The 68,186-nt window shown below is 38.5% G+C and overlaps 1 protein-coding gene across 2 annotated transcripts; it reads left to right on the top strand.

Moving 5' to 3' along the window:
* The first annotated feature begins 17,558 nt into the window (after nt 1-17,558).
* Nucleotides 17,559-53,291, top strand: kank3 (KN motif and ankyrin repeat domains 3). Of its 2 annotated transcripts, none has more exons than XM_042515375.2 (12): nt 17,559-17,674; nt 36,376-36,450; nt 38,231-38,313; nt 39,910-41,700; nt 42,852-42,954; nt 44,286-44,522; nt 44,989-45,079; nt 45,591-45,810; nt 46,438-46,580; nt 49,840-50,040; nt 51,597-51,698; nt 52,477-53,291. In XM_042515375.2, the coding sequence occupies exons 3-12, from the start codon at nt 38,277-38,279 to the stop codon at nt 52,537-52,539; spliced, it is 2,988 nt and encodes a 995-aa protein (XP_042371309.2). In that variant the 5' UTR covers nt 17,559-17,674; nt 36,376-36,450; nt 38,231-38,276; the 3' UTR covers nt 52,540-53,291. The 2 variants fall into 2 exon arrangements, with proteins under 2 accessions (XP_042371309.2, XP_042371302.2); XM_042515368.2 differs by having other exon boundaries at nt 17,560-17,674; nt 38,227-38,313.
* Nucleotides 53,292-68,186: the final 14,895 nt, after the last annotated feature.

Here is a 68,186-nt window from a genome sequence, read left to right as displayed (position 1 = left end):
AAAAGTCACAATATCCTAAAGCCAAAGATGACATCATAACATGTTATCTTTTAACTGACCAACAAGTCTAAAACCCCAAGATATTTAATATGCTATATTGTAAGACCAATAATTTTCACATTTTAGGGATTTTTAGCTTGAAAATGACTATTTAATGAATTATCAAAATTGTAAATGATAGGGATGCCCGGTGGCTCGGTTGGTAGAGCATGCGCCCCATGTACAGAGGCTGTGTCTTTGCTGCAGCGGTCGTGGGTTCAAATCCGACCTTTGCCCTTTGCTGCATGTCATCCCTTCTCTCTCCCCCTTTTACGCTATGTCTGTCCTGTCTTATAAAGGTAATAAAACTCCCAAAAACTATCTAAAAAAATATGTAACTGATAAATTTTCTTTTAATCATTTAAGAAATTAATCAACTTCTTATTGTAATTCTATGTAACATAAGAATCCTGCATCTCACAGACTTCATTTATTCATGTTCTAAGTATACATCTAACTTCAGCATGCGGTTTTCATCCTTAAAAAATCCCAATTTTACATCCTCAACAGATAGACAGTGTTTTTGTATATTGGTATATAAGATGCAATGATCAGATTTTGTATCTTTCAAAGATAAAACAGTGATATTTTAATATTGTTTATCTCAGTGAGTGGGCGAGTCGCTATGTGTCTTCAGCATGAATGAGGAATGCTGGAAAAAATTCAAAGATGGAGGAGTCAGTGTGAGAAGTAGGGGAAAGTTCACCCCTCAGGCTGTTTTACGCACTCGGTCTTGACAACACAATCCAACAATCACACACGCACCACGCACACACCCAGACACAAGGGGCGTGGTGTACTGATGAGGCACAGATGACATGAATCACATGCAGTGCATTTTGGCAAACCATAGCTTTTTCGATATTGCCTCTGAAAAGCATTTTAAAGAAACTTACACACTGTGTTGGAGATATAAAGAGGGAACTTCTCTGTAAGCTATTTTTGCACTGAAGGGATATGTTGATAAATCGATTTGAAATATTTGGTAACGCTAACAAATAATCAATGATAATAATCAATCACATTACCAACTCCTAAACTGTGAGGATTTGCTTCTTTTCTTTGAGTAATGTGATAATAAACTAAATATCTTTGACTGTTGGTCAAACAAAACAAACAGTTTAAAGACATCACCTTGAGCTTGAAGGTAAACTGCCATTTTTGGGATACTATTAATTACTTTCTGATTAATCAAGAAAGTATTGATCAGTAAAAATAAAATAATAAATATTAATTTGTAAAAGCCTCAATCTTGTGTATAAAAATAAAAATGTCAACCTGAAGAACTCATTTGCATCTAAATACTGTAATGAGACTACGAATCTACAGCTTTAACTGCTCCGTGAGGCTGTGTCATGGCTGTTTTAAGGGACCTGGACACAAGGCTCATACAGCTAATAATTCAGGTAATTTTATATGCAGCAATTTAACTATTATGGCTTAATGCATCACTGAGCAACTTACAGGGAATAAATGGGATCCCATGTCCAACACTGTCTCCAGGTTACTAAATACTAAAATTCATCATAAGGAGCGCATGCGTGTGTAGTCTTGATGTTATGACAATTTATTCAAATTTAATCACAATTATGAACCTCATGCCAGCACTAGATGAAAAGTCAGGATTACTGAAGTCAGTAGGATTCATTCTCTGTGAATGATTGTCTGCACAATATTTCATGACAAAAGTTATTAAAATATTTGATATATATCTGTTGACCAATGTGGTGGACTGAACATTGCAGTCAGTGAACTGGAAAAACAACAAAATGTCAAAAAGTTTTGTTTGGTTTTAGATATACTACTGCAAGACTTGTCAGTTACTGGCTTAAAAAAAATAGCAAGAAAATAAGACGATACAGGCCGAGGCTAGAGTCTATGGAGATTAACACACCACCGTACACTGACAGTGATTGAGAGGGATAACTTTTCATGAGTCTACATTGTATCTTAGGAAAACCCTACTTAGTATACCTTAGATATTTGATTGCTGTCGCTGAGTAACGCACTGTTGTCTTGTCAAACTAAATAATAATGGAAACTAGTCATTCTCAACCCGACTCAGCACAATCCAAGAAATAGCCTGCCAAGAGCAGGTGGTTTGGAGGCTTTTTAAAACTGCTTAGACAACTGTTTAATTTAGAGGTCATGACTCAAAATGAAACCAGACAGTCAAAAGAGGAAATGTATTTGCACGGCTGCACAGTTTCAAAGTACAGTAAGATAAAACAAAATCAAACATTGACACTTGTCTCGCACATGGACCATGATACTTGATTTCATTTGTTTGTATTCCTAATATAGCCCTTTACATCATTTACACTGCTGTCTGTACTGCGTGGTGTGATCTGTGAACCGGTGCACGTATCATCTGTGCTGCAGACTGTCGTCCTGCACGTATCCTCCAAGCTCTCAGCCCATGTGAGGCAGAGCTTCGTGTCTGCATCTCTGTCCAGAATTAGCTGAATGAGGGAGTTTTTTTCTGTCCTTACTCAGCTGTATCGAGACACAATGTTTGACTTGTAGATGGTTGTGTTTGGACGAGGCGGCCTGCATGTCCATGGCCTCAGTTACAATAACAGCTGTTTCCTGTAAGTTGGAATAAAAGTTGAGGAGGTTCAGACACTGGAAGATCTGAGTGTTTGGATTTAAATTACCCTGCTTTAAAATTGTGGTGCTAATCATCATTAAACATTGAAACTAAATCTTCAGAATCAGGACGTTGAACTAAAAATAATGCCATTTTGAATTTTTTTTTAACAGTCTGTTTAATTTTATATTTTTATTGACATTGCTATCATATAAACCAGGGTTCCCACGGTCATGGAAAACCTGGAAAAGCCTTGATATTATTAACTGATTTAAGTTCTTCCAATTTGCATTTATTCTCTGTTCTGTGGCCACCTGATTTATGTCCAGTATTCTCTATACTTTTACCTCTGTTTTGGTCTCCACCATCTCCTGAATATTGGCTCTTTAACTACTAATTACTTCATTATGTTCAACTGCTAGTCAATATACAAGTAAAAAGAGCACAAATAGGAGGACTAATTAATAATTAAACTTTTGTATTAGAAGCTGTGTTTGAAGCAGTTCCACCTCGTTTTTAAGAATTCAAAAGAGCCAAACATTTATCATCTCAGTGATCAGCACATCTGGGCGATGCTGTCATCTTTGAGTTAGCATATTCAATGTGTTTACATTCACATCCCCTACAACAGTGGAGCAAGTGTAGCTCTCTCTCTGTTGCCATTGTAGCTGATCAGAAACGGCTGAAAACTGCAATTTGAGAGTAGCGAGAGAGAACCAAAGCAGTAAAATTGCCACCGCAGGGAGCTGTTACAGGTTTTAAAAAACCCAAAACATTGAACACTACCTGCTCAGCTCCAAACAGGAGACAGACACATTTAACAACTAGCTGGTGAACATAGTGGAGTATTTAGCAGTGCAGAGCCAGATATTTCCCTCAGGAGTTGATAGAGACCAAAAACAGAGCTAAAAGAGCATCAATATTGGACTTATATTAATCAGGTGATCAGAAACACAACTCCAAATGTTGCTCTCTGTCTGCTGGATGTGTTAAAGGTCAGCTGTTTGCTATCAAATTCACCACGAGATCAAAATTATGTGGTCATAATGGCCAAAAAAAAATTAGTTAATGCAGCTTTAAAGTGATGCTCCACTACGAAAACGCCTATGGAATAAAAAAATACTCTGTAGACTTACAAAGGTGGCTATAAAAAGTTTGTAGTTTAGTTTGCATCCAGTGTTGCCAACATTGTGACTGTCTGTATTTCGTGAAATTTTAGACGCTCAGGGGGACTTTATTTCTAAAAAACAATAGAGGCAAGTTTAGCAAATTATTCAGACCAACGGAGAAAAGGAATTAAATATATTATGTTGTAATGGATTCCCATGTACATGTATACTGCTTACAGTAATCCAGTCCATGGCACTTGTGCTATCAGAGCCGGGTTTTCAGTGGCTACATTGTGCTCTCGCTCACTGGATTGGATGTGTGAGAAAGTGGTGCACTATAGTATAAGCGAAGGTCCACAGCTTTTAAGCAATTTAAATGTTTTTTTGAGGATTTTGCTATTGAATATTCCATCGAAGTTCATTTGGATGGCATCATTACTGTGCAAATGAACATGATGCGTAATCTGGCAACTTTTAGTGACTTCTGGAGCTGGAGTTGGCGACACTGGCACCATGATTTAAACCATTTAAAAAAACACTAACCTCTGCACCTTTTCAGTAACAGAAAACCTGGTGATAATATAAAGGGCTTCAACTTTCTAAAAGGTCTGTTGCACTTTGTTTATAACTTCCTTCAACATATATAATTTAGAACTAATGCAGATTATCTCTATGAATTGTATTTGTGACCGAGTCAGAGATCAAATGTCGATCTTTTGTGCAGTTATCTCCCTGCATGTGTTTTGAAAGTTTCTGTAATGATAATAATACCATAACAAGTTTTCACATGCATTTCTGTATCTGGTAGATGACACTGACCGGCAGATATCTGATAAAATGATAATGTTGTCTCTAAACATCAGACTAACTGTGGTTATCTGCAGATTTGAAATGTCAACTCATCACACTGTCACATTTGTAGGAAGCTGAGGCAATTTTCATTTCCAAAAACATTCCTGAAGCCGGCAGGCAGATTACAACAACACAGCATGTCCCATCAGATCTGCACATGTACAGTACATGAGCTTCCACACTGATGGGCGTGCTGTTTGTGCTGGTGGGGGTAGACTGTGTTTTTAGGCAGCACTGGGTTAGTGTGTGAAAGGTGAGAGTATTGTCACGTGTCTGGTATGTTGCATCAGCCTCTCAGAGGCAGAAAATATCCGACTGTGTTAGGGATCAGACATGCTCAGCTGGAGGGTGAGACTGAGTCGCTGGAGGGACCAAAAAAAACATCCAGGAGAGCTGCAGCTGGATCAGAAATTATTTTTAACTTCTGTCATAATCATCAACCTTGAGTGTGTGTGTGTGTGTGTGTGTGTGTGTGTAGTCTTTATCAGTTACCTGTAAAACAAACAGCCAGTTCACAGCAATGAGAAGAAAATATAAACATCAACAAAAAAAAAAAATAAAACTAGTAAGACACACATTTGGGATTGGTGTGATTACCAGATGTTGTAGTAGTCGCTTTAATTTCCCAGCTAGCCAGCGGACTCGGCTCAATTGTGACTGAGTGTCGGCTTACTGGACTATGTTTCGTCTCTATGGTGCCAAATGTAAGCCAGCTTTAGCCCGTTTACTTTTGTCAAATCTAGCCCAGATTGAGTTGTTGTAGACATGGGCCGTTTCCTGCTGACATATGGCAGGTGGATGAAACAGTGGCCGGCACCAAATGTGTTCTGGCCTATTTATAGTTGCCAAATTTGGCCCTGATTGGGCCTCATAGGCAAGGGCCCTATCCTGTCTGAGACACGGCTGCTGGAATTGGACCAGTTTATATGGCCTGATTCAGCCTGAATTATTTCTCCCAGCATTTCTTCTGAGTTTTGGCTGTTGCTGGACCAGCTCAATTTTTTCTTCCTCGGATCACAGGCTTACCACGTGTTTTTTGATCAGACTTTGGTGAAACTCGTTTAAATTTTCCCAGTTATACTAAATGTAATGTTAGTTACATTCTGGATTTAAAATCTCTGGTCACAAAAAGTTTTTTCTTACCATAAATTGCATTGATTTTGGAGCACTTAAACATGACAGCCCATTTGGTAGGAGAAATGTTGGCATTGTATGTTTCTGTCACATTATATTAATATGTTATTATGTAACGGATATGTTGAACTATTTAGCTTCTTTATATTTCAACAACATTGGAGTAACATGGGGTTATGTTTGGGCTAAAAAAACACTTACTGTTATGGGTAGGAAAAGATCATGTTTGGGCTTAAGAAAAACGGTTTTGATGGCATATTCACAGCTGGAAACGGAGTAATGTCCTGGTAAAAAATAATATTTTTTGTGGCATTATTGCCGGTGGAAAACCAGCGAGTTATTGCTAAAAAACTACTAGTTTTGCTGTTGGTTGGTCTCAAAGAGTGGTCTGCAGCTTGACAGGTGACTGATTTTTATTTTTTCCCCTTCCCTCTCAGGGCTTCCATATTAACACGTTAGATCTGGTTCATTTAACCGTACAAAAACTGTCCGTAAAATAACAAGTTGTGGTTTTACAGGCAGTAAATTGGCTTGGACTATTTCTTGGCTGGAACAGGTAACTTCCTGGAGTCCTGCCAAGAGAAAGTCTAGCTCATAAATCTATAAAACCACAAAAACAAAAACAAAATCAACCCCCCTGTAAGAATGACAGATTAGTTAGTGAGCTTTATAGGTTCTGGTTGGTGGATTTTGGGTTTTTTTTGGTGTGTGTGGGGGGGATTTATAGATACTTTAAAATAAAGGACACAAAGCACCACAGATCCTATTAAAAAAATGCCATTACTTTATTGTTGTATACTTCTATTTATTTATTCATGTCTCTATTACAAACATTAAATGTAAGTTTTGGGAAGCAATTTTCAGTTCTGGTTTATGTCTTGTGTTTTTTATTTTAGCATCTGGGAGGCATTTCAGTTCATCTGGCAGAAAAGAAAGTGTGTGAAAGGTGAAACGCCAGTGTACAGCGTATGTTGATGTCATGGGGGATTCATAAAAAGCAGCTGTTATTTACAGTTCAAAGGTTGATTCTTCATTCATTCACGTGCATCTCACTGACCTTCTACCCAGATTCCCCTCACACATGGGGAACCTGTTACTTTTTTTTTTTTTTTTTTTTTACAATCCGATTCTCCAGTTTGCACTTTAACCTAGAAAGCCGTGTCGTTTCCCCAAGGCATCCACTCCCTGATCAAAGAGTGCAACAGGGGCGAAGGTATGTAAGCCAGAGGTGGGCTGTGTAAATACATTTCCTGTTTTTGTGAGTTAATGAGGTTTTAATGACTACTGTGAAACACTGAATGTATAGATTTATGATTATTAATCAGCACCTGAAGCAGAAAATCAAAACTAGAGGTTCATAATCCTGCTTCCTGAGTTTAATTGTGCTAATTTGTCAGTTAAATTGTCAACTATTTACTAAAAGGTAGCACACTAATCATTTTTGTTTTTCACAAATTTACCATTCTGGTGGTAACAAAACTTCTCATTATTAATAGCGTTTAGTTTTTGAGCTGCAGTGGCAGTTGGTCCACCACTTTGATCCAGACTGAAATATCTCAACACTTACTGGATGGATTAAAATCTCATTTGGACATTCATGGTCCCCATAGGATGAAACCTAAAACATTTTTGGTAAAAACATGAATAAAATGCAGATGTGACCTCTACTAAATTTGTTGCTACAGTTGGCAGAGTACAGTAGTTAAAAATCACACTGAGATGGAGATATTAAATGTGGTTTATTGAACTTACATTTGGTTTTTTAAATAAACTTCCTATGGTATTAACATTACTGATTTGTTTAAATTAAATGTTTTTTAAAAAAAAACTAATTTTCCCCCCTGCAGTACTCCAAAATACCCCTGAAGATACCCACACCCCCATTTGAAAAACACTGTACTCAATGAGATGGAGCAAAATTTTGTACATACATTCATGATCACCAGATGAATCTGCAGTTCACATTTTTTTAAAAAATTAGATTAAATGATACCTAATGGTGATACCATCAAGGTAAAAATTGAGTTTGTTAAATATTTTTGATTTGTGGCCAAATCAATCAAACTACTTCCATTTCATTTTATTTATTGGTCACTGGCTGCTGAGGATTAAAAAAAAAACAAAAAACTTATCAACCTCCACTTTTGTCTAAATTATAGTTTTGTTTTCCTTTAATGGAGCATTATATAGTTACGTTACATTTACTAACAAATCGTTCTTTTTGAATTACTTTTAAAGGGGAGTGAGTTTACCCAAGCAGGGGTGAATCCTTGAGGTCCATTCAGAATGACTCACTTTTGGACTGTGACTCATCAATTGTGAGTTGCTACTTGCACAAGTCCCCCAGCTGGAACTGGGAAGAACAAACCTAAGAGTAGTAGCAGAGTGGTTCATGAGTTGGTTGGCTAATGGCAATAAGCAACATGAATCGGGTTACTTGAAAGAACTGGCTTTTTTGTTGGCATACAGTTGATGTGGCCGTAGACTGTTATGGCTGGGTTGTGTTCAAAACAAACTAATTTGGACAACATTTTGTTCGACCGCTTCTGCAGCCACATTAAAAGGAGCAGGGTAAACATCAGAGAGAGGAAGCCATCACAGTTCAGTTGGGGATAACGGCGCACAATTTCTTGGAAGACCTTCGTAAGTGTTGTACTCAGTTGTAAACATGAAAAGTGATAATAGTTTCTGAGAAAAGAGGCACAAGAGAGAATTTGAAACCATGCCCAATTTTTTCTCCTTTGCACAGCTGGCCAATCGCAGCTTGAGGTGTTTTTAGATGTCGGATGTTGGTTTAGAGAGGTTATAGAAGTTGTTGGATGCAGCTTTGCCAGCTCCGATGCTGAGAGGTATTTGTGGAGAGGAGGAGGATTTCAACATTGTTCGACCCTCTGACAGGCATCTGGGCTGAAACATCCTGACGTGTTCAGTCCTGTTTAGGCTAACTAGAGGAGTTGCTTATGTACAACTGTGACAGGCTCTGCTGATGCTGAACAGGCAGCTGCATTTTGTGTTTCTGTTCCACAAACAAACTGAAGGCTGTGGGAGACCAGAAGTCGTGTTTTATGTAACACCTCCCTGTGTGATATAATCCACTTGCATCCTGTCTCAACAGGAAGTAGATTATTGCATAGGACTTCCTCTAGTTTATAGGTCCACGTTGCAGTGAAGAGAATGCATTTGCCTAAACTCAGCCTGAATTTAATGGGACTCCCAACTCTTATCTTACCACATCAGTAAACCAAATGACTGTTGTGTTTGCATCAGTAAAGGGACATCTCTACTTAAAAAAAAAATGTCCTTCTTACAGTAGGATACATAAAACAACAAATGCACACTTAACAATCCATCTAAACTTGTCTTGTTGTATGAAATATAAATAGCTCGTTGACCTCTGCTCCATTTCGGAAAGTAAAACCCCAGTTGACCTTTTTTGTCGTGGCATTAACCAGGTATTAACCTCTGCTTCAGGCCAGATATTTGCTCACATTGGGCTTAAAGGTTCAGTGCACCCACTGTCACATTACTTAACGCTCTGTGTGTCCGAGACCTCGGCTGTGAGACGGGTCAAATCACTTCTCTTTCATAGTTCACCTTTTACCCAGAAACTGGGAGGAAAGCCTGATGCATGTGAAAATAAAGAGGAAAAACTTAAAATGTTTGGCCCAAATGACGCTATTTGTAACCAAGACAGATTTCTGATTAATGATTGTGGATTTTCACTCAGCAGTTAATTATATTTTCTTTATTGTTTGATAGTAGTTATGGCATTTTGAGATTGATCTTTGAATAATGACAAAATAATCAGAATACTTTTAGTTTCTTCTCCGCTTCTTTTAACATTTTTTACCATAGTAGTCCATGTAGTCATCAAAATATTAAAAGCATCAAGACACATATAAAATGTCCAATTCTTTTCAGTTTTAAGCATTTAAAATATGCCAGCTTTTTGTATTATCTTCTGTCTTTGGTTTAGTTGTTGGTGTTTGAAATGTGTTATTACATCCTCCGTGCAGTATTTGTGACATGATGGTGCAGTCTTTTTTTTTTTCATTTAAAGACAACTTGTCATTCAGAGAAGTCACAACTGTAGCTTTGGTTGGCTAGGATCTTTAAAGTTATAGTAGGCAGGAATTGTTGGTTACTGATTCACCTCTTTTCCACCAAAATTAGTGTGTACACGTAGGTTTTTTAAACACGGGTAAACCTTCTGAAAGGCTATAAAGGCCTTTCCCATTGCCTGTAGAACAGAGCTTTTGGTGTATCACATTTGACGCCACAGATGGGTGGCCGAACAGATAAACAGTAGAAAGCAGCATAGATGGAGGCTTGTGAAACCTTTATGGTGATTCTCTTTATAAATTACTTTCTCAGTCTCTTTTTCAAACTCGGTGCAGACTAATTTAGATTGAAGTTTTAGTAATTCTTAGGTGTAGACAGACAGTAATTAGTAGTGGCTCGTCATAACATCTCGCCAGTTAAGAGGCTAAAATTAGTGCGTCCACCTGAATGTTGTGTTTCTATCAATGCCGATAAATACCTGTGACTACTGCAGAGTCATTTGGCATGGGAGTGAGTGCTGATTGTTCCCTTCCCCTTACTTTAAAGAGATAGATGTTAGCAGGTTTTTTGTGCAGTGGAAAAGAAGATTTTGTAAACAGACTCAGCAGCGAAGTGAAAGCCAACCCTAGCTTTGTCCGCTTGGTGTTTTGAGATGCTATATTTGCCTTTTTTTGGTGCTGTATCCTGCAATTTTGTAGCCTCCTCTTTGATGCATGTAGCTTATAGCCTGGCACCTAGTTGGTAACTTTTTATGAAGCCGCAACCTCACCTGTGTGTGTGCCCGAGCGGCAGTTTGTGACTGGCTTGACATTAATGATATTTTTAAAACAACAACAACCTAGTTTTAATATAATGTGCATTGAAAATAAAATTTCACTTGACTGTTGGACTAGTTTATCAAGTGAGAGATTCTGCAGCTTTTTTCTGTGACGTATTATTGTAAATAAAAAAAGAAAACTTTTTGGTTCTGGACTGTTGGTTGGACAAATGAAAAGTGTGTAATAAACCATCATGTTCTTGGAACAACACTTCATAAAACACTGCAGTAGATGATTAATAGAATAATAAAAAATAATCTGCAGATTAATTGATATTGAAAATAACTGTTGCAGCTGTAATTTTATGACTATATTAACTTTTTTTTCTGCAGTCAAACATGGGCGCTTGTTCCCTCAGAGGCTTTAAAACTAATTCAAATGTGTTTATGACGTGTATGACCTGTTTGGACTCACTGGGACTGTCCTTGAGGCCCGCAGTAAAGAAAACATGTTTTGCTGCCAGCGCCTCTGGACTTTGATTCGCACTGAAGGGATGGACAGGTATCCTCCTCCTATCTCCATCCTGTCAGTACCTCTCGCTGCTCAGTAGGGAAATGACTTTTTGTTCTGATAAAGAGCTTCTGGTGTTTGGCCTTCAACTATATTTTTCCCCTGAGGCCACTCACTGTGTACAGAGGTCTCTACAAAATGACCATGGCAGAATGATGCAGGTGAAGGGTCAGAGACACACAGAGAAAAGGTGTAAGAAGTTACCTTTGAGCAGAAACAACTGTAAATAGTCACAAAGCAAGGCACCCTGGTCTGTAGAAAGATCAGTACAATGAATAATAATAACTTTAGGCCACAGTACTCATAATTTAAATCCCAAAGATCAGATCAGTAAATTATCGAGCACTGGTGGCATGGACTTTGTTACTATATGAGTTTTTATTTATTAGCAAAATAATATAACACATTTTGACAAAAAATATTTCAGACTGCATCTGTTAATATAAGACATGGCATAGCTCTTTTTGCTTAGTTTTGCTCTTAAAGTTTATTGAAAAATAACAGAGAAAAATATCTGTCATGCCAGTATTTGTGACAACAGGATGTAAATGTTCTTTAGTTATTACTTAGAATCTGTAAGAGGTGTTAATATTATTTGGAGCGGCCTTTTGTGTTGCTATCCTGTCATTTTTATCGTAGTATCCTGGATATTAGATGTGTTTATCATTTTCAGTTAAGTATTGTAAATGGCTTATGGCCTATACGTCATTTACAGAAACTGGACACCAGGAAGATTAGATATCATTGCTTCAGTAGCTAATGTGTCTAATCTGAATCAACAATTAGTGATAACTCTACTTTCTCTAATACAAGTTTTCAATGTCATTCCTACTAAAGCTGTACTTATCAATATTTTTGTATTAATGATGGATCAAATTACTTAACAGCTTTCAAATTATATGTGATGCCAAGCTAATGTGTTAGAAAATAGAGAGTATTTACTCAGCTCTGCAGTTTTACTTTATTGTACGGAGCTTCATAGCATCTTTAAGTCATTGTTTTGGTTTTTCTACCTGCAACGTTACTGTTTTGGTTCATTCATGTGGCCCTTGCTGTCAGGTGTTTTTAAGACCCCTTTCCACCAAACACTTTCAGTATGGCACCCTTTGAAATGGTACACAACTCATACTAACATGTTCATAAGCCATAGATGTGTTTAGTGTTTCCACCATATATTAATGCTGCTATAAGTGTCCTTTCCTGAGCATCCACATCGCATAATTTTCCATCAGCTGATTGTTTTCCTTTTGCTAAGTTGTACCTAAAAATCCTACATAAATACACTGTGACTATAATTTCAAATTAAATCATCTAAAATGCTGCTCATTTGTGTGTGGAGTTGGTATGGAGCCGCCAGAGTGATTATTTCCTGGCTTTGTCCGTGTTTCACTCCTGAATAAAAACTGTCTTGCTCATGGAAGTAATGAGTCACGCTGAGAATGATAGTGCCAGTTCTCCATCATGGCAACCACCCGGTCCTTCTTTGGTGAGATAAACTGATGTTCAGCTTCCTATCAAGCATTTTGAGGGGAAAAAAAACACGTTTATTCATAATGTGATGATAAAAAGAGAACACTTGCTAGTGTACGTTTTAAAGTTGTGTAGTCTTATGTCTAATCTGTGGGAATGGTGATGAACAATGGCTTTACAGCCTCAACGTGGCTGGATGACAGCTGTAAAATAAGGTTTGGGAGGATTAGGGTGTGTTTGTGTCTCTTGGGTCTGATTTAATTCACTGTGAGCGAGTATGACCCTCTGGACCGGAGGTCGGACTGACCTGCAGGAAAGAGAAGCCATAAAAAGTCTCAACTAACTGCAGCTTCCTCCATCTGTACGCTCCATCAGAAAACTCTCCTCAGGCAGACTGCCTCATGTTCGTCAGGGTCGCTGTGCTGTCAGTGGGCAAACACTTTAACAGCAGCTATTATACCAGGCAGTAAGCAAAGTGTAATACTTTAAAGTGGCCTGACAACTGTGTGTACATACTTAAGGTAAAAAACAACAACAACTATATATCCAAAAATGATGATGGTTTTGTTTCTTCTTTCTTCAAATCACTGATTTGTTATGTAATAGATATGTTCAAAGTTTCTGTTTCTTCTTATTTTCTGCATTTCAACAACACTGTGGTTAAAGTGTAGTAAGCTCAAGTTGCAAAAAACACTTGGTTATCATTAGAAAAAGCCAAAACATGTTTTAAAATTCCTGATTTTGGAGGCAAGTCTCTGAAAAACAGCTGCTTTTCATGGCAATATCCTGGTAGGAACATTCAGTGGGTAAAAAGCTGCTAGAAAAACTGTAACTGGTGGCTAAAACTGCTGTCTGCTGCTTGGCAGTCATCTCACCAAAGTCACACTATCCACCATCTCCTGCAACTCCTGATGACAAAGTTCATCAAACGTAGCCTATGATACATATTTTTAAAAAATACAATTGTATTCTGCAAAAATATACAATATTAATAATAATATATAATATTAATAATATATACAATAACAGCATTTTCTCCTGGCATCTGAGTTAAAAAAAAAAAAAAACAATACATGTTTGGGTTTTAAATTTGGTTATTTTATAAAAGTTTAGATTTATTTTTTTTTCTGTTTTCTTTTATCTTAAAATGTATTTCTCTCCTGCTGTAACATTTACAGTTTATTTGAAGCTGCAATGGCCGTTGTAATTTCTGGCCAGTATTTATTTTTAACTTAGTTTTCGGTCTCCACTGATTATATAACATCACTCTTCCTGTCCCATGTCTCTTGTGCATGGTGTTTTGACATTGTCATGTTGATCGATGTCCTTTCTGCCGGGTCATGGCGACCTGCCAATCAGGGATCCCTCTGGTGGGTGTCACAGTGTTTTACAAGAATCACAAATGCTGCTGTTTCTCATCACTGTGATTCACACAAATCTCAGTTTTTCTTGCTGCTAAATCCAAGGTAAAAACTAATATTAAAAAAGAAAACAGCATCAAAAGTGCTGTAAGGATTTTACTGTTGTGGCAGTCAAGGTTTACTTTCCCAAAACTTTTAGTCTTTTGTCAGTATAGTCTGTTTCAGTCATAGGCTAACATGTCTTATTGTAACCCCTCCATTAGTCTGATTTTTTTTAATTATTCATTTCAATGCAGACTTTATGGTACTGGGTAAAATGGTGGATAAAAGTTTAAATAAAAATTATAAATATATGTCAAAAATTCTGCATGTAACAGCATTGATAACAAGAAATTGGCAAAAAAAGTCTCTTAATATATACAGTAAATGGAGAGAAACAGTTCAACAAATATATCAAATGGAAAATTTGACTTATAAAATGAGGGGAAACTTGAAACCATTTGAAAAAAAAGATGGTCTAAGTGTATGTATTATATTAAGGTTTAAAGAGTAACGAACTGAAAGTATTGAAATGTGGGTTTTTCCATGTTAGGGCTGACAATCATTGAGGGGAACACTACATGAGCCTTAGCTTGAGTAAGGCTCTGTACTCCCTGATCTTTTTTTAAAATTTATTTTATTGTGTACAATTTACTAATTTGATTTGTTTGTTCTGTCTTAGCTTTCCATGCTAAATAGAGAAAAAACATGGATTTATGGAATACAGAAGGTAGGCTTTCAAAGATGAAAGATGACTTTTGTGAAGTCAATAATGAAAACTTCTGTAAACTGTGCGATTACTTATGTCAATTTACTGTCAGAGTGAGTGTTATTAAGATGAAGGCCATCACTGGGTGATGCACTTAATCTCACTGTTTATGTAAAAACAAAATGTTGTCATTACACAGGTTCAATAATATTATTTATGTATGAGAGGATATGATGACAATAAAAGTATACAAAAAAAAAAAAAAACCCTCAGGGTCCAAGGCATTTTGCGGACTAAGTTTTTACTGAGTTTTCAACTATCTCATGGCTTTCCTAAGTGTATGAAGTTAACAGGAGGTGTTAGGACCCAATTTTCTCTTTAGAGGTGGTCTTTGACATCGGGTGTGAGTGGTCGCATTGATCAAACTCCGTCCCCTGAGGAAGACAGTGGGGAGGAACGTGAGATCTGGTTGAAAAAACATTGACGCTCATCATGAACCCCATATTTACTCTTACTCCAAACAAAAATAAGACACACTTAGACCTAATGAATCTTTTAAATCTAAAGAAATGTTACTATTTAATACACTGAAAGATGTGAACTGAACAAAAGCCGCATTAAATGCTTTTATAAGTAAAAAGAAACAACTTCAGCCAAAAGCAATGGAAACTAAAACTGGGCTAAATAAAAAACACCCCTGTTTCTTTGATAGTTTGTGTTGTTTCCCAGAGCAACAGATACAAACCAGATGCTCGACAGTTCACAGCAGCAATCAAACAATTTATTGTTTAGTTATTGTTTATAGGTCATGTTTCTAATTCTAATGATGTTTTCAAGACCTTTACCTACTATATGTAACAAAACTCAGCAGTGGAACAAAACATACATATCGTTTAACTACTCTTTAAAAATAGTTTGTTATAAGTTAAGTCAAAGTTTTACATTCAGGAATTCACTTAGGCTCATTAAAAGTACAAAAGTAGCTATAAGAGCAAAAATGTACTTTAAGTATCAAAGTTAAAATAGGCTACTTGTGCATAATGGTCACTTTCAGAGTTATGATACAGGTTATATAGGCCTAACTTAATTGTTGGACTTTTCAATCTGCACTGTAAAAATTTAAAAAATTGTTTGTAGGCTATGTTTGTAAAATCCTGCTAAGTAGGCCTAAATAATTAACTAGAGACTCCAGCTGTTAGATGCATGAAGTGTATACGAGCCTACAATAGTTACCTCTGAAATGCAATGTAGTAAAATAATAAACTTGCATAAAATTGAAATATAGCAACCTAACTAAAGCAAAAGTACATTTAAACTTTCACCTACGTAGTTGGCCTACTTTCCAGCATTGATAGACAGCAATTTTCTTGTAGACTGTTGAGTTTTTTTCAGGCACAAACATCCTCTGACTGCCTCCAACCTGAAAGCCAACAGCGTCCTCAGCTGCTGGATGGGAGATAGTGCAGTTTATAAGGCCTTATTGCAGGAGGACAAGCTGTTTGTTTTCATAGTAACAAGTTGCCTGTATTTTTTTTTCTCTAACTGTAAATAATGGGATGTATCACCTTTAAAAGTATGTATTTATGAGTGCTGGTTGTCTTTATTGTAAACAAACTGGTAAAATCACAATGCTGTTTGATAGACTCTATGCTGAAAAGCAGAAGAGACTCATGAAAGACGATATATGGGATAAATTCTGTTATTATTCTGTCATTATTTCTGGAAACAAGATGTAATGTTTTATTTGGCGCCAGCTGACCAAATGGACCAATAAGCCCCGCCTCTCTGACATCATCACCCAGATCTCGTTTCTCATTGGAGGATTCAGCTGTCTGCCATTGATTCTTCGAAGCTGTATTTAGCGGCAAACTCAAGAAAGCTGCGTCAAATTTACGTCAAAATCAACAGGTGGACAGGAAATGACCAGATCAGACCTGATTCTGCCTTCAAAATTAAAGCACCGAATGGATAAATTGAAAGATAAATGTAGTCTGGCTAAAACAAGAAACAAAAATACTTAACTACAGTGTCACAAATTGTCTTGTTGTTCTTCTTGGCCTAAAACAGCCCATATTTCATTATTGTAGATGTATTTAAAGGACTTAGCCCTTTATCATATACTGTGCTGTTTTTCAGTGCTTGCTATATTTTGTGATATGCATGTATTTTTTAATTGTTCATACAGAAAACTGCTTAACACTCCATTATAAAAATAATATAATGTCTTCTTATTTTGATGGTAATGCAACATAAGTGGGCTACAGCACAAGCAAGTTTTACATTTATGCAAAAGATTATTTTCATATTGTAGTGAAACGAATACAATTTTAAACAACTGCAAGTAAGGGACAGCAGCAGCAGCAACAACAAGTGTCCCATACTATATGAAAGTAGCCAATATGCTGTATGTAAATGATATAGAGTACTGTGTCATTAATAATTATTGAATAATGAAAAGCATTTATGTAGTTCCTGGTATGGAGGAGATGTGAGCCTACTTAGGCTAAATAAGAAAAACAAAAAATGTAGGTTGTGACAGGTGTCAACATTTGGGAAAGAAAAACAAAATCATACACCAAGAAGTAAACGTTTGATTCTCTACCACGTTTAGATAGGATGTAATCATCATCTGACTGAAACAACTTAGATCTTACTCAACATGGACAACAAAAATCAAAATACCATTAATGGTACCCAAACATGCAGAGATCTAACAAAAATCGTGGAAAACTTGAACTTTAATCATTATAGATCCATTGTACAGGTATGTGTACTGATAGAAAGTAAACAAAAACAAGGCTAATTTCAACATTGGCCTTTAATTTTGAAATGTAAAACAGGAAACGCTCTAATGCCTGTTGCCTAACTTGACACCAGCCAGAGTGGTAGGAGTTTTTTTCAAATTCTCCTCCCAAACTTTTCCTACCTTCTTCGAAAGTCATGACAAGTCTCATTGAGGCTGGACGGAGAGAAGCCAGGAGGTAAGAAACAGCCCGAGGGATCGATTAACATGATACAGAAATATATCGATTAGCCTGACTGATCGACTCTGTAAACAAACGACAAAACGTCTTACGCTGCGTGTGTTTTATTTATTAGCTGTCTCAAAGTGCTGCGGTGAAGTATTGATCGCAGGCTAATGTAATAGTCTCTGCAGCGCCGTGAGAACGAGTTGAAAAGTTTTATTTAGTTGTTGTCTCAGTAAATGTGTGTTTTTAATGACCTTTAGTGTGTTTGCGGTCCTGCCGTGCTTTGTTTTACACGTCCATGCATGTCGCCCCAATCCTTTGGAATTTAAATAGAGAATGAAAGTTTTATCGTCACAGTCATAAATGTTTATTCAGGCTTATACCGCCCCAGAAGTGACTGTCAGACTTTGTCTCTACTGTCATTTTCAGTACAGGATCATTTTCAATTTGTAATGAAGTCTAAAACATAGTTCTAATATTAAATGTCCTTTTTTACTCTGTAAGTCTCTCAAATATATTAAGTACCTTGTTAAAGTTTGCACTACATTTAAAAAAACCCCCAATAATAATCCAACCTAAGGTCCTTTTTGAAATTGTCTTAAAGCTGCTGTTCAGGGGTGTCATAGTCTAAAAATACAAATATAATGTGATAATTTTATAATGTCATAATTTTGCTGTTTTTAAATCAGTGCACCTCTTTAAAAAGCATTTAAACCCCTTTGTTTTCTTTGGCTTTCTCTTGATTATATACACTATTTTATTTTTGTGGCTTGTACACGTCATTCAGCTTGTTCTTTGTCTCTTTTGCCTTCCTCTCTCCCCTTTTCTTTCTCCTGTAAAGCACTTCTGTTTTGGAAAGTGCTTTACAGATAAAGTTTGTTTGCTTGCTTGTAGATGTAGAGCAGATACAGAGGAAATATCTCAGATACTGTTGTTGTGAGGCTGTTTCACAGGATGGAAATCCCCCCTCCACCCCTGCTATTGTCAGAGGTGTTGAGCCCCCCTCCCCACCCTCAGCTGAGTTCTTGTCAGTCATTACTGCGTGCATCATCTTCGTCTCCTCAGAGTTTTTGCTCTGTGGTGTTGGATGTTCAGATGTTGAGTGCTACTCAGCGTGAAATCAAAACAAACTGTAAACAGTCCCGAAGTATCAAAAAGCTGAAGAAAGAGGAAAAACATCTGAGTACAACATGGTCACTCCCCTTCCCTGGGGTTGTGGAACAGGATTCTGGGAAATGCAAGAAATCAAAACTTTAATTAAAGACTCCTAGAATACATTTGACATGACAGATTGACGAGCTTTGACAGTGTTAGATGATGTTCGGGCGGCTTGTTGGTTGAGTTGCTGGAACTGAGGCTGATGTTTGAAAATATCAGGCTAATAAACAGTAATAATGTCGTCTGCTGTAACACAAGATGCATGAAAACAAAGGAAGTAGTGTGCCCTTCATGATCTGCTCCTTTTTATTCTCTATCTGTGATCTTTCCATAACCATAAGGCTGTAATAATATATTTTATTTATGATAACGTTTGAAATGACAATTAAGGCGACGTGAGAATTATCACCTGGATCTGCAGCTCTGCTCGGCCTCACAGAGATTTATGCTGCATCTCAGTTCATTGTTTAGCTGTCTGGCTGCAACTTAAGTGTCTTGCTTCACTCCTCTCATGGCGTTATTTTTGGCTAAAGCAGGCAGCTGAAAAAGCTCCAAAAACCCCACTGTAAACAACCTGTTCAGCAGCCGCTGCACATAGTGGAGATTTAGTGGCTAAAAAGCAGCTATTTCTCTCAGGAGTTGGTAGGGACCAAAAACAGAGCTTAAAGAGAGTGAATGTTTCTCTGTCACTGCTGGATGTTCAACATGCCAACTTAAAAAAAAAAAAAAAAAGATGATATGCTAACATGTTCAAAACATGTTCCTGCAGCCCCCAAAATGGCCAAAACAAATCAGATATTGCAGCATTAACCATAGTTCATGCTCACCATCTCTCTCTGAACTTTAACTATACTGCTGTAGCCGTGCACAGATACTGTAGAAAAATTTATTTAAAGAAATATTGGTGTTGGCTCTTGACAAATAATGTAATTGAAACAGTTTTCTGCATTGTCCGATATCATTGTTTTTTTCTGGTGATCGTTTTTTTTTGATAGAGTCAAAGTGTTTGTTATAAGAAAGCTTCAGTTTTGAAAAAGCGTGATGATGATGATGATGATGATGATAATGATAATGAGTAATGAAGTTCATCTTTCTTTTTTATTTGAGATGATTTGATAGCAACCTCAGATAAAGGAGGGAATCTATTGTCCGCTTTGGGAATAATCGTGAACAATGTGGAACGAACTGACTGGATAAAAGGCGAAAGAGAAACAGTGAACGTTTGTTTATTTGAGTCAGGAATGTCAGGATGTGGTGGCCTTTTTCGTTCTTGTGAAATGCAACAGAAATGAAAGCTAGATCCGCCGTTTTAAATGGCTGCTACTGTCCTCTTAATATGTCACTTTAGATGAAGTATCTTGATGTCGTTCTTGAAATATAGATTTGGCAAAGCAATTTCCCAGATTGATTGCCACAGATAATCTGATCTCCTGTACAAGGATGAGCTGAGTAAACAGAAACTTGTTCTTTAATTTAGTGTTAATCTCTTGACAACTTTGTGACGCTCTCTCGGGGGAGACTGTTTCTGCAACAGGACTCTGGGGTTTGACTTACTGCCGCCGCCTCAAAAATAGATTCACTGTAAGTTTAGTTGGAGGTGTCAGGAGGTCACTGTTACACTCTGATACCCTCAATATTTCATACCTTGGTCTTGTTATTTTTCTTTCATACATGTGTTCATGATGCACACTTTCTTGCGGTATTCACACTTTAGAAAAGACAGGAAAGTTTATCAAAAAAAGACTGAGTAAAATTTGGGTGTGTGCTCGCACTTGTGAGTCTGATAAGATGCATACTGTTGTATTTTTAGCTCTATTACGAGTGGTTTTAATTTTAGCGCTTCCAGACTGTGAGGTGCTCTGCACTGCAGTGATATGATGAGGACATACTGGCATTAAGATGACAGCACACCACAGTCAAAAACAAGACTGTCATTTTTCCAACAGGTAATCTGGTGGGTTTGCAATCCAAAAGAAACTCTGTATAAACATTTAATCCCCCATGTGCATAAGCAATTATTGCGGTCTTATTTTGTTTTTGTTTACATTTTTTGTTTTGGGTTTTGTCTGGACCATTATCTCCTTTACCGTGAACACCACCTCTTGGTACCAAGCTGTCGTTGCATTTTCAGCCTTTGAGAATCCTCCAAATTCGATTTTAAAATCACGGTACGTGCTGACAACCTTTTCCCGTTTCCTCTTTGCTCTTTGCAAACAAACCAGATTGTTAAACATGACTTCACTGACGTCACTGGATTCCTTTTGAATGTCAAAGTTTCAAGCAGTTTCTTGCTGCATCCATGTGAAGTGCAAATGTGTTGAATTTCTGAGTGCAGAAATGCCAAAACTCTGCACGGAGGATTGTAGCACTCTGGATTTCAAGTGTTTGGAGATGCAACAACTACTTTATCCTTTTGTCACAGCAGTAAAATAAACAGCAGAAATATAGTGCTCTTGTTACAAATGAATGCCCCTGGAATTTGCACTTGTATGTATTTCATTGCAGCATCTTGCCAGATGTCACCTGCAGTGGTGGAAAGTGCAGATTGCAACCAGCTGAAACTTCTCCCGGTTAGAATTCCTTCAGCGATCGTTGTTCAGGAAGTTTTTACCGAAGCTAAATTACCAGCAGAGGTCTCTCCCTCTCCAGAACATACACATCTGATTTAAACCGGTTTAAACACAGATTAAAACAGTTTCATGTTACAATCAGTAATTCTGTCAGACAGGCTGACGTTCAGGGGGCTTTTGCTGAGGAGGTCTCCTCCTCTCCAAAACAAATGGACCAGGTGGTTTAGATCGGCAAAAACACTGAATAAACCAGTCTCATGTTAAAGAAAATGCTGTATTTCTGATGCTGCTTGTCACGCAGGGGCTGCTAACTACGGGGCCAACACAAAAACACTCATGGCCCTACAGAGCCAGTGTTTGTTTTGTCTGTTCTGGGCTAGAAACATGGCGGTGCATCATGGCTATTTGCGATATAAATATGTAGATATAAACAGCTCATTCTAAGGCAACGAAAACACAACAACTAAAGGAAACTTATATTCGGTTTCTGACAGGATATGCCCCTGCATCTCACACACTGGACCTTTTAAAGCATAATAAATCTCTACATCGTGAAAGCAACCGTGGTTTGTTTAAGTTTTTAAACTTCAAACTTTTTTTTCCTTCTAAGGCAGCAATTAGTTTTAAGTGTCAAGTCTGCGTGGAACCTGATAGCAGCAGGTCTTCATCATAATTAGCAGGCATCCAGGCTTTGAAAATGGAAATTACCACTTTCAGCTTCATGCCAGATCCTCTGATTGGCATTTCTTTCCAAATTATCCTTGAAAGAAGGAGAAGCTCTTCAGAAGCTCAGTGCGTTTGAAAGAAACAGCCACCTGTTTCCTACATTTTTATTTTTCCAAGGTAGAAAAAACTTGTCTTTATTTGAAATGTATTGTTTTATTCTGTAGCAGTACAGAGTTACTTTATAACAATGACTCCAGAGTTGTCTTCAAGCTGGACATGAAGTACATTTACAATACAAGACAACTGCACACAGCAGAATGAAGTGAATAGGAATTTGACAAATGTTTAATGGTGGAAAAAAGGCAGTTGTGTTTACTGGTTTACACTTTTTCACTCAGGAGTCTCTCACAGATTTGTTTGCCATATAAATCTCGGGACATGACTTATGAAACTCATGAAAAACAATTAAGTTTTTTTTTTTAAAGAGATTTCTGCAAACTGAGTTTGGATTTAATTGTAATCTCGGGACGTGTTTCAAATCATTTCAGGATGACCGATTCATGGTTTTGTGGAAATCTAACTTAATTTAATAATGTTGAATTTAGTTGTCTGGTTATTTTTTTTCACAAAGTCCGTCCTCCTGGCTCTGTGTATCTCTTCGTTTGGCACTTATATCATTCAGTCCTTTCGGGACAGATTCCTAAGTAAAACAAGGCAGTCACCCAGGATCTCAGCAAAACTCAGTTATTTAGGAAAAGACATTTCAAACATGATCATGAGGAAATGGTGCTTGATAGTGTGAGATAATCTGTGATCATGCTAAAAAATGAATGAGAATTTCAGAATAATAGTCACAATGATAAGTGTGAGAACAAGATGCGAGTCTCCAGATGATTAAATACTTAAGCTGTGATCTGCAGATAACAGACCACCCTTGTTCTGTAGTTTCATTTACTGATTGAAAATTAGCCAAAGGCCGTCTCTCTGAATAGATCTACAGTCAGCCCTCGCCTGAGGCTCTGGACTTCTTATCTCAAGCTCTGAGGTGGCGCAACATCATGAACAGTTTCTGGTTAAGAATGAAAAGTTTATGAAACGACAGTGCTGGAGACATTCTTTAGTTGGTATCAAAACCGACAGAAAACATGACTTGGTGATTATGTGTTTGTCACATAGTTGGAAATAAGCACCAGCCACCAGCCAAATGCTGATAAATGATGCAAGGGGCTGCTAGATCTGCATCACTCACCAGCCAAAAAAACCCACAATGCTAATTTATTGAGTTGCTGTTAGATTTTGGATTTCATCAGCCACAGTGGCAGGTTGACAAAAAAGTTCATTTAAAACGGTGGGATTTCTTGCCTTAATTCCCATTGTGCTGAGTTTGAAAAACATTTTTCATAAAATATGCTTGTGTGCATTGCACCGGTTTCAGCCATGCTGCAAAATCCTGCTTGCATCCAGGCTTGACAAACAAACGTGTGTTGTTGGTTCCACTATCCTGATCTGCAGGACGTAAATGTGAGAGATATTCAGTAAATTTGTATTCATATCAAGTAAAATAGATTTGACCAATTTTTTAGAGATTTTAAAATGCACCATCAGGAAAAAACACATTCACAAAGTCCTAAAATTGAATTTTTAGGACTAGTCTTTGTTTTTAAGGCTTTTTAAGAATCCACAGGACAGCAATAAATAGAGAAAGTAAAATAAATAATATGTGGTATATGAAAAACTAAGATGAAAATAAAAAAAATAGAGAACTATATGGAGACAAAAATACAGGTTTCTAGGATTGTCAGTGAGCGTCTGCCACTGTGCTCCAGTCAGACGCTCCTCCCTCTGCTATCTCCAGTGCCTGAGAAACACTGAATGAAAAACACAGGGCTAAAAATACTCACGTTAACTCAAGCACTTGGGAAAGAGGCACTAATCAAACTGTGTGCACAAACATCAGGGTGGAGAGACACCAAACTAACCGGTCACTGCTGCATTTTGGTTCATCTGGTGAATTTGTTTTCTCTGCCAGACGCTGATTAAGATTAACAGGTTGTGCTTTTTGACCCTAAAAGACTTTTTGGCTCGTAAAATAGTGAGAGTGGCAGTGGTTTGACTCTTGTGGCCTGAGCACTAAAAAGGTCAGATTCTTGCTCTGCCAGAACTGACCACTTCACTCTGTGGAAGAACCAAACCACGACTGCTTTTGGAAACACTTCCTGTGTGTCACTGCGACGCCACAAACCTTTCCAATCCAATTTTCATTTTTGGATCAAACAATGAAAGTTTTGTGTGCTACTGAAGAGAGAGAAGTCTGAGCTTGTGGTTGTTCTCAAACTTTTTCTGACGCCGTCTCGAGATTTTGAATCTGATGTCTCTGAGGGTAAAGTGAGAGCGAGGCCTCGAACTTCAGTTTCAAACTAGATTCGCAGCACAGAGATAACCTCTGTTCACTGGCTCATAATGGAACAAATGTTGCGTTTAGCATTGTTGAAAAGCACCTCTGCCCTATGAAGTCATATATAAAACACTGACATGTTCCCAGTGCAAAATGAAAACAATCTGGTATATCCTAATTTCAGAAATCTGGAGAAGGCAAAAAAAAAACAAAGCAGAATTTGAAAATACATCCTCGTCCTGCAGCTTGCCTCTCTCCCCTCTCTGTCCTAAGCCCCTAACAACCAGTTACATATGCACACGCTTCATACAACAGCCCAGTGTTTCCCACACTTTAATTTATTTAATCTATTTCATTGTATTCACTCAGCCCCTCCTTGCCCCACTCTCCCTGTTTATAAGACCACAAATAACACAAGAATTAGCAAGCTAACATTAGCCATCCCACTGCTGCCTGCTGCTGTGCGATGCTGCAGCAGCTCGGGGAAATACCCCTTCACTTGGCGGCAGTAGCAGCTGGAATTTGGCCAGTGCAAACCCCCCTGCAAACCTGTGTGACAGCAGCAACAGAAAGTTCATTGATCTGGCAGTGAGTCAGGGCTGTCCGAGCTCCCAGTGCTGGAGATTGTGCCGGCTGGATTTGGATAACTGGGGCTGCAGACTGGGGGTCTGTTTCCATATCTGCTGCCCACTTCCCTGGTGAGGTGGTCTGTAATGGAGGGGAGTGAGGTGGAGGACAGACTGTGAAGATGAAGCTGCTGCTGTGAGCCTTTAGTGGAAGGCTAAACTACTACAACCAAACTTTTCTCTCCATCTTTGAAAAACACTTTCAGGATATTGACACGTTTTAGTTTGTTCATTGTCAAACAAGTCCGGCTTCCTTTTTTGGGTTGCTTTGGATTGTAGGCAGTTGTTGCCAATGCTGAAATAGCAACTTTCTCTGCAGGATTTTCTGCCGTTGCATCAGGCTGTCTCCATCTGAAAGGATGGGCATGCACATCTACATTTGTAGCGCAGCCAATAGGAACGCCCTCCCTCTCAGATGACCTCTGATTTGCCAAATTCTCCCATCACAGGCTAGATTTCTAAAGCTTGCAAACAGAGCGGACTAGAGGTGCAGAAGTCTAGTTTTATGTCAAACCACTGGAATTACAATATACTCAAACTGTATTATGGAATTTTTACCCAAATTCTTTTATACTTTTTATAATATTTTATTTTTTTTGAATACCAGTCATTGTAAAGTATCCTGTAAAAAGCTTTTTAGCAGAATGATTTAAAAAGTAATATAAATTAAAAATACTGACTGTACTCTCTAATAAGGTGCTCTTTATAAAAGTTTTACTTGATGAACTGCGAGCCATAAACAAAAGTAATAAGTAATATTGAATTTCATTAAAGAGGAAGACCGTTTACACAACTTGACACCTTAGGAGTTGGTTTATTGGTTTATTAACCTTCTTCCTTTTTTTTTTTTTAACAGTTTCTTCTTGGAAATTGGCACCAAAATACTAAAAAACAGATCAACAAAATTTCACAAACAAGTATGTTTCCAAAAGTATAGAGTAAATGTAATAAACAACCAACAAGGCAACAGAAGTGAACCAGAAAAAGCCAGATTTTCTGACCGGAGTCTCCTTTGCAGAGACGAGATAACTCGATTGCGTGGCATAGACACATTTAATTAAGTTTAGTTATGCCCTGCAGACATCAGATTGCCTCTTAGGAGTAATGAGCGGCTGAATCTGACAAGCTAACAGAATCAGAGCGTGGTGGAAAACTGAATTAGAGCCCAAAAACATGTATTTTCCATAGGAGCAGCTCCATGGTGATGAAGGTGTGTTGCAGGAGCTTTTGTGAAACATTTCAAAGACCCTCGTTCATCCAGTGCCTTGTCATTACCCGACACTCTCCATCAAAGAGATGCTGAACTGGTATAATTTCCAGCAGTGGAGGAAATAGCATGATAATGAACACATTTTTCAGTTGTTTCTGGGCAGAAAGCTGCTGACATCTGGTCCTGTTCTGAAGTTATGAGAATCAAACATCTGGAGGCTCCAGTTGCTACTGTTGTGAAAGAGACAAATGGGTCAGAGTCTTAAACACAAATCTGTGGACCTGATATCTAGGTCAACCCAGAGAACCATTTAAAGATGCTTAAAGCTGGTTTATTTGATTTATTTGCTTGGCTAGAACAAAGAGCTGGAATGATTACAGAGGAAAGGAAATGAGGAAATTGAGAGAAAAAGGCTTTTTGTAACATATTAAAAAGCAGTTTCTACAAAGGATCAGTTTGTCATGTAGGGAGGCCTGGAGAGTTTGTCTCACCACAGAGGGCAAACAAGGCATGTTTGGTCCAAAATGCAACGTGACATCAGAGCTGGAAACTGGCTAATTGGGGAAAACTCAATTTGTGAGCACTGCTTTGTTTCAGGAAGGGGCGGCCAGCTGTCAGCTATGGGAACGCCTCAGTCTCAGCTGACTAAATGGCATCTCTCTAACATCATTATGTTTCCAGAAAGACACGCAATGTCGCCATTTCAGCAATTCACTCATATCCAGTCAGGTCTTTTCATTCTGTGGTTGTCCATACTTGAGTCTTAACAACTGAAAAACACGTTGTGTTACCTACAGATGCAGTAAGTTGTTCCCGGCAAAGAGAAAATCTATGCCAAAATACTTTCTTTTTTACATTTACAATCAATCAGATCTGATGAACATTTACATCCATACATGCACACACATGTACAGTATCTAAAACAGGATAAAACAATAAAAGATATACATAAAAATAACTTTAAAAAAAAAGAATAATAAGAGTTTAAAAAAGGAACAGCATTAAAAATAAAAAATGTTAAATAAATAAAATGATGGAAACACCTCATTGATAAATATGTAAATTTGATCTAATAATTTTAAAAAGTTCTCCTTAAAAAGATCTGCAAATGCTTTGGTTATGTTGATTCCTAGATAAGGGTTGAAATTTTAAAGGGCAAGTTTTCAACAAATTGTTGGTCACCTAGAACCTTCATTGGAAACTTTTGCTGATTTTGAGTTTATATCCCGGATATTCACCCAAATTTGCCGTAAAATACAAGTATTCGTGACAACTGACTGAGATGGGCCTGAAAAAAATAACAATAAATCATCCGCATACAGCGAGACTTTATGCTCCCTGTTGCCTCTGAAAATTCCACCGTAGTCAAGTGAAGTTGGTAAGATTCGGTCTCCTGCTTCTGTTTTCTAAATCCTGACATTTGTCCTGTAGTTTATTAAATTCTCTGGTGATAGCTTGTTGTGTTTGTTCTGGTGCCGTTGCTCTGTCCATCGTTTCGCTGTGTGTGTTTCCCATCTCCAGTAATTGCTGGCGGCTTCTGCCTGCGCCGAGTGGAGCTTTGCTAACTCGCCGGCTGACTCGTAGTGCATAACCCGTATGTCAGCTTTTGTGTCTTCACGAAGGGAGGATATGTGTGTCTGTATTCCTTTAAAAGATCTCAGCCTTTATCTGAGTCAGTATCGTTTCTCTGGATGTCTGTAGCTCTGAGCCAAATTCAATCACACAGTAAAAGTAGTCAGCACTAATCAGATATTAATCAAGATTATGTTACTGCACATCTTATTTACTCCTAAAATGTTTCCATAAACATATGTAAACGCCCTGTTTAGCTGAAATAGGGAGAGTTTGTGAACAGGAAGCAGGAAGCTCCATTCTACTTCCTGCACAGTGAAAACAAAGACGGTCAAAACGGTGATCAAACAGTACAACTAAGCAGTGCTGATCAAATATAAACGTAGTTTCTGTCACTGAGTTGCATATTTATCGCCTCAAATGTTTTCTGAAACATGTTTCAGCTTACTGTTTAACTGTGATAAGAGATACGGCCGGTCGCCACCGGCGTCTGGTGAGGTGTGATGCATTATGGTAGTTGTAGGATTTCTACCTCTTAAGCAAAAGTGTCCTTTTTCTCTTATTTCTCTCGGCATGTAGCTCCAATTTCAAAAGTACTTGCACCTTTCTACTGCAGAAACGGCCTAGCTTTATGTGAGAAATCTATTAATATCGTGAAATACTTCATTGGTAAAGTGGGTGTGAATCCTGATGATCAAAGCCTGGTCCTAGACCTCTGAATCACTGCCCACATCTCTGATCTGTTGGGTGATTCAAATAGATCTGCTGTCACAGAAATAACAACTCTTAAATCTGCACATTGGCAAAACAAAATAAATCCCCTCCTTACAGGAAATGGGCTAACATGCACATGTCAGGTTGAATGAATTACAGTAAAATAAAACAGTTTCAGGCTCAGGCTGAGAAAATTGCTAATTAAAATCAACTGTGGGTCTTTTGTCATGAAAATCTTCACATTAGTTGAATATAACAGTTAGAAGATCTGACTGAGGAGAAGGTGCAGTGTTAAATCAATGGATGTCAGCATCTATTCACAGTCGCCTCCCTTTATCCTTCATGAGAAGCTTCATGTCAACACAGCAGCTGCTTCTCAGCGTCTTCTCATCCACTGTGGGAGCCTTTGGCTTTCTGCTGAAGTTCACCGTCTCTTCATCTTTTCGACTTCCCTGGCAACTTTATTGAATTCACTTAGTGACATTTTGAACCTGGACACAGAGGGGGAAAGGCATGGAGGGTAGCCGAGGGGGTCTGGTGGTTGTGGAGAAAACAAGGAGGCCTCACAAAACTTCTCGAAAACAGCTTCGCCACCGAACTGGCATAAAGCCTCATTGTGGAGGTTGAATGTGCCTGATTGTGTTTGCAGGAGAATCTGGAAGGAAGAGGGAGGGGACGCAGGACGCATGTGATGTTTGAAGTCAACCTGATTGTGATAAAAAAAAAACTTTTTTATCTGGATACAGCAGGACACACAAGATGTTGGAGATGTGACGCAAGTGTGTGATTTATGTAATGTTGATTTGTGTAGCACATTTCATACGACAGCTGGTGAATGTTGAAGAGATGCGGAGACAGGAAGTGGCAGGACGCTGTGTGTATGTGTATGTATAGAATTAGGGTGACAGGGTGTTATTGTGTGACACTTAAACACTCAAGTCCTCAGCCAAAAGTGATAACACGCTGTTATCTAACCTTCATGTGATCCATCATGTGGTGTCGGACTTGGTGCTGTTGTTGGCTGCAGGATGCCGCAGTGTGTGTGTGTGTCTGTGTGTGTGTGTCTGTGTGTGTGTGTGTGTGTGTGTGTGTGTGCTTGTGTCACACTGGCTCTGTTTGTTCAGCTCTCAGTTTTTGCTTGTCTTCTCTCCGGTGTTTTCCTGCTGCCTTCAGGAAGCAGCTTTCAGGACAGCCTGATGGGTTTCCTGGCAGGACCCCCCTCCCTCCCCCCACCAGTTCCTACTGGGAGACAATAGGAGGTCTCCCACAGGGGCATGGAGGGGTTATGTGTGTGTGTGTGTGTGTGTGTGTGTGTGTGTGGTGATGAGGGGGATTTATTAGGGGAGTAGTGGGCTTCCCTTCAGGAAACTGCAGATTTATCCCAGCAGCAGAGAGGCCCGCGCGTGCGTGTGTGCGTGTGTGTGCGTGTGTGTGCTTGTGTGTGCTTGTGTGTGCGTGTGTGTGCATGCGTGTGCATGCGTGTGTGTGCGTGTGTGTGCGTGTGTGTGCGTGCGTGCGTTTGCTTGTATGTCCATGTCTGTCATGCCTAAATGTCCTCATAAGGATAAAGACATGTCACAAATCTCTGACAGAAGATTAAGTTCAGGATTAGCAAGTTTTTTCAAGCGTACATTTTTGTTGAGATGCTGTTTTCCTTTTGAGAAAGTAACAAATAAGTTGAGGCTCAAAGTTAATTTTTGACTTTGGAGACAGCAGCTACAGAACAATCTGACCTCATGTCCATATAGCAGCTGTCCTGGAGCTTTTAATCATATCACTTGAATTTTGCTGGCAGCTGAGGACTCGCAGATGTTCACACTTGACTCTGACCACCTCTTTTTGTCCGTGTTGACTTGAAAGTTGAGGTTCAGAGTTTGATCTCGACCAAATGGAAAATCTCAACTCAACGGTGCATTCAGCTGTTCTGCTGATAAAAGTCATGCGACATGACCAGAATTTCCAGCACAGCGACTAAATGGATCTAAATATGAGATAAAGTCTTACAGTTAAACTATAGAAATGACATATTTCTATAATCAGTAAATAGTATATTAGGCCATATTGAAAAAGAATTAATTAGTCATTGATGTCATGTTAACTGACTTTCTGACATAAATCTGCAAGTTTTTCCCATAAATTATGACTTAATTGTTCTTATTTGCTTTAAAAAGTATGACTTTGTTTTCTTTAAATTACCACTTTGTTCTTGTAATGTTATGACTCCATTCTCAAAATCTATTTTTTTTAATCAATGTTGCATTAATGCTTGTTCATAATTTACGACTGAAACTGATGATAATTTTTGTTGTAGATTTATCCATTGAATATTTCTTTCAGTTGTGTGTTTGGTTTAGTTAGTTAATAGAAATTGTCAGAAGAATGTTTGTTTTGACTGAGTAATGGTTTAATACCCCAAAACATTCAACTGTCTTTAATTAAAGAAACAGTCAAATTTAGCAGCATGGAACCAGAAAATATTTGCTTAAACAATTATATTTATTATCCATCCAAAATTTTTGCCAATGAAGTTTCCTTCAAACAATTAATTGATTAATTATTTCAGTTGTAAAACTACATTTGGAAAATTAAATCTGGTTAGTTTAAATTCAGATTTGGGTTTATGTTAAACTGAAAATGAAATCTGTGAGTGTCCTCACAAGTATAGTAATCCCGGTGTGTCTTTAGTGGTGGCCTGTATCTGTGGTTGGTGTGTGTGTGTGTCTGTGTGTGTCCATGTGTGTGTTTTTCTGTGTGTTCAGATTTCTGAATGGGTTTTTTCTCATGTAAAGCAGTGGGATAGTAAAAGTTGCTGTCAGTGAAATGTGATGTCGGCTTTCGCTCCCTCCTCGTCTGTCAGATTGACTTCTTTTCTCGGGAAAAAAGGGGAAAAAAGGGTGGTGGCGGTGGAGATGAGGTCACTGTTTGAGAACACGGCCTCCGAGCCTTAAACGAGCACAACATTTCCTCTTCTTTAATGCAGGACAACACGATGTTCTCTCCTCCGTGAGTCCGCTCGTGGTGCTCCTCCGCTCGTCACATGTTCCCACTGAACTAGAGGGGAAAAACAGTATCAGTAACAAAGTGTTCTGTGTTGGACATTTTTAGGAAACATTTCGCTCACCAAAGTACTAACTCGAGTTATTTTTCTAGAAATAAATGTGTGTGTTACTATTAATACCTCTCCTTGCTTTTTTCCCAACAGTCCAGGACTGCTTTAAGTTTGATCCACTAATCACTGAAGATGATTCCCTTAATTTCAGATGATTACATCTTGGGTTTTGTTTTCATATTCATTTCTATCAGGGATAATAAAACTGCACTAAAGAAAATTGGCAAGTTCTGTGAACGTGATGATACCCAAATAAAAAACCCCAAAACAAGAAGTCATACAATCAAACACCTTGTGTCACAGAGCCCTGGCTCTAGTTTCCTTTCAGCTGCTGATAGTGCCGGCAGATAGTGAAGATTATTGTGTGGCTGCACTGTGAATAAATGTGACTGTAGTGTTGACTGTAAACTGCTACAGTTTAAAGCAGATTGCGGTGGTAAAACTTAAGATGTTTAATGTAATTTGTCATGAAAAAACAGTCAGCAGGCTGTTTTTCAGAACATTTAAGTTCATCTGCTCACAATGGAAACCCATTTAGGCTTTTACTAAATTTAGGTGGTATGACTGCAATGTGTTCATTGACATTTGTAGCTATGAACACCATCTTTGTCTGACTGCATCATGTGATGCTGCGTGTGTGTTTGCACTGTGAATTTGTTGGTATGTGCACTCAGCGTACTTTTGTTGATGGGCATTTATGTTATTTTGTTTTTGGCCCATGCAAATGTCATTATGAGTATTGGCACTGTGTGTGTGTGTGTGTGTGTGTGTGTGTGTGTGTGTGTGTGTGTGTGTGTGTGTGTGTGTGTGCGTGTGTGTGTGTGTGTGTGTGTGTGTGTGTGTGAGTGAGAGACTCGACAGCGTGGCTCTCAGCTGGTCAGGACTCGGGGGGGTGTAGTGAGAAGGAATGCAGCTTCTTCCTGAAGTCTGTAATTTTCTGTCTGTCATCAAATCAGGGAGAAAAACAGCAACACTCAAGGAGTGTGGGTGTGTGAGTGTGCCTGTGTGTGTGTGTGTAAGAAAAGAAGAGGGTGAGAGGAGAAATGCGTTATGCGATTAGAGAAGGGTAGAGATGAAGAGTGGAGGGGGAAGCTGAGAAAGAATGCTGAAATGAGGGAAATTGATGGCTGAAAGAGGAGATTGACAATGAAGAATGTAAGAATTTAGAGGATAGATGGTGGGACGAGGAGAGACTTGATTGTCGGAGGTTAACTTTGTTTGTTCAACAATCTAATTAACTTACCAACACATTGTGCATTTCAGTTTCATGAATAATTCCCTGCAGGAATGGATACTCCTCAGCCTATACTCGCAGCAGCCATCTTTCTGGTCACTTTTCTTTTTTCATCTTTGCTGCAGTGGATACTGATTAAAAAATTAAAGTGGATAATTCTGTCTTCAGATAGTTAAAGAAAATTTTTTGATGTTATTTAATGAAAACATCAGTAAAGATGCTTGTCAGTTTAGTGTTGTTAATCAGTTAATACTTGAAAATGAAGTAGTTGGCTTATTAATTGGTCTTTTAACCGATCCAGTTACGTTTTTGCTTTGCTATGTGTTTCTACTTTGTTGTTGCGTCAGATTATCACCTCTATATTGACACGCACACATCCTGTTGTATTGATTTCAGTGTTTGAATCTAGAAGCACCTCTTAAGCAGTACTTTGCTTTAACTGCAGAAATAATAGAAGAAAAACATGAGTGGAAATGAAAGCAGAACCCGTGGCGATGGCTGTGCGCCAAGATACCGCTTGTTACGTTCCTGTAGTGGAAAAGGCCTGGACCTTAAACAGGCCTGCTTGTCAGAGGAGAAGGATCTCTATATTCAAGGTGTCTTTGTGTAGCTTGTTGATCTTACAAGACGTTTGGCAGAGCAGTTAATAATAACATTACTGTAATCACAGCAAGGCCAAGTGCAATATCCAAATCACAGGACATGCATTTTTTTGACAAGTATGTAAAATTTGTCACAACATAGCCTGATAAATGCCCTGACCTACAAATCATATTCATATAAGGGAACGTGCTTTCTTGGTACAGAACCCAGAAGAAAAATCACATCATAATTTCTATATTTTCTTTTTCAGTAAAAATGCAAACATTTCCATTCCTGCAAAAATCACAACTTGTATTGCATTTGCAATATTTCTCAAATTAATTGTAATTGTAATAATTGTAACACGTTTGCACATTGAGCAGTGATGCTTGTCTTATTTGTTAGAGCTCTGACAATCTCTGAGTAAATCCCTCATCATCACATGTACTTGGCTTTGTTTGCAGTGTTAAATTTGGGGTCACTATCAGAGTATAAGTGATGTCAAATCTGCATACAGTCATACATTTTTATGTGTAGAAAACATGGTGCTTTGTGCGCCAGTAATGATAATGTTACAGTAAAACTTTGCCAGGAGAGCATGTGCTCTTTGTTTTATCTTTAAAGACAAACACTTTTTGTCACTGATAACCATGTCACCGCTCTACTGGAATAATTTCATTTCAATATCTTATCATCCAGCTTTTAGTAAGAAATGAAACAAGGTGGGTAAACAACTTTGAGATTATGGATTTTGACACAAACTGCACTTGTTTTTCCATACAGTAAGTAGCAGTGTGATCCAATCTACTTATTGCAAATGCACTAAAGGAATATCTCAGTATCTCATATATGTAGAGGAAGAGTGCAAAAAAGAAGTTTACGTTCCATAAACTGAAGCCAGATTTGTTTAAACTTTTAAATCCCTTCTAATGCCATCCAGACAGGATTACACGCTGCTGAAATTGGCCAATAAACAAACCCTCTTTGAGTCATGTGACTTGTTTATAAACTTGGTGAGCTTGTGTTTGATCCTAAACAAATTCAAACTACAGTTAACTACTACCTCCCGATGGTTCGGACCAAAGTTAGCCAAAGAGGCCAGGTCACATCTTTGAAAACCTTTTTTGTGTTACTTTGTATAACTGATTGACTCTGCTGTGGCAGCATCATGTTTATTGTGTTTTGACCTGAGAGTTAAAAACTGACAGAAACACTGAGGAGAGACAGAGCAGCAGCTGACACCGACTAGAAACATCAGTCACAGACGGTTCTTTATTTTTGCTTTTTATTGTGTATTTTAATTCATCCACTGTCCAGAATAACCCCATAATACAACCTGTGGTATATGTCTGCTGTCTCTCTGTCTGGATGTGGTGGTCTTTATCTTGACAATAAAGTGGCTGTCTGCTGTAGTTTTGGCTGACAGGTGATGTGTGTGTGCGCGCGTGTGTGTGTTTATAGGTTATCAGTAGTCAGTCAGCCAGAAGGACAGCCGGCGTGTTGCAACAGCATGTGTTAGGAATGTGCCCGAGGCTGCTGGAAAACACATCTGTCTGTGTGTGTGTGTGTGTGTGTGTTTGACACAAAAAGAATGACTGCATGCATGTTTGTGTGTGTGGGTACATTCACTGTATCTGACACTGTATGTGTTTTCATATTTCAAAGACAGAGCATCTGTTTTTCTGTTGCACGAATCTTTCTCTCTCTCTCTGTTACAAAAGTTGTTTTACGCCTAAAAAACATCAGCTTTATATGACCCACGTGGACAGCAACCCTATGATCTACTTTGTAAACCCACACACCTGTGATAGTGAGGTGTGTGGCGGTGCAGGTGTCTGCACACTTCTGTGTCACAGTTTACATCCATGTCCTGTTTACCAGCGTCAAGGCTTTTTATACTTGCTCCTCTTTCTAGTTTGTTATAATTCTGTTCTTTTCACGCCGCGCATCTTCTTTGGTCTTACTGATGTTACTCTTCAGCTGGTGTTAGATGAAAAAAATACTGTGATTTCTTCAAAAGATGGAAAAATAACATTAAAAAATGCTGTTTGGTGGGCGACAGAGGGATAAATCGAAGCTTTGGGTGACAAATCTCGCCTCTCTTTGTCTGCAGCAAGCAGAAGAGTTAACGGTTTTTGACCTCAGTGAAAAATGTGTTTGTTTGTTTTTGAAAGGGTAAACACCAATAAAAGAAGACAGATTTTTTTGCTATAAACAAGCATGGATTTGGGAAAATGTCTTTCTTTCAATAAATTCTGACTTTTTAAGTTAATGCAATGGACTTATTGGTCACAAGATCACACAAGTTGGAAACAATCCTATGCAACCACACAGTCAATCTCATTCTACAATTAGTATAATAGTAACATCAGTTTATCTTTATCTCTTTATCTGCAACTGTGTGGAAATCCTGGGCTCAAACAGAATAAAAAAGAAAAACAACTGCACAGCATTGAAATGTTGATTGAAAATTCAAATATCAAAGTTATGAATGAAGCTCTGGTATAGCACAGTCTCTGTGGCATTTACAAATAGGTGACAAAGTGTGACAAAATATACACATCTTTGGATGGTGTCCTCCAGAACAGCAGCAGTACTCAAATATTCTTTATTGAACATTAAACACATTTTTTACACATTATATTCAGTCGTTTAGTGTTTTTAACATAGTGATAGAGAGGGTTTGCAAGTCAGTCCCAAGGCCAGTCAGTGAGTCACTGTCCCCTGTGTGGACGTATCTGCACCCATGTTTCTCTCCTCATTTATATTCAGTGTGGTTCATTAATTTGTCTCTTCTCTGTATAATATGGTAATGCTGTGCAGGGCTGTGAATGTGTGACATCTGATGGAGGATGTTTCCTTCTCTCTTTGTGTCAGGGCTGAGTGCAGCAGGGAAGAGGGAACCAGCCTGAACTCCAGCTGAATGAATCACTCACTGAGCGGCTGACAGAGGTAAACTACTTCAACACAACAAAACAACATTCATTTCACTCTTTTAAAGTTACAATCTGTCATATTTGAGTTGATGTTTTCTTTTCTCTGCAGTTTATACAATTATCCAGATAGTGTCCATGCAGTTTTCAGCTTGGTTTTATAAACACTCTTGGCTCTTTTCCTGAGGCACAGGAAGAATATTTCCTGTCTGTCTGTCTGGAACAAACAGAGGCACAATGTTTATTGGAATGAGACATTTTTAACAACTTATGTTGGTCTCTTAAAGGAATACTTCACCCACAAATTGACCATTTGTATATTAACTTCTCACCCCATTATGTTATCTGACTTTGAGACCTGGCGGTAAACTTCTCCCAGCAAAGCAACTATCACGTTTCCCCACATAGACAACATGCTTAAGTTGTTAGCATAAGCCTATGGCTTTTTTCATTGCATAGATTAGCTTAGTGGCAGGGCTGACTTATTATTTGATCTTTGCTCACTGAATCGATATATCGATCCAGATCAATGGGTCATTACACCCCTACAAAGAACTAATGGCAAATGTTGTGCTGCCTCATGTCTGCTGTGTCAACCAAAAAGTTGCACTTGAATACAACAAAAAGACTACAGCTGACAGCCAGTTCGCACCTTTCTTAATATAACAATTTTGTTTTGATCTTGCTCCCTCTTGGCATTAGAGTTTGTTTACTTTGTCTTCTTGTGTGCTGAGCTGAACTAATCAGACCAATTTCATTCATCAATGCTCTCTGGAGTCTTGAATGCCAAATCAACACGCTGAATTGGCTAAAAAAAAAAAAAAAAAACTGACAAGGGCTGACTAGTGCCAACGTTGCAGGACACACACTACAAAAACTAGAGCAATATACGCTCACCAGTGTGGACCGACGGCCATTGTACAACTTGGTGTAGAGTTTCTTTGTGTCAAATTGTGCCCAAAGGAAATGATAGATTTCCCAGTGCTGCAGTGTGTATGTGAGAGGAATCCTGTGGTTTCTCAGTGGGTTGGATGGTGTGATGCTGTCATTAATGCAGCAGCTGTCTTGTGGTTTTTGGACACTGTTCAGCTCTTTGTTGTTGACTTTGTTCTGAGGTGTTTCCCCTGACTGCCAAGTTCACAGTGCGTGCCAGAAGTTTCTGTATATTACACATTCACACACCAGCATACATATGAATTTTAGGCACGTATCTTGCACTCTTGACTCTTGTAGTTAAAGTCTACAGTAGAGATCCTCTGACTCACACACACACACACACACACACACACACACACACACACACAGACCAAGGTACGGTGATGATACCAGGCTCAACATCCTTCAACACCTCTGAAGAGGAAAAGTAAACAACCCGTTTAACTAAACCTCTCCAAAAAAATCTCCAAAAGAGAATTCTTTTGAATTCAGCCATACGTGCTAACAAGCCAAAAGAAAACTCATAAACTTCTTTAAGCGTTTCTGCACTTTGTAGTAAGTTTACAACTGCTATAAAGAAGTGTCTGTGTCCGCCATTAAACTGAGAGTAAGGAGCCACTTGTTTGTTGTGTCTCCTATAAACAAAAACATGGGAAGAATGTGATTTTAATGCTAACACAATTATGTTAAATCAAAACTCCCCCTGACACTCGTTGTCAGTCAGTAGGTAACAAATGATGGAGTTGTGCTGATGTTTTCAACACTCTACCGTGCAGTGTTTTTAAAGCTTACATCCTTTTCCTTCCTTTTTAAGTGCAGTCGTGATGAATGTATTCATGTCACTGTGTGTTGTCTTTAGCCAGGTGTTGATTTGAAGCTGTGTGTGCTGAAAGGTCCCTGTCCTGAAAAATGACTCAGTCGGTGCAAGTTAACCCAAAGATGCCTGGTAAGAAACTGCATAAAGATGCCATTGTTTTTTTTTTGTTTGTATTTCTACCTCATATCCTAATTTTTTTTGGCTGTGATCATGTAAATATTTATACCACACTGAGATGATCATTGCGGTTTGCAGGCTTTTGTAGTGTTTCATTTTATTGCCGTAATAAGTCAAAGACTTTGTTATGGTTTGTGGAGTTTACCACATTGAGATGGTTTAGATGAAATCAAAATGCTGTTAAACCACAGGAAACAAAATATATATAAAATAGTTTATGTATATATATTGCTTGTACTGTAAACACTGCAGATCAGACACCTGAACCAGTTTGAGTGTTTCATGACATATTGTAACTTTTTTCAGCGTGTTGACTTTAACATATAATCTGTGCCACCCCTAAGACACACAGAAGAAGTACTTCATCAATCCCTCTTTGGGGAAATAGTTTTTGTACTCTGTTATTTTATGAAACACACAAGTGCACATGCATGTTGAGGTTAGCTACTTCGCTCAGCTTGTAACATTGTCTGAGCTGGACTTGCGTGCAAGTTTACTTGCACATTTAGATATAAAGAAAAAAAAAAGAAAAGGGAAATAAAACAGTTTACATGTGCAGGTGAGGTAGAAACACACATTGTGCTTTTCTGAGGGCCTCACATAAAGAAAAGAAGATTAAAAGTAAACACTGTTCATAAAAAGTAAACATTACGCAAAGTAAAATATCACTGTAAATACATATCTTCCACCCAATCATCACTACTGAAAAGAAATAACATAACATGAAATAAATCAGTATTTTGCAGATATACAGCAGCCGCACAACACAGTAATGATCTATAAAGTACCAAATCTTTTTGACAACAAGCCATCTTTAACTTTCTAAACTTGATACCAACTGGCCATCCTTCAATTCCCAAGCCAGATCCCTACAGACTAAGCTAATGCTGCCCCCCAGCACATCCCTGTTATACCTTTTAAATATTTATATAATAATTATATAATCATAATTAATTACATAATATTAAATGTTGAGTGTGTAGCATATAGGGGCTTGTATTGGGAGAAATGGTATATAGTGTGTATTACTATGTTTTCATTAGTTTGTAATCATCTGGGAAAAACAATTGTGTTGTCTTTACCTTAGAATGAGACGTTCCTATCTACATACGGTAGGCTTCCCATAAAAGTTGAAGAATCAAATGGCCATCAAGATTTTTTCAAGTCAAGCAGTCTTTTTGTTCTTCTGGGGACGTTATGGTCCCCAGGGTGTGTCTTAGTGAGACAGAGGCAGTTGCCCGGAGGAACAGAGGCTTTGCCCAGACCGGTTCTGATATAACATTATCTTTTGCATTTTGCTTATAAGTGGTAAATTTACAGCTCATAACAACTTAACTTAATACAATCTCTGGCTTTCATTTGATATCTAGTTTGAGCAAATAAATGTTTAGCATTTTGTCACACATTTGTTAGACCTGAGGGATTCACACAATGTTTTTTGTGGAGACACACTACATGAAAACATGACTTTAGTTTGTTTATAATGAAGCTTCACAGTCCATCTTTAAGTATGCAGCCATTTTGTGTCATGTGTCCTGTTTTCCTCAGATCTGGGCTCTCCGTTCATCTACCCCAGTCAGGAGGAGGCTGACCAGCCGGGCTCCTACTCTGTTCAGACTCCGTATGGTTTCCAGCTGGATCTGGACTTCCTCAAATATGTAGAAGAGATAGAAAGCGGGCACAATCTCCGTCGGGCACCTGTCAGCTCCCGACGCTCTGGCCGAGGTGTCAAACTCTCCCAGAGGAGTGTGGGGGGACGCACCAGTGGCTGGACATCCACAGAGTCTTTGGCCTCCCCGGCCAGTGAGGATGGCAGAGCTCCTCCTCCACCACCGCCACGCAACCGCCTTGGGTCAGCACCCTGCGAAGGGCTCTCTATTTCCCCTGTTACCCTCCTCAGTGTTCCTCCCCTGTCTGCCGGAGCCAAAGTGCCACCTCCTCCACCACAGCGCAACCCCAGAGTGGAGCGAACTCTTCTGGAAACCAGTCGACGGCTACAGCAGGAACAAACCCACCAGCATCAGAATGGTGGTCGTATCCAGCTCACAGATCCTCCGAAACAGCGCTTACCATCTCCATCCATCCAGCCTCTGCCGAGTAGCTGGACTAAACCCAGCCCTCAGACCTCTGGGCGCAGCACTCCAGCTGCTGGCACCGCAGTGACACCAATCCCACCCAGCCAGCTGCAGACAGTTAGAGAGCAGATGGCTACAGCCTTGAAACAGCTGAAGGAGATGGAAGAGAGGGTAAAGGGTGTTCCTGCACTTGAGAAAGAGGTGGCCAAGCTTCGTGCAGAGAAAGACATGCTCCTATTAGCTCTGCAGGAGAAGAAAGAAGCAATGGAGGAGGCCCAGCAGAAGCAACAGACCACAGAGTCTTCTACCCAAACCACAGAGATCCCTCAAACTGACCACAGTGTCCACAGTCGATTGACTGCACCAGCCTCACCTGGACGTAAAGGCCCTGGGAAATCTGGGGAGCTGAAAAGGCTGACTGAGAAATTTGAGGGGAAGGAAGAGAAAGCCACAGAAGCGTCATCAAAAGTTTCACTAAAAGCTTCAGAAAAAGTATTTGTTGAGAAGAAATCTGTCGCTGCTGGGGATGACGTGCCAATGGACTCTCTTGTTTTCTACCACAGGCAGAGTGTAAAAGATGCTTCTGAGGGCACTGAGATAAAAGTTTGTGAGAAAGGCACAGGGACTGAGGCGCCTCTGGTTCATGAGGAGGGAGTACAGACCAGTGTGGAGACAGAAGAGGCCGAGGTATGGGTTATGGAGTCATTACTTGGGCTGACCAGTGAAGCACAACGGGAGATTGAGACCTTACAGGACACCATTAAATTCCAGCAGGAGTCCATTGTGTCTCTTGAGGATCGGTTGAGTGTGGCCGACAAAGACATGGGGATCCTGAAAGCCCAGATAGAGGAGAAAACTTCCAAAGTCACGTTTGAGAAGGGGGTTCTTGCAAAACCAGACATGACGAATGCCCAGATAGAGACATTGACAGCTTCAGTAAAGCATGCTGCAGTTTTGTGCCGTCCTCAGGTGAGCGATGCATGCGTAGGTGAAAGTTTAACAGCAGATCAAATGGAACAAGGCACCCAGACTGATGCTGTAGAGGAAACAGAAGAACCACCTCTTGTTGCAGTGGTCAGCACTGGGAGCCAGTGGGAGATCTTGTTTGAGGAGAAGATGGAGGAGCAAAAAATTACAGTGCCAAAGAAGAGACAGATAACCATCGCTGAATACAAGGTATCCCCAGAAGAAGAGGTTGTCAGTATGGCTGAGAAGAAAGAGAATGACCAAGAAGAGAAGATTGCAGCAATTAGCACCAAGACAGGTGAGAACTTACAGATGTTTGCCTTCGCTGAAGTGTTAAACTTCAGGAAATCATATGTTGTTCTTCTGAAAGTTCTTAACAAAAAACAGTAAATATGAAATTCAAAATTAGTAAATGAATTGTGGGGCAGGTGGTAGAGAGAGAACATAATTTAATATCCACAAATGAAGCATAATGGAGAGTTCATGCTTTCTTTATAATTTGGAATTCATTTCCTGAAGACCCTAACACACTACCTGTTAACCTGTCAGCGGTTTTAATGTTTTGGCTAATTGGTGAAGTGATCAACATTGATCGTATGATCGTTCGTTATGATCAGCAGGAAATCCTTTGATCCTGGTATTCATGTGGATGCCACAAAACATGCTCCACCCACCCAACACTGATACAAATGAAGCACCCCCATTAATGGCAACGTCCCCCCCCCCCCATATGTGTGGGGTGTGTTGGTACCCCTGAATCACGGCAGGGCTTGCTTGGATCGGACTTGGCTCTGACCTGTCGAGACATGAACATAGGAGGGTCTGCTGTGATGTCTGACACCAGGCCGTTGGTAACAGATCCTTTGAGTCCTGTGGGTTGTGAGGTGGGGTACCAGTATGTCCCATGGATGCTCAGTCAGATTGGGATCTGGGGAATTTGGAGGCCAGGTTGAAATCTTAAGCTTCTTTTCAAGTTCTGGGGGTCATTCCTGTGGAGTGTCAGTTGGCATCCACATGAAAGCCAGGACCCAGGGTTTTACATTGCATTGTAACAAGATGATCAGACTTATTCAATTCACCTGTCAGTGACTAATAATTGAATTAATTAGTCATAAGTTTTGGGTGTATGTCTAGGTAAGGTCTGTCTTTTTTCAATGTTACAATTAGCGTTGTTCTTTTTTAATTATTATTCTTCAGAAATGACAGAGGATAAAGTGTTTCTCACTCAGATATTAAATATTTACTGAAAAGTGAATGCAGCTATTTAAAAAATATCAAATTGGTTTCATAGGCAGTTCTCCTAGAAACACACAAATGAGGTCATCTAAAGAGATGGCTCCATACTCCAGTGATAAACTGATAAAATAGTTGTGTTTATGTCATGTGTGGAGTTTGTGTTCTTTTTGTTTGAACTCTTGTTTGGTCCATCTGCTTCTTTTATGGTAACAGGTATGCTGAAATCAATCATGAAGAGGAAGGATGGGAGTAACTCAGGCGAGAATCGCACCGCTGGCAAGAAGAGCCTGCAGTTTGTTGGGATTCTAAATGGAGGGTGAGTAACATGAAACCTTATTTTTAACACAGTGAAAATAAAATAAGACAGCAGATGGTCACGAGCAGAGGTTCTTATTGAGGGCTGTGCAGCAAAAGTACACACATAAAACACACTATTTTCCATCCCAATTTTACATTATACTCCAGAGTTGTCCACCAAAATCACCAAGTTAGCCAAAAGCACACTAGCATCAGTGTGACACTTTGCCAGCTGCCCCTTGTTGCCATGCAACCAGTAGCTTCCTGCAAGCTTTCACTCATAACCTGACAAGTACTGAAATGGATAATGGATAATTAGGTATAATAAATGCATTTCATATCTTGTTCGGGGGCCTTACAAAATGTTTCCAAAGGGTGCCACTGGCCCGTAGGTTGCATTTTGAGAAACTATGTATTGTATTATGATTTTTAATGGATTTTTATTTTATACTATATTATGACCTTAATGACATACTATCCTACCTTTCTCTAACTGTTAGGAGGGCCCTTATGGTGGGTCTTGGATGACAGAGGGAAAAATATGGAGTGAAATATAGAGTCAAACAAAGGTGAATGAATATGATTTAAAAAAAACCCCAAAAAACAGATTTTTATGCTATCTTGCTGATCTTTATTTCAATAAAATACAACATGTATCCTTTTTTGTAAGTTGCCGTCTCACTTGTTGTTAATGATTGATGATTAAAAAAAAATGTGGGGTGAGGTATGAACTTTTTTGGGTTTTGAAGGGTGGCATGACAGATAAAGTTTGACAATCACTGCTTTACTATGAGTTTTTTAAATAACATTTTTAGGGCCCAAGCGCCTAGCTATGATCATTTTTGGCAATATCCAGCCTTGTACTTTTGCAAACTCCTCCTACAGGATTAATCCAGTCGACTTCAAATTTGGTGTGTCCAATCTTAACAACTTGGTGATGAAAAGTTATCAAGGGTACGCGCAAAACTTTAATGGTTTTCTTGTGGCGAGGCGTACAATTTTGATGTCTCACCATAAAACAGGATTTTTTTGTAACTTTAGTGTACATTGTCCGATCTGCCTGAAACTTCATAGGTTTGATAAGGGTCTCTGCATGCATAATCCAACTTTCACAGAAATGAACGGCTGCTTTAGCTGGAGTTCACCATCATCACTGCAGGTTCATCGCTGCTTGCAGATTTAATTTTAAATGATGTTCTATATTGTGACACTTGTCAAACCTGTGACCTGCTCAAAGAAAACACATATTCCTCACTAATCACAGTTTTTTTTTTCTTAAAAAACAGCCACTAAGTACCTAAAAAACTGCAAAAGTTGTTCTGTATTCCACCAAATATTTGTGTCTCCCAGGTATGAATCTACATCCAGTGAAGAAGAAGAAGAAGAGGAGGAGGATGAAGAAGAAGAAGACGGAAGTTCCTCTGGAGAAAGTGGAGAAGGCGAGTGCCTGGATAGCACAGAGGAGGATGAAGCGGCTCTGGAGGACGAAACATCAGAGGAGGAGAGAAACGTCAACCTGGACGAGAGTGACACTGATGAGGAAACCCTGAGAACCAAAAATTATTCATCTGATGCTGTGAAAGAGAAGTATGTGATTACCTAGTATGAAAGAATACATATTTTGAATTGCTATATTGATTAATGCAGTCTTAGAAAATAGTTTCTTCTTGGGGCATCAGTGGCTGAGTGGATAAAGCAGGCGCCCCATGTATGAAGCAGTGTCCTTGCTGCAGTGGCCTCAGGCTCAACTCCTGCCTCCAGCCACACCACTAATCTGTCCTATCTAATAAAGGCTAAAATGCCTAAAAAATAACCTAAAAAACAAACAAACAAAAAAAAATAGTTTCTTGACTAAAGTGTAAAGCTGTGTACGTGAATTCTTCCAAATCATGTTGCACGACAAAGTGCAAGTCTGACCACTGAAATATACATACACTGTAAAAACACAATGTAAAATCCTTGTACAATTCTAATACAGCAAAACAGAAACTATGAGGAAAAACCCATGAATTGTTTTATCTTTTACAGTGATACATCTTTCTGTTTGTAACAGGTTTGAGCTTAGCTCAAAAATGCGTGAAGCATGCCTCATTCTGAAGAACCACCTGAACGATGACATCAAAACACTGAAGAGTAAGGAAGTGGTGCGTCCCTGCATGTTTCCTCAAACCATTTTATCACTAAGTAACCCTTTTAACTTCACTACTTTATTTTTGGAATAATGCGAAATCATAATTACTTAAAGTTAATGAAAGCTGTGTGACTGTATTTTATAGTTAAGTGATATTTTCGGCACCAGCAAACGTTAATTATAAACAATAGGAGCTTATAACAGTAACAGACGAATGTAGACTGAGAAAGGACCCAGTAAACTGGATGATTGTTGAGTTTAATAACAGATGGTTAAAAGGGACTTCCCTTGACTTTCAGTGAAACAGCAGGCTGCTATCCAGTTGAGACAAATATTGTTTGCCAAAATACACTTTTTTTCACAACTGTTTTTAATTTCGCCGTGTTATGAGAAATGTGGGTCAGTAACCAGCGCTAGTAAAATACAGCTTTATTGTTGTCTTCCTGCTGAGATAAATATGCTCCAGATGCTGTCTATGTGTATAACAGATACTTAATGATGTGACTTCCCACCCTCATGTTCAGCTCTCCAGCACCCACACCGTCCAGCTTGAGTGGTTCCGGATCTCCAGCGCCAAGATGGCTCAGCCCTCACGGGTCTCAGACTACCTGATGGCGTTCTCAGAGGTGTCGTCTGTGCTGCTGGAGCATGTCGTCAACATGACCGACGGCAACGGCAACACGGCTCTCCACTACAGTGTCTCCCACTCCAACTTTGGTGTGGTGGGGCTGCTGCTGGACACAGGCCAGTGACCCCCTGAAAATCATCTGCACTGCACTAGTGTGGTCACGATACTGGATTTCTAACTTCAATACAACATCTTGAAAAATATTGATATTCCATTGCATTTTTGATACAACAAGAAAAAAATGACATTAAGGGCATACAATTTACATAACACAACAACTTTTCTTGGTTGGTAGCGGAGAGCACCAAAATGACTGTAGTGAACATTAACAATAAGTAAGAGTGAGAAAGAGCAGCTGGTACTGGTGTATTGATACTGTGGGAAATTTGTATTGACTGTTTCAAGTGTTTCAAATAAATATGTAATGATAAATAACTATTTTATACAACATTATACTACACCATGTAATGTTACTGTAAAGGTTTCATAGATAATCTGGTTAATAGTCCAAACAATAATTCAAAAGTGCAGGTGATGTAAGGCTTTTGGAGAGGCTAACATTTATGTTAGACCTGTAAAACCATGTGAAACAGAGAGTAATAAATTGTATCCTCTGGAATAAAACGGAATGTAAACTGCAGTAGTTTTAGCTGTACTTAAACTGGCAACTGGTGCAATGTATTCTGTATATCTGTACTAGGGCTTATCTTAACATGTAGTAATAAAGTGTATGTTCCCTGCAGGTGTGTGCAGCGTGGATAAGCAGAACAAAGCAGGTTACACTGCCATCATGCTGGCAGCTCTCTCTACTGTGAAGGAAGAGGAGGACATGGCTGTGGTCAAGAGGCTCTTCAGTCAGGGCAACGTCAACGCCAAGGCCAGCCAGGCAAGTCATCATCATTGCATCACTTGTGTGTTGTTTACTCCTGAAATGCTGCTTGTTGCCACTTTTTAAAACATCCTTCAGTGTTCCCACAAGTCATTTTACTGCCGTCATTCTTCTTGTGCGTGTCATTTCTGATATGTAGGTCCCGCCTGTAAAACCGCAAAGTAAAATAAAACTCATGAGACTGAATACAGTAGTGAGTGCAGGCTGGTTTTGATAATCATGGAGGTGGAGTAAAATGTGTTCTTATGCTGTAAAAATGTGCATATTGAATTAGTTTTCTTTTGTGACACAAATATTTTCAAAGCTACAGTTCTCTGTTTAAAGAGGTATCACCTGAGAAGTGTGAATGACCACAGACGTACGACTACGTCTGTAGTCAGCTCCAACAGCCTGAAGCATTTTATCACTTAAAAAAAGAGTCGATCGTAGCTCAACTGGCTTTGTTAAATTCATTTAATCTCACTTAAACTGTTAATTAAATTAAATTAAATAATTAAATTAACATTCAATATAAGACATCGTAAGTAGTAAGTAGTGATACTGAGATTGTTGAATCTCAGATGCTGAGATCGCTACTGGTTATGCGGCTGTGCAGCACTTCTTCTGCCACTAGACGGCAATACCTGTGACCAATCACACCTGAAGCACTTTTTGCACTTACTAAGGGTTTTTTCCTTAAGTCTAAATTCTTGCTTGTGTTGTACGTCGCTTTGGATAAAAGCGTCTGCTAAATGAAATTGTAGAATTGTAAAACCAAACATAAAATCAATTCTACATATTACAGCCAAATAAGAGTGTAAGTGAGATGTATGAGTCACTGATTTGATTTGTTAGTCGCATTACAGTGGATAGCGGGAATTTTTACAGCATTCTTTTGCTAAGTCTAAACTTGGCTTTTCTCTGCTGGTTTATAATGTGTGACAATCAAAAAACAAAAACATTTGCAGCAACACACACAAGCGGTTTAATAAGTTGAATGCGATTTAATTACTTTTTGATAAGTCAAAACAGAAATGAATGAATATCTGCTTTATTCCTACTTGCTAGGTGAAGGTTAAGAAAACTGTTTGGGGGATAAAAGCCTTCTTTGTTCCTTGTTTGTCTGAAAAGGCAACGTGTTAAAAGAGTATTTCCTGTGTTGTACATTCAGAGCCAGATGAATGATTGGTTTGTTCAGTGGTTATAGGCTCGATCGGGTTAGTGAAATGTGTAACGTGACACAGTCGTGAGAATCTGTTGACTTGTAAGCAGTTTTATCTCTTTGCTTGATCTAATCAGGTTGTGTAGTGTATGTGTTTGGATACAGCACCTGACAGGCTCTCACACTGCCAAGTCATAGGACTCCCAATTTATAGCATCACTGACTATAAATCCAATTACTGCTGCTTGTTATTGTTGCCGTGGGAAACAAAACACAAGGCACGCAATGCAATTTTAGGATCAGGAATTTGAGTTGTTCTATTTTCTGCTGTGTTTCAAGTTAACCTTTTAAACTAGGGTGTTTATGTGCTGGTTGACATTCACAAAAGGAATTTTTCTTTGACTTAGTGACTCAAATTTTGAAATTTAAAGCAAAGAAAAGCCATTTAAAGTAAGGAAAAAGAATCATTTGTAGTTGTACCTCTGGAGATTTAAACTTTTATGGCTTTAGTTTGGTTTTAGGAACAGAAACATTTATTTACCAACTACGCTCTCAGAACCGTTTACTGTATCTTCAATTTTTATTTAAAACACATTTACACCTGGCACTATTTAGTGAAAGCAGCAGCCTACAGAGCCAGGGAAATAGGCTCTTTGTTTGCGAAAATAGTGACAGTTGCACTTACCTAGTCAAATTAGTGATCTTCAAAGTCGTACATGAGACAAATAATCTGTGAAAAATAATCATATTCCCCCCACCCTCTTTATAATCCTTATGGCAAGAATTGCAAGAATTCACTGTAAATTAACAAAAACAACTGATCAGAGCAAAGCATTCTCTAACGCAGCTTTCAATCACTGCTCGTAAACTGCTGTCAAATTGTCAATCGAGGCGGTGCTGTCCAAGTATAATTAGATATTCTGTTACTGCATTGCCTGCATCTCTGGCAGGTGGGTGGTGCTTAAGGCTGGGTAATAAAACGATCTTGATAGGGTATTGTGATAAATACTTCATAAATCGAAAACGCGGATTACGACGGCCCCCAAAATATTCTGATGTCTGTGCCAACCAATATGGAAAACAACAAATTGAGAGTTATGCATTTAACTATGGTTTTATGATTTCTGAATGACCGTCACGTTTCACCTGTAAAGGTACGATCTTGGGGACCACACTGTCACTTTATGTTGCAAGACAAACCCACTTGTATTGTTTTGTAAAGGCGGAGAAGCATATTTGCAAAGTTAAATGTTGACATTTTACTTAATGATTAAAATAATCTAATAAATTGTATATTATATGTATTTAATGTTATTTTTCTAGCATTACCAAACTATGCACTGTGATAAATATCTATCGATCAATACGGAATATATTATCATGATAATATCTTTGCTGTATCATCCAGCCCTGATAATGCTTCATTTTGGCTCGACTATTTCTAACATGGCAGCCTGGTCACAAACTTTCTCATTTTTCAGCTAACAGCACACAAAAATATGTTTTTGAAAACTTTTAAGGTTAAAAAAGGGTAACGCAGTAACAGATTATTGATTCACATTTGATCAGTACTGCCTAGTTTGATCACAGTTCAAAAGCTGTGATTGACATGATTGACAGCTGCATTAGAGACTCCTTGGCTCTGATGGTGGTTTTCCTCATGCCCGAGTAGATTCTAGTGAATACCTTCAGAAGCACTACAAGGAGGAATGTGATTTTTTTTAAATCTGTTTCAAGTAATATTGTATGGATGTAGTGAAAGTTTGAGCAAATTTGACAAAAAGTTTTTTTATGAAAGTTACAAACTGCAGCTTTAACTGGCAAGACAAGTTAAGGGTTAAGTAAATACATTTTTGCTGCATAATAACAGATATGCTCTAAAGGTGCTGTAGATACAGCAGTTGCAGAGGAGCTGTGCAGATGAAGACTGGAGGCACTGTCCTGAAATTTATATAGCTTCAAAAAGGAAGTAGTGTTATGCTAAAAAAGAATCAGGTATCAGTTAGCTTTGTAAGGACATTTTTTTATTGTTTGCAAGGTTAAGCAATATGACAAGCTCTTAAAAACTGTATTGTTTTAGGAAGAAATTGCATATGTAATTCTTTACCTTTGCAGGCGGGCCAGACAGCGTTGATGCTAGCTGTTAGCCATGGTCGGCAGGAGATGGTGCGGGCGCTGCTGGAGTGTGGTGCTGACGTTAATGTGCAGGACGATGAGGGATCCACAGCTCTCATGTGTGCCAGCGAACACGGACGTGCTGAGATTGTTAAATTGCTCCTGGAACAGCCCGGTTGTGACATATCAATCGTTGATAATGTAAGTCATTTACATTTAGCTGATGCACTCATTGTGGGAAACTTTCAGTAACTTGAGCTTACAGATGAAGCCAACTGTTGAATCTCTGGCTGCTGAAAATATCAGAGCACTTTATGTCTGGGATTCAGCTTAATCTGTGCTCAGGAAATGGCTCCTCGTGGGAAATTGGTCTTTGCCATTTCCTCTCCTTGTCACCTCTTTTTCTGCTTCTCTTCGTTCGTGTTTTCCTATGTAAGCAGGACAGGCTGAGCGCTTCAGAGTCCTGATCAGATTAGTTTCATCTGCCTTCTACTGAAATCAGTGCTGTTTACAGGAAACACAATCACTAGGCTACTCAAAGGCCCCCAAGGGATGAATTAAAAAGCCACAACTCCACTGTTCACAACTGCAGACTTGCAGATTTCAGAAACAATGCCCTGCAGGCTCCTGCATGAGTCCTCTGCATACTTTACCACATGACTCAAGTCAGCGACAACTTTTAATATCCTTAGACCAAGAAAGGTAGAAAGACTCAATGATTTCTTTTAACCTCTGAAAGCTTCAGACTACTAGATTTAACATTTTTGTTAACCAATTGACTTATTTCATAGCACATTTTAAAATTCATCTGTTTATCAGAGGGATCATTTCCTTTGAAACCTTAGCCTCAATCAAAATTCTTCTTATTGCTGCTTGTGACATTTCGCGTTTCGCTTTTTGTTAATCTGCACAGCCGTGTGTTTTAAAGTGATTTCACAGAGGATTGCAGCAGACAGATATTTGAGTGAGTGAATGAGTTGACCATGCAGTGCAGGCGGCTCCTGGATTGTGTTTCAGTGCAGCACAGCTGGACCGAGAGATTGACTGGGGGGGATGGAAAACATTTGTAAAAGCCCCCTCCTCTGCTGTCCTCTGCAAACACAGAAAAGCATGACATGGCTGTAAGGCACAGTGGAATTACATGCACAAAACAGAAAATTTGATTGAATTTATTTCTCTAAAAACAAAGACAAACAAATAGTCAGACAGACATTAAGGTGAAATCCCTTGCATTTGTCTTTTTTTTTCTTAAGCTTGTGACCAAGATATGTATGAGACTGAGACTGACATTTAACAACAGAAACTTTTTGTAGAAATGTTTTCTCCCTTGTGTCAATAATTAAGTGAATCCTGGACCAAGTTACATACCAAACTAGGGATTTTGTGTATCTTTACACCTCCAGTATCAAGCAGCGAAACGTGCACTGATGGCAGAAGAATAAACTGTCGCAAATGATTCAAATTCTAGCGTTCAGATATTACAAAAAACCCACATTTCCCCCCTACTCTATGTTTTATAAGGTCAAAATCACAGGTTCTCTCAACTGTAGATTTACACCCTTCTTAATATCTTTGATGTAATAGCAGGAAAAATACAATACAAAGACAAAAAATGAAATGATGAGAATGCAGTACAGATTAATATTGTGGTAGTTCACTGTCCAATTAAGGATGCATAATAGTGACTTAACTAATGGGAATGAACAAGTTGCCACAACATCCATCACAACAGTGATGTATGTCTCCTCTGTCTGCAGGATGGCAGCAATGCTCTGTCTATCGCACTGGAGGCGTCTCACAATGACACAGCTGTGCTGCTCTACGCACATATGAACTATGCAAAGACCCTGCCTGCAGTGGTGAGTCTACCTTCCCACCCACCTCCTCCTCCTCTGTGCAGAATGGATGGGGTATTCACACTTGTGAAAATACTTGAAAACAGTAAACAAAATTAGTTACAGACTTAAATGGAGTTCAAAATGTGGCCTGCCTTATATCAAAGTCACCTTTAGTTTTACTGCAGACTCATTTTGTTCTGTTTTCATCACATTAACAGCCAGGAAAGGAAGGAAGAAGGTAAGAAAGAAAGAATATAAATATTTGTAGTCAGGAGTTAGTTAACCTAATGTTAGTTGGCTGTGGTTCATTTTTGATTTCACAAGCTTAAAGTTTTAAAGACACCAGCTTTAACTTTGTTTGGAAATGGCGTGTAAGCAGGCTGAAGTCTGTGCAGATCACACTCACAACATAACTGTACAGTGAGCAATGTCTGTTGTATTTAAAGTGGGTCGGATCAGTTCCTCGGCAGCACTCCAAGCTTCAGTTTGGGTGTGGGCAGCACTGACTAAAGGTGCACTGCTGCCCTCTATAGGTGCTACCAAGCTTCTGTGTTTTCTGTTAAGATAGAAAAACAGAATATTTTAATTACTACTACATAACTAAAACATTTCCATTAAGTTTATCTGAATTTGCAATCTAAAAACTATTTAAGTACACTAAATGATCAATAATAGTCAACAATGAAGGAGCATTTCCTTTAAGATTTAATGGCCCTAAACCCTTTGAAAAATATAATCCATTCCAGAAAAATGAATTATGTTAATGTAATTTAAATTGTTTTTACATCATATCTTTCAGGGGAGTCCGAAGGCCCAGCCAAAGAGCCCCATCAGCCCCCACAAGCCATGGCCTTCAGAATGAAAGGATCATGGCCTCTAATGTAAACAAACAGACAAGCAAACATAACTGGATCTGAGCTGTGAAAAGCTCCACTGGAATATACTTAGATATATGGTATATTTACTTATATATTGCCATATGTCCTACATTTACAAGTATTGTTAATATGAGAATATTATTTTTCCAAAAGTCATGAATGGTTATATAATGTACTTGACTAATATGAGCTCCAAGCATGTCTAAATGAGGTATCCAGCACTTTTTTTCTGTGACAGGAGATGAGACCTTTGCAATTGTTATTTGCACTTCTTTAAAATTTTTACCTTCGAGGGCAACACACACCAGTGGGATATGATAAACTTAAAAAAACTGCATCCTTAAGTTTCCATGTGAGCTGACACACTAACATAACAAAATGCAGCAAAATATGTCACTGTCTTCCAGTGAAATGTAGACGCTGCTTAAAATGTATAATAATGACCCCCTGATTTTGCACATCCTGGCTACTCTATCTTGACTTATCTGTCTTCTGATCCGATGTGCACCATAGACATCAGATGACACGACCACACCGATGTGCGTTGCTCTCTGGTTCTCTCTTTCCGTCCTGCCTTAATTAACTGATCTGTGAACCTTTTCACCTTCATAGTCTGCACTAACTGCCTGTGCATTGTATTTATATTTATATATATATATATATATATATATATATATATATATATATATATATATATATATGTTCATGTCTGAAATAAACATATTTACATACTAGATATATCGCCATGCAATTGTATGCTTCCGCACACCAGTAAGATGACACTTTCAGTTCACAACCATGTCTGTGAAAATATGGATGGTTCACACACATCTTCCCCCCAGCAACACAGAAGACGAAAAAAAAAACATTTTTTAAGAGGTCACTGTGACCTTTGACCTTCGACTACCAGATTCTAATCAGTTCATTCTTGAGTTCAAGTGGATATTTGTGCTATATTTGAGGAAACTCTCTCAAGGCCATCTTCAGATATTGCATTCACGAAAATGAGTAGGATGCAAGGTCACAGTAACCTCGACAATTTGTACCCCTAATTCAGATCAGCTTTTTGTTGAGGAGTGAAAGTAAATTTTGAAAAAATTCCCTTAAGGTGTTCTTGAGATATCATTTTCACAAGGATGAGATGAATGCAAAGTCTGTTTGATCTTTCCCCACCAAAATCTAATCAGTTTATCCTTGAGTCCACTCAAACATTTGTGCCAAATTTGAAGAAATTCCTACAAGGTATTATTGCATTCATAAGAATGAGATGAATGCAAGGTCAGCTCTACAGGACAGTTTTCAGCACACAGATTAAGAAGAATATGCATCTTCTGTGAACATATATCAGTAACAGCACTAAAGATATGTGGCAGGCGATTCAAAATGTTACAGGCTACAAAAGCAGGAGTGCCGCCATAGCATTTTTTTGCAATGATGATGGCAGTGCATGTAGATGCAGCAGCTTGAGACTTTTTTGCTATATTTTCTATTTTTTTTTTGACACAGTGACCCCTTCTGCTGAAGTACAACGTTTCTATTATAGATATGCACTTATCAACATTTGGAAAAGTTGTGTGGGGATCCCCACCGGTGGCATTGGCCGAGTGGCAAGTCAGACCGGAGGGGAGAAATGAAACTGAAAGCGCCAGACAAAGAGAGGGAGAGCCAGCATCAGGGCAAGGCTGACCTGACTTGGATGGGAGCTATTCCTCTACTAAGCCTTCGTCTGGCTTATGTCCAGTGGCAGGAGAGTGGAGTGGATGAGTTGCGATTAAGGCTCACTCCGCAACAAGAGATCAGAGACTGCTCTGTGCACATCATCACATAGACATGGTTAAACCCCTGGCATCCCGGATCAAGCTGTTGCACTGGATGGACTTACTTTGTGGGAGCCATTTGGACACAGGACTCTAATGCAAATTCTAAAAATGCACGTCAGGAATTGAGTGATACCACCAGCAGCAACATTGCCAATGACCTGGATGGAATCTTCATAGTAGCTGCTGATTTTAATCAACTCATCCTTCAACCCCAAAGATGCAGCAGGATCAAAGACAAAAGAAATTTCGCTTGGTTTTCTACCTTCCTTTTACCTTCTATCATATGTGAGGCCACGCTGTCGAACGAGCTGAACAGATTTTATGCTCACTTTGATCTCCTCAGTAAAGACTCAGCTGTGAAGTCTACTCCGCCTCCAGAGGACTGGCCACTCAGTGACCACAGCAGATGTGAGAAAACTCCTGCTGAGAGTGAATATTAACAAATCCGCTGGATAAAATATTCCTGGTCGCGTACTAAAAACTTGTGCTGACAGTTAAAAACTCATTTTTAACATCTCATGCTCACAAGAGACTGTTTCCTCCTGCCTCAAGACAACCATTATCGTTCCTGTACCTAAAAGGTCCTAGTTTGTCTAATCTTACTGACTACCGCCCTGTGGCTCTTAACCCCATCCTGATGAAGTGCCTCAAGAAACTGGTTCTCTACCACATCAAAGACATCATCCCTGCCAGCCTGGACCCTCACCAATATGCTATCAGAAGCAACAGATCCACAGAGGACGCCATATCTACTGCTCTTCACTCAGTCTTCACTCACCTGGAGAAAAAGAACAGCTACATCAGGATGCTGTTTGTTTACTTCAGCTCAGCATTCAACACACTGTTCTCCTGCAACCTGACAGTATCCACTTGCAGAGTGTTTTACAAAGTGGATGAAATGCGATTGAGGCTCACTCAGCAATGGGAAATCAGAAACTGCTCTGCACACATCATCACCGAGACATGGTTAACCCCGAATATCCTGGATTGAGCTATTGCACTGGAAGGGCAGACATTGTTCAGAGCTGAAAGGACACAAGACTCTGATGCAAATTCAAAAAATGCTATGCAGGAATTGTATGATGCCACCCGCCATTGTATGGAATTTATTATAGAAACTGATGATTTTAAGCAACTCATGTTTCAACTCTAAAGTTGTAGCAGGATCAAGGACAAATTGGAATTTCAGTTTTTAAACAAATCTATCCTCTACCCTCTGACAGTATGATATGTCATGAAAAGTGACATTCAAAGTCAAAGAAGGGTACAGTATGTCTTGAAATGTTTTGAGGAAGTATGCCAAAAACATACCATATGAAACTATGCAAAAGAAATATCAGAATATTGTACACCAAAAAAATGTTATAGTGTAGTATGTCCTCAAAAGAATACTGTGTAGAAGTCATTGTGTGGTATGTTATCTAAAAGAGCATAAAAACGCCATAGTATAGTATGTCGTCCAAAATGGGATAAAAACATTAAAGTAAAGGATGTTGTCCAAATGGTCCATCATGGTTTAAAAACATGATAGTATAGTATGTTGGGAAAACGACCGAAAACGACATACAGTACCATGTCGGAAAAAAAGACAGAAAAAGACAGTATAGTATAGCGAAAAAAAGTCAAATTATGACATGGCCAAATAACAGCTGAAAACTACATAAAACCGCATGAAATAGCATGCCTAGACACGCAATGGCATAGAATGTTATGACATGTCTTGGCACGCTATTTTTTTGCTGTTTTGAGGTGTTTTCAGCTGTTTTTTTGTAAATGACATATTTTGACATTTTTACCCATACTATAGGCTTGTCTTTTGGGTCATTGAAAATTTTTGGTCATACAGCTGTTTTTGGGATATTGTCAAAATGTTACATGCTCCACAAACAGCTAAAAACACCTCAAAGCAGCATAACATAGCATGCCGAGACATGCCATAGCATAGTATAACGCAAAAACAACCAAAAACACCATGACATAGCATGTTGAAAAAATGGCTGAAAGGCAAAGCTATAGGGTGGATAAAAATGCAAAATATGACATGTCCCAAAAACAGCTGAAAACACCTCAAAACAGCATTAAATAGCGTGCTGAGGAAGGCCATAGCATAGATTGTTGCAAAAATGAAAAAAAAAAACTTGAATAATAATACATGTTGAAAAAATGACCAAAAAGACAAGGCTGTAGTATGGCACAAATGTCAAACTATGACAAGCCCCAAAAATGGCTGAAAACACCTCAGAACACCATAGAATGGCATGCTGACACACAACATAGCACAGAATGTTGCAAAAAATGGCCAAAAACTCCATAGGAAAGTTGCAAATTTGTCGAAAACAACATAATGTAGCATGTCAAAAAAATGACCCGACATGCAAAAATGTCAAAATTTGACCTGTACAAAAGAAAAGCTGAAAACAGTTGAAAACCACCTTAAATAAGGTACCAAGACACGCCATTGCATAGAAAATTACAAATAGGCTAAAAACAACGTATGATAGCATGTCGAAAAAATGAACCAAAACGCAAGGCTATAGTAAGTCAAGAATGTCAAAATTTGACCCGTCCCAAAAACAGGTGAAAACAGTTGAAAACCACATCAAATAGCGTGCCAAGACATGCCATACCATAGAAAGGTTTTAAAATGGCCAAAACCACCATGACATAGCATATCGAAAAATGACCCAAAATGCAAGCCTATAGTAAGGCAAAAATGTCAAATTCGACCCATCCCAAAAAAAGCTGAAAATAGTTGAAAACCACCTCAAATAGCATGCCATTACACGCCATTGTATAGAAAGATGCAAAAACGGCCCAAAACACCATTATATGGCATGTGGAAAAAATGACCCAAAATGCAAGGCTATAGTAAGGCAAAAATATCAAAATCTGACCTGTCCCAAAAACAGCTGAAAACAGTTGAAAACCATCTAAACTAGTGGACCAAGGCAGGAAATTGCATAGAAAGTTGCAAAAACGGCAAAAAACACAATAATATAGAATGTTGAAAAAGTGACCCAAAATGCAAGGCTATGGTAAGGCAAAAAATACCAAAATTTGACCCGTCCTAAAAACAGCTGAAAACAGTTGAAAACCAGCTAAAATGGGGTGCCAAGAAATGCCATAGCATAGAAAGTTGCAAAACCGGCCAAAAACACCATAATATAGCATGTCGAAAATGTGACCCAAAATGCAAGGCTATAGTAAGGCAAAAATACCAAAATTTGACTCGTCCCAAAAACAGCTGAAAACAGTTGAAAACCAGCTAAAATAGGGACACAAGACATTCCATAGTATAGAAAGTTGCAAAAACGGCCAAAAACACCATAATATAGCATGTCGAAAAAGTGACCCAAAATGCAAGGCAAAAATGTCAAAATTTGACCCGTCCCAAAAACGGCTGAAAACAGTTGAAAACCAGCTCAAATTGCATGCCATTACACGCCATTGCATAGAAAGATGCAAAAACGGCCAAAAACACCATAATATAGCATGTCGAAAAAGTGACCCAAAATGCAAGGCTATAGTAAGGCAAAAATGTCAAAATTTGACCCGTCCCAAAAACAGCTGAAAACAGTTGAAAACCACCTAAAATGGGGTGCCAAGAAATGCCATAGCATAGAAAGTTGCATAAACAGCCAAAGACACCATAATATAGCATGTCAAAAAACTGACCCAAAATGCAAGGCTATAGTAAGGCAAAAATGTCAAAATTTGACCCGTCCCAAAAACAGCTGAAAACAGTTGAAAACCAGCTAAAATAGCATACAATTACACGCCATTGCATAGAAAGTTGCAAAAACGACCAAAAACACCATAATATAGCATGTCAAAAAACAGACCCACAATGCAAGGCTATAGTAAGACAAAAAATACCAAAATTTGATCCGTCCCAAAAACAGCTGAAAACAGTTGAAAACCAGCTAAAATAGGGACACAAGACATTCCATAGTATAGAAAGTTGAAAAAACGGCCAAAAACACCATAATATAGCATGTCAAAAAAGTGACCCAGAATGCAAGGCTATAGTAAGGCAAAAATACCAAAATTTGACCCGTCCCAAAAACAGCTGAAAACAGTTGAAAACCAGCTAAAATAGGGACACAAGACATTCCTTAGTATAGAAAGTTGCAAAATCGGCCAAAAATACCATAATATAGCATGTCGAAAAAGTGACCCAAAATGCAAGGCTATAGTAAGGCAAAAATGTCAAAATTTGACCCGTCCCAAAAAAAGCTGAAAATAGTTGAAAACCACCTCAAATAGCATGCCATTACACGCCATTGCATAGAAAGATGCAAAACGCATTTAAAACACCATTATATGGCATGTGGAAAAAATGACCCAAAATGCAAGGCTATAGTAAGGCAAAAATATCAAAATCTGACCTGTCCCAAAAACAGCTGAAAACAGTTGAAAACCATCTAAACTAGTGGACCAAGGCACGAAATTGCATAGAAAGTTGCAAAAACGGCGAAAAACACAATAATATAGAATGTTGAAAAAGTGACCCAAAATGCAAGGCTATGGTAAGGCAAAAAATACCAAAATTTGACCCGTCCTAAAAACAGCTGAAAACAGTTGAAAACCAGCTAAAATGGGGTGCCAAGAAATGCCATAGCATAGAAAATTGCAAAAACGGCCAAAAACACCATAATATAGCATGTCGAAAATGTGACCCAAAATGCAAGGCTATAGTAAGGCAAAAATACCAAAATTTGACCCGTCCCAAACACAGCTAAAAACAGTTTAAAACCACCTAAAATAGCATACCATTACATGCCATTGCATAGAAATATGCAAAAACGGTCAAAAACACCATAATATAGTATGTAAAAAAACTGACCCAAAATGCAAGGCTATAGTAAGGCAAAAAATGTCAAAATTTGACCCGTTGCAAAAACAGCTGAAAACAGTTGAAAACCACCTCAAATAGCATGGCATTACACGCCATTGCATAGAAAGATGCAAAAACGGCCAAAAATACCATAATATAGCATGTCAAAAAACTGACCCAAAATGCAAGGCTATAGTAAGGCAAAAATGTCAAAATTTGACCCGTCCCAAAAACAGCTGAAAACAGTTGAAAACCAGCTCAAATAGCATGCCATTACACGCCATTGCATAGAAAAATGCAAAAACGGCCAAAAACACCATAATATAGCATGTCAAAAAACTGACCCAAAATGCAAGGCTATAGTAAGGCAAAAATGTCAAAATTTGACCCGTCCCAAAAACAGCTGAAAACAGTTGAAAACCACCTAAAATGGGGTGCCAAGAAATGCCATAGCATAGAAAGTTGCATAAACAGCCAAAAACACCATAATATAGCATGTCAAAAAACTGACCCAAAATGCAAGGCTATAGTAAGGCAAAAATGTCAAAATTTGACCCGTCCCAAAAACAGCTGAAAACAGTTTAAAACCACCTAAAATAGCATACCATTACATGCCATTGCATAGAAAGATGCAAAAACGGCCCAAAACACCATAATATAGCATGTCAAAAACCTGACCCAAAATGCAAGGCTATAGTAAGGCAAAAATACCAAAATTTGACCCGTCCCAAAAACAGCTGAAAACAGTTGAAAACCAGCTAAAATAGGGACACAAGACATTCCATAGTATAGAAAGTTGCAAAAACGGCCAAAAACACCATAATATAGCATGTCGAAAAAGTGACCCAAAATGCAAGGCTATAGTAAGGCAAAAATGTCAAAATTTGACCCGTCCCAAAAACAGCTGAAAACAGTTGAAAACCAGCTAAAATGGGGTGCCAAGAAATGCCATAGCATAGAAAGTTGCATAAACAGCCAAAAACACCATAATATAGCATGTACAAAAACTGACCCAAAATGCAAGGCTATAGTAAAGGCAAAATGTCAAAATTTGGCCCGTCCCAAAAACAGTTGAAAACAGTTGAAAACCAGCTAAAATAGCATGCCATTACACGCCATTGCATAGAAAGATGCAAAAAGGGCCAAAAACACCATAATATAGCATGTCAAAAAACTGACCCAAAATGCAAGGCTATAGTAAGGCAAAAATGTCAAAATTTGACCCGTCGCAAAACCAGCCGAAAACAGTTGAAAACCAGCTCAAATAGCATACCATTACACGCCATTGCATAGAAAGATGCAAAAACGGCCAAAAACACCATAATATAGCATGTCAAAAAACTGACCCAAAATGCAAGGCTATAGTAAGGCAAAAATGTCAAAATTTGACCCGTCCCAAAAAAAGCTGAAAATAGTTGAAAACCACCTCAAATAGCATGCCATTACACGCCATTGCATAGAAAGATGCAAAAGCATTAAAACACCATTATATGGCATGTGGAAAAAATGACCCAAAATGCAAGGCTATAGTAAGGCAAAAATATCAAAATCTGACCTGTCCCAAAAACAGCTGAAAACAGTTGAAAACCATCTAAACTAGTGGACCAAGGCACGAAATTGCATAGAAAGTTGCAAAAACGGCGAAAAACACAATAATATAGAATGTTGAAAAAGTGACCCAAAATGCAAGGCTATGGTAAGGCAAAAAATACCAAAATTTGACCCGTCCTAAAAACAGCTGAAAACAGTTGAAAACCAGCTAAAATGGGGTGCCAAGAAATGCCATAGCATAGAAAGTTGCAAAACCGGCCAAAAACACCATAATATAGCATGTCGAAAATGTGACCCAAAATGCAAGGCTATAGTAAGGCAAAAATACCAAAATTTGACTCGTCCCAAAAACAGCTGAAAACAGTTGAAAACCAGCTAAAATAGGGACACAAGACATTCCATAGTATAGAAAGTTGCAAAAACGGTCAAAAACACCATAATATAGTATGTAAAAAAACTGACCCAAAATGCAAGGCTATAGTAAGGCAAAAAATGTCAAAATTTGACCCGTTGCAAAAACAGCTGAAAACAGTTGAAAACCACCTCAAATAGCATGGCATTACACGCCATTGCATAGAAAGATGCAAAAACGGCCAAAAATACCATAATATAGCATGTCAAAAAACTGACCCAAAATGCAAGGCTATAGTAAGGCAAAAATGTCAAAATTTGACCCGTCGCAAAAACAGCCAAAAACAGTTGAAAACCAGCTAAAATAGCATGCCATTACACGCCATTGCATAGAAAGATGCAAAAACGGCCAAAAACACCATAATATAGCATGTCAAAAAACAGACCCACAATGCAAGGCTATAGTAAGGCAAAAAATACCAAAATTTGACCCGTCCCAAAAACAGCTGAAAACAGTTGAAAACCAGCTAAAATAGGGACACAAGACATTCCATAGCATAGGAAGTTGCAAAAACTGCCAAAAACAACATAATATAGCATGTCAAAAAACTGACCCAAAATGCAAGGCTATAGTAAGGCAAAAATACCAAAATTTGACCCGTCCCAAAAACAGCTGAAAACAGTTGAAAACCACCTAAAATAGCATACCATTACATGCCATTGCATAGAAAGATGCAAAAACGGCCCAAAACACCATAATATAGCATGTCAAAAACCTGACCCAAAATGCAAGGCTATAGTAAGGCAACAAGTCAAAATTTGACCCGTCGCAAAAACAGCAGAAAACAGTTGAAAACCACCTCAAATAGCATGCCATTACACACCACTGCATAGAAAGATGCAAAACCGGCCAAAAACACCATAATATAGCATGTCAAAAAACTGACCCAAAATGCAAGGCTATAGTAAGGCAAAAATGTCAAAATTTGACCCGTCCCAAAAACAGCTGAAAACAGTTGAAAACCAGCTCAAATAGCATGCCATTACACGCCATTGCATAGAAAAATGCAAAAACGGCCAAAAACACCATAATATAGCATGTCAAAAAACTGACCCAAAATGCAAGGCTATAGTAAGGCAAAAATGTCAAAATTTGACCCGTCCCAAAAACAGCTGAAAACAGTTGAAAACCACCTAAAATGGGGTGCCAAGAAATGCCATAGCATAGAAAGTTGCATAAACAGCCAAAAACACCATAATATAGCATGTCAAAAAACTGACCCAAAATGCAAGGCTATAGTAAGGCAAAAATGTCAAAATTTGACCCGTCCCAAAAACAGCTGAAAACAGTTTAAAACCACCTAAAATAGCATACCATTACATGCCATTGCATAGAAAGATGCAAAAAGCATTAAAACACCATAATATAGCATGTCAAAAACCTGACCCAAAATGCAAGGCTATAGTAAGGCAAAAATACCAAAATTTGACCCGTCCCAAAAACAGCTGAAAACAGTTGAAAACCAGCTAAAATAGGGACACAAGACATTCCATAGTATAGAAAGTTGCAAAAACGGCCAAAAACACCATAATATAGCATGTCGAAAAAGTGACCCAAAATGCAAGGCTATAGTAAGGCAAAAATGTCAAAATTTGACCCGTCCCAAAAACAGCTGAAAACAGTTGAAAACCAGCTAAAATGGGGTGCCAAGAAATGCCATAGCATAGAAAGTTGCATAAACAGCCAAAAACACCATAATATAGCATGTCAAAAAACTGACCCAAAATGCAAGGCTATAGTAAGGCAAAAATGTCAAAATTTGACCCGTCCCAAAAACAGTTGAAAACAGTTGAAAACCAGCTAAAATAGCATACCATTACACGCCATTGCATAGAAAGATGCAAAAAGGGCCAAAAACACCATAATATAGCATGTGAAAAAACTGACCCAAAATGCAAGGCTATAGTAAGGCAAAAATGTCAAAATTTGACCCGTCGCAAAACCAGCCGAAAACAGTTGAAAACCAGCTCAAATAGCATACCATTACACGCCATTGCATAGAAAGATGCAAAAACGGCCAAAAACACCATAATATAGCATGTCAAAAAACTGACCCAAAATGCAAGGCTATAGTAAGGCAAAAATGTCAAAATTTGACCCGTCCCAAAAACAGCTGAAAACAGTTGAAAACCAGCTAAAATAGGGACACAAGACATTCCATAGTATAGAAAGTTGCAAAAACGGCCAAAAACACCATAATATAGCATGTCGAAAAAGTGACCCAAAATGCAAGGCTATAGTAAGGCAAAAATGTCAAAATTTGACCCGTCCCAAAAACAGCTGAAAACAGTTGAAAACCAGCTAAAATGGGGTGCTAAGAAATGCCATAGCATAGGAAGTTGCAAAAACTGCCAAAAACAACATAATATAGCATGTCAAAAAACTGACCCAAAATGCAAGGCTATAGTAAGGCAAAAATACCAAAATTTGACCCGTCCCAAAAACAGCTGAAAACAGTTGAAAACCACCTAAAATAGCATACCATTACATGCCATTGCATAGAAAGATGCAAAAACGGCCCAAAACACCATAATATAGCATGTCAAAAACCTGACCCAAAATGCAAGGCTATAGTAAGGCAACAAGTCAAAATTTGACCCGTCGCAAAAACAGCAGAAAACAGTTGAAAACCACCTCAAATAGCATGCCATTACACACCATTGCATAGAAAGATGCAAAACCGGCCAAAAACACCATAATATAGCATGTCAAAAAAGTGACCCAAAATGCAAGGCTATAGTAAGGCAAAAATGTCAAAATTTGACCCGTCCCAAAAACAGCTGAAAACAGTTGAAAACCAGCTCAAATAGCATGCCATTACACGCCATTGCATAGAAAAATGCAAAAACGGCCAAAAACACCATAATATAGCATGTCAACAAACTGACCCAAAATGCAAGGCTATAGTAAGGCAAAAATGTCAAAATTTGACTCGTCCCAAAAACAGCTGAAAACAGTTGAAAACCACCTAAAATAGCATACCATTACATGCCATTGCATAGAAAGATGCAAAAAGCATTAAAACACCATAACATAGCACGTCAAAAACCTGACCCAAAATGCAAGGCTATAGTAAGGCAAAAATACCAAAATTTGACCCGTCCCAAAAACAGCTGAAAACAGTTGAAAACCAGCTAAAATAGGGACACAAGACATTCCATAGTATAGAAAGTTGCAAAAACGGCCAAAAACACCATAATATAGCATGTCGAAAAAGTGACCCAAAATGCAAGGCTATAATAAGGCAAAAATGTCAAAATTTGACCCGTCCCAAAAACAGCTGAAAACAGTTGAAAACCAGCTAAAATGGGGTGCCAAGAAATGCCATAGCATAGAAAGTTGCATAAACAGCCAAAAACACCATAATATAGCATGTCAAAAAACTGACCCAAAATGCAAGGCTATAGTAAGGCAAAAATGTCAAAATTTGACCCGTCCCAAAAACAGTCGAAAACAGTTGAAAACCAGCTAAAATAGCATGCCATTACACGCCATTGCATAGAAAGATGCAAAAAGCATTAAAACACCATAATAGAGCATGTCAAAAACCTGACCCAAAATGCAAGGCTATAGTAAGGCAACAAGTCAAAATTTGACCCGTCGCAAAAACAGCAGAAAACAGTTGAAAACCACCTCAAATAGCATGCCATTACACACCATTGCATAGAAAGATGCAAAACCGGCCAAAAACACCATAATATAGCATGTCAAAAAACTGACCTAAAATGCAAGGCTATAGTAAGGCAAAAATGTCAAAATTTGACCCGTCCCAAAAACAGCTGAAAACAGTTGAAAACCAGCTCAAATAGCATGCCATTACACGCCATTGCATAGAAATATGCAAAAACGGCCAAAAACACCATAATATAACATGTCAAAAAACTGACCTAAAATGCAAGGCTATAGTAAGGCAAAAATGTCAAAATTTGACCCGTCCCAAAAACAGCTGAAAACAGTTGAAAACCAGCTCAAATAGCATGCCATTACACGCCATTGCATAGAAAAATGCAAAAACGGCCAAAAACACCATAATATAGCATGTCAACAAACTGACCCAAAATGCAAGGCTATAGTAAGGCAAAAATGTCAAAATTTGACTCGTCCCAAAAACAGCTGAAAACAGTTGAAAACCACCTAAAATAGCATACCATTACATGCCATTGCATAGAAAGATGCAAAAAAGCATTAAAACACCATAATATAGCATGTCAAAAACCTGACCCAAAATGCAAGGCTATAGTAAGGCAAAAATACCAAAATTTGACCCGTCCCAAAAACAGCTGAAAACTGTTGAAAACCAGCTAAAATAGGGACACAAGACATTCCATAGTATAGAAAGTTGCAAAAACGGCCAAAAACACCATAAATATAGCATTCGAAAAAGTGACCCAAAATGCAAGGCTATAGTAAGGCAAAAATGTCAAAATTTGACCCATCCCAAAAACAGCTGAAAACAGTTGAAAACCAGCTAAAATGGGGTGCCAAGAAATGCCATAGCATAGAAAGTTGCATAAACGGCCAAAAACACCATAATATAGCATGTCAAAAAACTGACCCAAAATGCAAGGCTATAGTAAGGCAAAAATGTCAAAATATGACCCGTCCCAAAAACAGCTGAAAACAGTTGAAAACCAGCTAAAATAGCATGCCATTACACGCCATTGCATAGAAAGATGCAAAAACGGCCAAAAACACCATAATATAGCATGTCAACAAACTGACCCAAAATGCAAGGCTATAGTAAGGCAAAAATACCAAAATTTGACCCGTCCCAAAAACAGCTAAAAACAGTTGAAAACCACCTAAAATAGCATACCATTACATGCCATTGCATAGAAAAATGCAAAAACGGCCAAAAACACCATAATATAGCATGTCAAAAACCTGACCCAAAATGCAAGGCTATAGTAAGGCAACAAGTCAAAATTAGACCCGTCCCAAAAACAGTCGAAAACAGTTGAAAACCAGCTCAAATAGCATGCCATTACACGCGATTGCAAAGAAAGTTGCATAAACAGCCAAAAACACCATAATATAGCATGTCAAAAAACTGACCCAAAATGCAAGGCTATAGTAAGGCAAAAATGTCAAAATTTGACCCGTCCCAAAAACAGCTGAAAACAGTTGAAAACCAGCTCAAATAGCATGCCATTACACGCCATTGCATAGAAAAATGCAAAAACGGCCAAAAACACCATAATATAGCATGTCAACAAACTGACCCAAAATGCAAGGCTATAGTAAGGCAAAAATGTCAAAATTTGACTCGTCCCAAAAACAGCTGAAAACAGTTGAAAACCACCTAAAATAGCATACCATTACATGCCAATTGCATAGAAAGATGCAAAAGCATTAAAACACCATAATATAGCATGTCAAAAACCTGACCCAAAATGCAAGGCTATAGTAAGGCAAAAATACCAAAATTTGACCCGTCCCAAAAACAGCTGAAAACAGTTGAAAACCAGCTAAAATAGGGACACAAGACATTCCATAGTATAGAAAGTTGCAAAAACGGCCAAAAACACCATAATATAGCATGTCGAAAAAGTGACCCAAAATGCAAGGCTATAGTAAGGCAAAAATGTCAAAATTTGACCCGTCCCAAAAACAGCTGAAAACAGTTGAAAACCAGCTAAAATGGGGTGCCAAGAAATGCCATAGCATAGAAAGTTGCATAAACAGCCAAAAACACCATAATATAGCATGTCAAAAAACTGACCCAAAATGCAAGGCTATAGTAAGGCAAAAATACCAAAATTTGACCCGTCCCAAAAACAGTTGAAAACAGTTGAAAACCAGCTAAAATAGCATGCCATTACACCCCATTGCATAGAAAGATGCAAAAAGGGCCAAAAACACCATAATATAGCATGTCAAAAAACTGACCCAAAATGCAAGGCTATAGTAAGGCAAAAATGTCAAAATTTGACCCGTCGCAAAACCAGCCGAAAACAGTTGAAAACCAGCTCAAATAGCATACCATTACACGCCATTGCATAGAAAGATGCAAAAACGGCCAAAAACACCATAATATAACATGTCAAAAAACTGACCTAAAATGCAAGGCTATAGTAAGGCAAAAATGTCAAAATTTGACCCGTCCCAAAAACAGCTGAAAACAGTTGAAAACCAGCTCAAATAGCATGCCATTACACGCCATTGCATAGAAAAATGCAAAAACGGCCAAAAACACCATAATATAGCATGTCAAAAACCTGACCCAAAATGCAAGGCTATAGTAAGGCAAAAATACCAAAATTTGACCCGTCCCAAAAACAGCTGAAAACAGTTGAAAACCACCTAAAATAGCATACCATTACATGCCATTGCATAGAAAGATGCAAAAACGGCCCAAAACACCATAATATAGCATGTCAAAAACCTGACCCAAAATGCAAGGCTATAGTAAGGCAACAAGTCAAAATTTGACCCGTCGCAAAAACAGCAGAAAACAGTTGAAAACCACTTCAAATAGCATGCCATTACACGCCATTGCATAGAAAGATGCAAAAACGGCCAAAAACACCATAATATAGCATGTCAAAAAAGTGACCCAAAATGCAAGGCTATAGTAAGGCAAAAATGTCAAAATTTGACCCGTCCCAAAAACAGCTGAAAACAGTTGAAAACCAGCTCAAATAGCATGCCATTACACGCCATTGCATAGAAAAATGCAAAACCGGCCAAAAACACCATAATATAGCATGTCAACAAACTGACCCAAAATGCAAGGCTATAGTAAGGCAAAAATGTCAAAATTTGACTCGTCCCAAAAACAGCTGAAAACAGTTGAAAACCACCTAAAATAGCATACCATTACATGCCATTGCATAAAAAGATGCAAAAACGGCCCAAAACACCATAATATAGCATGTCAAAAACCTGACCCAAAATGCAAGGCTATAGTAAGGCAAAAATACCAAAATTTGACCCGTCCCAAAAACAGCTGAAAACAGTTGAAAACCAGCTAAAATAGGGACACAAGACATTCCATAGTATAGAAAGTTG

This window comes from Plectropomus leopardus, chromosome 5 (assembly GCF_026936395.1).
Source record: "Plectropomus leopardus strain MGB_pleo_1.0 chromosome 5, ASM2693639v1, whole genome shotgun sequence".
NCBI lineage: Eukaryota > Metazoa > Chordata > Actinopteri > Perciformes > Serranidae > Plectropomus > Plectropomus leopardus.
Note: the sequence above shows the minus strand (reverse complement) of the source record. Positions and strands in the feature narration are given on the sequence as shown.

Bases quoted from the DNA above. Each gene is read 5' to 3' on its own strand.
- kank3 (XM_042515375.2), top strand. From the start codon at position 38,277: ATGACTCAGTCGGTGCAAGTTAACCCAAAGATGCCTG. The intron at 38,314-39,909 runs GTAAGAAACTGC...TGTTTTCCTCAG, and splicing joins AGTTAACCCAAAGATGCCTG to ATCTGGGCTCTCCGTTCATC. The intron at 41,701-42,851 runs GTGAGAACTTAC...TTATGGTAACAG, and splicing joins AGCAATTAGCACCAAGACAG to GTATGCTGAAATCAATCATG.